The sequence below is a fragment of the Cyprinus carpio genome, chromosome B3, assembly GCF_018340385.1.
Source record: "Cyprinus carpio isolate SPL01 chromosome B3, ASM1834038v1, whole genome shotgun sequence".
NCBI classification, from domain to species: domain Eukaryota; kingdom Metazoa; phylum Chordata; class Actinopteri; order Cypriniformes; family Cyprinidae; genus Cyprinus; species Cyprinus carpio.
Genome location: NC_056599.1, coordinates 7747033 through 7799791, shown reverse-complemented (window position 1 = coordinate 7799791; position 52759 = coordinate 7747033). Strand labels below are relative to the sequence as shown.

General features: G+C 35.7%; 1 protein-coding gene across 1 annotated transcript; it reads left to right on the top strand.

Annotated features, from left to right (window-relative positions):
• Positions 1-12754: 12754 nt before the first annotated feature.
• On the top strand, positions 12755-47816 carry LOC109101125 (glucagon receptor-like). Its single transcript, XM_042719511.1, has 14 exons — positions 12755-13372; positions 32941-33030; positions 34220-34316; positions 34397-34504; positions 36201-36295; positions 36374-36480; positions 36606-36750; positions 38173-38332; positions 38602-38662; positions 44105-44174; positions 45723-45811; positions 45896-46040; positions 46186-46227; positions 47124-47816. Exons 2-14 carry the CDS (start codon positions 32980-32982, stop codon positions 47481-47483), a joined length of 1530 nt encoding a protein of 509 aa, XP_042575445.1. The 5' UTR covers positions 12755-13372; positions 32941-32979; the 3' UTR covers positions 47484-47816.
• The last annotated feature ends 4943 nt before the right edge of the window (positions 47817-52759 follow it).

The following is a 52759-nucleotide window of genomic DNA, read 5'->3' as shown; positions in this document are numbered from 1 at the left end:
GTCAGTGATCAGTCTGTTTCAAGCCACGGATGTTTTGATCGCCGATAACAAGAACAACAAATATATGTGAACAAACGGAACGTTTTGGGTGCTTGTGATGTACAGCGCATGCTGCAGGTTACTAAGAGTGATGTAAACTTTTAATCTAATTCATTCCCTTGTCTATACAGTATATCCCAGATTTATGATGCATATACTGTATCCAGACAAGGGAATGAACCCAAATTAGATTATTTAGGCCTAGATGTATTTTTTTTTTTCAAATATGGCCATAAACCTTAAATGATATTGAATTCTTTAAGTATGCAATGATTCAAACTAGTAAATGAATGTTTTGTGTATTAAACATGCAGATCCGTGTCTTATGAACCTTAGCAAAAAAAAAAATATATATATATATATATGTGTGTGTGTGTGTGTGTGTGTGTGTGTGTGTGTGTGTGTGTGTAAAGAAGTGGCAAGTTTTTATCTTTTAATGAACAAAATGTCTCTAATAATAGAGAGACAGAGAAATCCATTCGCGGTCCACTCACACTCAAGATGCGGCGGGGAAGCATGTCTCAGCTTCCTGAAAGTACGTAATGAGTAATTCATGCTAACATCCATGTGCCTGTCCATCCACCCATCCATAATGTCCATCTCTCTGTCTGTCTTATTTATAGTTTCAGACCTGAATATTGTGCTGTTGGGTCTGACTGGAGCAGGAAAAAGTGCATCAGGAAACACAATGCTGGGTGGAGACAGAAAAGCATTTGAATAATGTAGTCATTCTACGTCTGAGACCAAAATATGCACACAAGCACACACAGTCGTGGACGGACAAACAATCACAGTGATGGACACTGTAGCTGTGAAGATTACAGATGTGCAGACACAAATAGAGCAGATACTACAGAATACACAACTCAATGTGTTTCTGCTGGTGATCAGGGAGACATTCTCAAAGGAGAAACGTGAAGCTGTGAAATGCATCCAAGACAATTTTGGAGCAAAGGTCTTAAAACACACAATAGCGCTCTTTACTCATGCAGATTATCTGGGAGAATGTCAAACTCTGCGGTCACTAGTTGATCAGTGTTCAGGAGGATTTCATGTTTTCAATAACAAAGATGAAGATCAGTCCCAAGTCACTGAACTTCTGGACAAGACTGAGTCTCTCAGGAGGAAGAATGGAGACAGGAGATACACTGAGCAGGACTATGAGGAGACTCAGAAAGATATCTGCCTCAAAAAATTCCCAGTAGCAATAGCAGTAGCAGCAGCAGTAGTCACTGGAGCAGCATTATGATCAGAACTAGGAGGAGCAGATTTAGGAGGAGGAGCAGGTGTAGGAGAAACAACATTTTCAGTGTTTGCATCAGCTGCACCACCTGCAGCACCAGCACCTTTAATAGGAGCAGCAGGAGGTGCAGCTCTCCTGGCAGCAGCAGCTTGTGCTGGACTCTACTTTTTGGCAAGGATATATTTCTGTAGAGAAAAAGATAATTAAAAGACTAGCATCATGCGGTATGTAGCATGAGTAGAACAAACACATTTGAGTCAATAAATCATCAAGAATATTTTTCTTTTGTCAAATATTGTAAAAAAAATGTATTTTGTTCAAAAAGAAAATGTATGGAAATAAAAGTAATAACAATAAATAAAACACGTTTACTTTAGATGAAATGACTCGATTGAATTTTTTATTTTTATCTATTTATTTGTATTCAGCTCGCACATATACTCATAAAGAAACTCAGTATAACATACTCAAGAGTGTCTATTTGTCTGGCTTTCGTTCTCTGGCAACACGTATGCATTTGCACTAGAAAGTTTGCGTTCACCCACAAAACTGCATATATTGTTTATTAAGACTGGAAAGAGTAGAACAGGAAACACTATTGCTGCCAGGCGTGCAGATCCATGTCTTATAAACCTTGATTTGAACTGTGTAAAAAGCAGCAGTTTTTTTTTAATCCTAATTAATAAAATGTTCCCTCATAAAAGAGAGGAAGAAAAATCAGTCCAATGACACTGACAAGATGCGACAGAACAGCACTGCACATCCTCCTGAAAGAAGTACTGAGTAAATCATGCAATCTTCAATCTGTTCGTCCTTCCATCCGATGATGTTCATCAGCTGTATCTGTCAGAGCAGGCAAGAGTGCATCAGGAAACACGAGGAGTTCATATTTAAAGAAGATGTGTCTGTGACCGCAGTCTGTCAGTCAGCATAAACAGTGCCGGTGTTATTATAGAAGTCTGCAATCCCAAAGCTCATTTCATTTTCTAATCTTTATGATGTTTTCAGGCTAGTGTAATGTGATTGTTCATACTGCTTAATGCTGTGCCATCTGTTGCTTTTGTTGATGTGTCTTGTTAATCTAAATAATTTTTTATTACATCTTAATAATGAAAATCACATGGACTCTTATTTTATTCTTGAAATCATTTTAGATTATTAAATACAGATGCATTTTTTCTCTTTGGCCAGATGAGGGAGCCACATTATTTGACAAAGCTTTTTGTCAAGCCACAACCTGATCTACTTATTTCTTGTTAAAAAAAAATCTTGTTAGAACTTTGTGAGTTTGTCATTGTCACCTCACTTCCTGTCACCATGGAGACACGTGACTGGTCCTGTCTAGCTCTTCCAGCCATCAGCAGCACATGAATAACTATCTTCTCTGCGAAACAGACTGCATGTGTTTGACTTGTACATGTGCGGCTGCAAAGATTCACAGCAATGTTTAAATATATGCAGATTCCCTCACTGCAGTGATTTAATAGTAAAGTAACTCCCCCATGTGTTAATATCCCATCCCAAAGAGAGATTGCATGAACAGTAGTTTATTGATGGCATCCTGAGCATTTTTATGTGCACCATGAGAACGTCAAAAACTGCTGCTGAGATTTGAGGGTCGATGAGTGTTAAAGCTCCAGAGAAGCAGATGTATTTGGGTTTTCACTCAAGATTTTAGTTCCCATAATCTGGACTCTCTGGAGGAGGAGAGAGGATGTGAACCACTCGCAGGAACATGGATCTGACTTATGCATTATAAAGTTATTGAGTTACACATGATTAGATTTAATGAGTAATTCGTTATTTTAATACTGCATGTTGAAAGGCATAGAAAGTGAGCAAACATTGGCACTCCATTTCTCCCAAATAAGCCCAAAAATGTATTTGAATGAATGATTGACAGGATCATAAATAATGCTTTAAATGAGTAATTCTAAATTGCACATTCTTGAGTCTTTTAGCGGCTTCACAGTTCCCACGTTCACAGAATGTTTTGCTAACATTCCCATTAAGTTCTTTTCTCATTAAGTTCTTTTTTCTTGGTTATGCAAATGTTAAGGGAACATTCCATTTATTTACTTTTTTTTCTTTTTATTTTGCAAACATTTTGAGAATGTTACTTTTGAAACAAATAGTAGCATTTTAAAAAATGCAGATGAATATCTGACTAAATTGTTTCAGGAAAAAATAATTGTACATGAACAATTAATAATGTTATTCTATTTACATATAAACTTGAAGAGGGTCCATCTAAATGTAATAACATAAACTGTTAAAAATAAAGCTTCCAAAAGAGGATTTTTGGTTTCTCAAAGAACCTTTTAATTATCTATTCTTAAAAGAATAATTATCTATTCTTAAAACATGTTAATAATGAGAGAAGAACCTTTTTTTGCCCTGCAAAGACCCTTTAGTGGAATGGAAAGATTCCGTGGATGTTAAAGGTTCTTAATGGAACCATTGATGCCAATAAATAATTGCTTTATTTTTAAAGGGGTCATGAACTGCCTTATTATTATTATTATTATTAGTAGTATTAGTAGTAGTATGTACAGTTCTCTGAGCTCCACTTATAATGTTATCAAGATTTTTTTACATCAAAACACATCATAATTTAGAAGTAGGCTGTTTTCTGTCCTGTTTCGACCAAAGATCAAAAAGATCATAAGATCAGTGTGTGACCCCTTTATTGTATATATATATTCACCGAAGATCAGCAAGTGAAGTCATTTTGATTTGTATAGAGCTTTTAACAGTACACATTGTTTTGAAGCACCTATGTTAATTATGTTCATTTTCATAGTATCTTAATATCTTTATGCCTTAAAGTGGAATTTAGCAGATTAGATCTGGGTGATAATATAGTTCACATTGTGCAACAATATAAACAATCAACCATCTGGTTTGAGATTGATTGCTGACAGTGCAATCTGATCATTCAAATCTGTTCATTTTAATCTTGAAAACTTGTTTGACAAATCAGGGGTTTCTAAAGAAAAAAAATCCTGATGAATGATCATCTTTTTCTTATATCAAGCTGTCCGGGCCCTGAGGAAGCAGTGCATCTCAGTCAACTTTTGTTGTTTTTTTGGCATTTGATGTTGGTCTTCTGTGCCTTTTTCTCCACACACAGTGTTTTTTGTGTGTGTGTTTTTATCCAGACAGCATGATTTTTGACACTTGCGATGCCAAAACTCTTTAGATTTATACAAATCGATCTGTATATTGGTGCTCTGAGATCTCTGATGTTTGAGGTACTCTATGGTTTACATCAGGGAATGCAAATTCATACATTCATTTTTTTTTCCTGCATCTTTTGTTCAACCCTGATCTTTTCTTCTCAAGGTCTTTTCTTTGGGAACATCTTAAGGTGTTTGTCCATGCTGCATTCATCTTTGGTTTGCGTGTGGGTGGGCTTGTAAGGCTTTCTATAATTCAGAAATGCTTTGGAAAAATATGTATAATGATAAATATTACACAAATACATTGAAATAAATAAAAGTATGACAATAAAATGTTTAATTAAATCTAGCTGACAGTGTAATTTTTTTTAGCTATTTTTTTTAGTTTTAGTCATAGCTTTTGTTGAAAATGAAAATACTCTTTACATTTAGTCAGTATTTCATCATGTTATATCCATTAATTTTAATCAGTTTTACTACTAAAAAGGCATCTAATTTTAGTGAAAATATAGTTAGTTGTCCAAAAAATTATTCAGATTATAAATGCATTATTTAAATTGATGATATTGTTTCTAGATTTATCTCTTTCAGAAAACCTGCATTGCAAGGTTATTTTAATATAATTGGGATTCTATTATATATATATATATATATATATATATATATATATATATATATATATATATATATATATATATAAAAATAATATATGTTTTTTATTTTTTCTTTAAATTGTAATTTCTGTTTCAGTTTTAGTTTACTGTTACAACCCTTGTGCACTGGGGCTTTAATGTCTTGTTATTTTTTGTCAACAGTACTAAAATTGTTTAGTTATCGTCATAATGCATATTGTTCATTTGTTATTGTTGACAAAATTGTTATTTGATCATTTTTTATCAGTCATTTTCTTCATGAGATTAACATTAGTGGCTCTCATTGTAGTTAATTTATGACACAACGTCCCAGTTTGAAGGTTCAGGGAAGTGTTTAATTTCTAATATGAGCAATGTTCATTGACTTTATCACACAAACGGCACGCCGGGTCTTATGTTAATAAGCCAGACTTATGTTTTAAGAGATTAAGAGGCCACAGCAGCTCATTTCTTCGTCCTCTATGATCTTTGCATGAAGGAGCCACAACAGTACAGAACTGAACTCTTACAGTAAGAGCTCTAGAAAGTTTCTTTAGAGACAAGCGTGATGGGATGGAGGCTGCTGGGGATATTTACAATGCCTGTCAAAGATTTTCACAGAGCTGGATTTATTTCTCTAGATTTCTCACCACTTGTCTACATGATTTGACCACTCGTCTAGTTGACCAGAATTCCTTTTCTAGAGATAAGGTTGGATTGAGGTTTTTGTATGCCACGGTAACTGATGAATTCAGCAAGTATGGTCATGTTTAATCATGCTTTTTTTTTTTGTGATCGTGTGCACAAAATCATTGGAGGACTGTTGGATTTTGCATTAAAAGTGAATCAGAGGAGCTGAGCAGTTGCTTACAGTGATCTTTCCACACACATTCATCGGCTGGAGACCCACACGTCACGCTGAGAGTCAATGAAATGTACGCTATAGAAACACAAGAACACTGTATGACCTTCTCAAATCTATTTATTCCTCATACGTTTGTCTGTAAGTGTGTTTCATGTGTCCGTAGGCACATGATCAACGTAAGAAGCCCATCAGAGCTAATAAAATTGAGTGAAAGAAGAAAGAACATCCTGCTCTTCTGTCGCAAGCCACAGAAAATGGATTCAGCAGCGTCATTCAATTTTTCACTAATGAAGTTTCATTATCAGCCATTGAAGTCGGCTGCTTATTTCATTACCTCAGTGAGAAGTGTGTGTGTGGCCTCAACTTTGATAGATGCGACCGGTTTCTCTGTGTTCAACAGAGATATCTTTGCCAAACGTCGATACGGACACAAAAAATGTCTTAGTAATGGCTTTCTGTTCTCTCAGCGTGACTCTAACGCCAGGCTCTAGACTTCTCCATCTTACGTGTTATTTATCAGATGCATCTAAAACATCTCAAATGACCTCAATGAGCACTAGACCAAACTTTTGCAGCTGCTGCAGATTGAAATGGACATTATGTTCAATTGCTCAATAATGCACCAAAGACCACAGTTATGGTAAGATGTTTGCTTGTGCTTGTATGAGCGTTTCAGTGAAAATGCAATAAAAACAATAAAACAGATTTTTACCGCAACTTTTAAATGAACTCATGTCGTTCCAAACTTGGTGTGACTTAATTTCTTCTATGGAACACAAAAAGATGATCTTTTGAAAAAAATTAATTGTGTGCATACAATGAATGTCAGTGCTCCTCGTGATATCTTCCTTTGTGTTCCACAGTTTTATAAAAGACATGAAAGCAAGGAAATGATATCTGCATTTTCATTTTTGGGCAAACTATCACTTTGAGAGGTTGCAGGAAAAGCAGATCATCCCAGCTAACAGGGAATGTTCTCAGAGGTTCTGGAAAGGTTCTCGCAAAGTTTTCATCTAATGTTCTTCAAGTAGCAATTAATTAAATGTTCATTCAAAGTGGTCTACGTTGTTACTATTTTCAGAACTTTCAGAGAACATTCAAAACTAATGTTCCCTAAATTTTTTCTCTAATGTTCACACAACCAAACATTTTGAACAGTCGGAGAACATTCAGAAATAATGTTTTCCTAAGTCAACATAGCAAAATGTTCTTAGGACATATTTTTGTTAGCTGGTTAAGCTGGATTGTTTCTGATCTGAAGTGGTCTACCAGCTCTAACCAGCTACGACCTCCAGCTTGGAACAGAAAGGACCAGCTTAGCCCATTAAAAGCTTGCAGGAACTATCATATCCAACTATAAACAGCTACCAGTTAACTTTGACAATATACGAGCAGTTTAGAGCCTGGAGGAAATATCAGATCGTACCAGTTTTTGGCGGTCATGCTGGTTTGTTGCTGGTCCATAATGGTCTACCAGCTCTAACCAGCCACTAGTGTAAACTTTGACCATACATGAACAGTGTACACTTTTAAGGGCCAGGAGGAAAATCAGATCATACCAGTTTTAGGCGTTTAAGCTGGTTTGGTGCTGGTCCAAAATGGTCTCCCAGCTCCAACCCTGACCAAGATCCTTCAGGAAATAAATCATCCCAGTTTTAAGTTCTCAGCCTGGTTTGTTGTTGGTCAAATGTTGTCTATCATATCTAACTAGATCCAAGGTCCAACTTGGACCATAAATTACCAACTTAGACATCTACAGTAAGAGCCTACAGGAAATATCAAATAATACTATTTTAGGGTCATCAGACTAGTTTATTGTTGGTCAAAGTTGGTTTACCTACTTCTAATTTGGAGCATAATTATAAACACTGACCTTGCAAATGTGCAGGAAATACTATATCATACCACTTCTTGGTAGACAAGTTGGTTTGTAGCTGGTCCAAAGTAGTTCTAACCAGCTACCAGCTCCAACTTGGATCATAAATGACCAGTTTAGACCTTATAGATATGTGAGATTGACTCCTGAATAGCCTGCTGCTTATAGAAATGTGTATGTTCTCCAGCATGCTTTTATGATGATTAAAGATGTTAACCTGATTCGAGAGAGCCATTAAAGAAAGTGAGCTGTAATGAGAGAGCGATATCATATGTAATGAATGTGATATTGTGCACAGTACATTACATTATGTGTGAACGGTCACCAAGTCTTTTGCAAGCTGATGGAAACTCTCTCCCGCTGCATGTGTATGATGGTAAATCTCCCCGGAAACGGCCTGCGAAACACACTGGAGGATTGGATTGTGGTCTTGTTCGGCGTAGGAGGCTGATAAGTCACCTTCACGAGCACCCGGTGACGTCTGAGTGCTGGAGAGCCCGAATCAAGGTTTTCGAAGCATATTGATGTCGTGTTTTTGTTCAGAGTAGCTGTGATGATTCATAGAATGTGCATTTATTCTCCAAAACATCTCGAGTTTGTCAGTGGCTGGTGGAGGGCTGCCTTCTTCATATTTAATCTCTGCGTTTATGTGCTAAATATGTGCTGTATGTGAAAGCGGAGCGTGCTGATGAGGTTTGTGGCCCACACATGTGCCCACACCAACACGTGAAGACATGTTTCCATTAAAGTGCGGGATATTAAACTACACCAACACAATCAATTGACAACACGCGAGGATGTATTTGTGTTTGCTGAGAGGTGTCGAGCTTCAGAAAACCCTTGTATCATGTACTTTAATTACAGGGTCTGTGAACTGCTGTGTAATTACAGCATTTCAAAAACATCTTAGTCCTGAATCAATGATATTCTCACGGATTATCTCATAATACTCTGTTACACAAGCTCCTAAAGGGGTCGTGGCAGACATGTCCGTCCTTACATCCTCTCTTGCTCTGAGGTTCACTTACTTTTGTGCATAAATAGTCTTTTAATACATGCAGTTACAGCCCTGAATGCCAATTTGCATCAATAGAGCATTTCAGTGCTTAGTGTTAAGGAATAAGTTTCTTTCACTTGTCCTTTGAATTATTTCACCATGAAGTTGCTGAATTCATACAAGGCATGGATTGGGTTTGGGTGGTTATATGCTAATTTAATTAGGTTTGTGGCATCCAAAAATCAAGGGTTTCAGAAAAAGCCATTTTCAGTTAAGTTTCAATAAATGATGTGGGAAGTTGTGAAAGTTCTTGTACATTTTCATTTTATGTCAGACTCGTTTATTTCAAAAGCTGAAGCATAATTTGATTTCATATGTGAGTGCTACATTCAGTGCTTTTAAGAGCGAGGCAATGCGGCATGTTAGCTGTCTTCACAGAAAAAAGAAAAAAAAATCCTACAAAACACTGACTTCTGGAAAAGTGAAAGTGGATGGCGTTTTTTTAAAAAGCATGCTTTGTTATAATAGCAGTCCTCTGAAGTCCTGTCATATTTTCCTTTTCAGAGCTTTGCTAAATCACCATTCGTTCACTCTGCTTGTACAGAAGACAATAGCTTGGATGTTTTTATCCTCACATTCGTCTTCAATGAAGCACAAAATGAGAAGATCATATTGGCTCGGCATGACATGAGGGTCAGTAAATGATGGCAGCATTTGCATTTCAGGCTGAACGTCTTTTAAGCGTCTGGGCTGCTGACACCAAGGTCACTGGTGATCTCCAGTCGTAATTGAGATCATACTCCTGCTCCATCAGCATTGTGCTCTTGAGGAAGAGGCTTGACCCCTGACCCCAGCAATTAGTACTAAAAAACTCTTGAGCTGCGGATACTGTGTGATGGAGGTCAGGTTACTGATATAAAGCTCAGATTTCAGAATGGTCAGTGCAGTTAAAGATTCACTGGTGCTTAAAAGAAATGCAGTAAATACAGTAATATTGTGAATAGTGTCACATGGTCCTTCAGAAATCAGCTTTTAATTTGCTGATTTGCTGCTCAAGAAGAAACATTTCTCATTACTAGCAATGTTGAAAACAGTTGTGCTGCTTAATATTTTTCTAAAACTGTGATACATTTTATTTTTCAGGATTCTTTGATGAATCGAGTGTTCAGTAGAGCAGCATTTACTTGAAATAGAAATGAAACAGTTGATTTAAAGAAGACAAGCAGGTCAGTAAAATGACAAGCTACACAATGAGGCGTTTTATCACTTATTCCATAAGTTCAGCAAATCTGGCGGTTCTTATGCCGTGATGTCCTGACTGTGTGTTTCTCTGTGGGAGTGGCTGCTGATAGTGACGCTTGCTAATTCAGCAGAAACACCCAGATGGCGAGCTGAATTCTCGTTTATTCCATCTGTATAGCTTGTGTTTTATGAAGCCGGATCTCCTCTGTGTTGTCTTGCCTGGAGTCGCTCTGATCTGAGGGTTCGCTCAAGATCTATATTGTGAGCCTGAGATACACGTGTGCTTTGAATTCAGATCACATCTGAATGCATCAATGCACACAATCATAGTCTCAGGCTGTGTTTTACGAAACTGACTACTATGCATATTGTATGTGCAGTATACAGCAAACAAATTTTCATGCATGCCCTGAGAAAAATCATTTGGGCGTAGGTAGGGCTGAAAACATATCTAACTGTATTTTTTTTCTGATAAAAAAAGAATATATGCATATTATGGCTGAAATATTTGATATATAAATATGACTTTAAAATAATACAAATAATAATAATTTTTATTATGGTTAATATTGCAGAGTTTCTCTCTCCGCTCATGTCGGTCGCGCTCGGAGTCAGACTCACTTCTGCCGATGCTCGGTAATGAAAGCGCGCGCTGCTCTGATCGATCATGACGTTACCATGAGAACGGGAGGCTGAGAGAACGAGGAAATATCTTCACCTTTGAGCTTCCTCAATGCTCAGCAGAACGACGAGGGAGAACAGAGGAGAGCCGGAACGAACGGAGAGATCCATCTTCGGGATGTGTGTGGTTCCCGTCTGTGTTTGGAGAGACTCTGAACGGCGCCGGAGAGAAGATGGATTACTCACTGTCAGTGAAGCAAGGCCCAATAATACATATTTATATAATAATATTTCACAGTAAAGTTAAAAATTAATATTGCTAAATAAAAATAATAAAATAATACATATTTATATAATAATATTTCACAGTAAAGTGAAAAATAAATTAAGGAAAAGAATCCTCAATAAATATAAATAAAAAAATATTTTTACTTATTAAATTTAATTGTAGCCTTTGCAGTTTGATTATAGCGCTAAGCCTTATTACGATTTTGGTTTTATTTCACCCAATAATGAGGTCAAGTGATAACAATATAACTTACAAAAATGCTGAAATGTTTGTTGCATAATACCTGCTGTTTTTCAAAAAAAAAATTTGTTGTTGTTTGTCTGATCACATTGCATGCCTAAAGCTGTGGAGAAACATGTTTAGCAGCCGAGGGTCAAAGGTCTTTTAATTAGCATGAGATGTTCTGCTGAATAAGAAGGTGCGTTGTTTGTTTGTTTTTTATGCAGAATTGTGAATAAATATGTAGAAACTAATACAGTTTAACCACTTTAAAGAATATATTTACATGATGCTCACAGTCTGGTCAAGGGGATTTTGGGGGCGACGTGCGATATGCGTGTGTGTGTGTGTGGGTGTGTGTGGTTTGGACTGGCTTTAGTATCATATGTCCCAGCTCTGTATGCTGAGATACTCAATACCTGAGCGTCTCACACAAAGCCTCATCTGAACCTGAGAGCTGATGCTGGACGAGAGACGGCTGCTTCAACTATTTTTATACCACTGCCAAATATAGAAGCACAAATGCAAGTATTCATGTGATATTATTCTAGATCGTATAAAAAAAACATAACAAAAAAAATAAAATTATATTACCCTGACTTTTATTGAATAAGATTTTTATTACCCTGACATCTTACATCACCAAAACATAAATACAGTTATCTAATAAATTAGGATCCAAAAAAAACATTAAAGTTATATGGCCTTTGACAATGTGGCAGTATTATGTCAAATATATATTTATAAAAATATATATATATATATAAAATATCTTATGATCATTATTGCCAATGGCAACTTTAATTAACACTGTACCAAAATAATTTTGGCAGCTGTGGTTGCCAGATTACTTTTGTAAAAAATACAGAAAAAACTGTAAACACAAACGGCCAAAAACTGTAAATTTTTACAGTATAAAACTGTTATTTACCTTTGAATGTAAACCAGTAAATTCAACAACGCACACTGCTATTAAAATTGTTTTGTACCTTTAACATACTGACATAATAAAGAAAAAAAGCCACATGAAGAATTGAAGTTCATCACAAGTAGCTTCGCCACAAGCAGAAGTTTATATTAATATATAGAAGGTGCACAAAGTCATTCATGCAAACACAAAACACCATCATGGTGACAGAATACTTAAACAATTCAATAAAACTTTCATTAAACAGCAGAAGATGTATAAAGCCCAAATGTACAACTGATATAAAAAACTATTATAAATGATTATTTATATACTTTCAAATGTGGAGCGTCACACAGGGAATTCTGTCAGTTTACAGTTTTTGACTGTAAATTATACATTGTGTGCTGTTTTTTTTATTTGTAAAAACTGTAAAATTAACAGTTTTACTGTAAAATTTGAAATGTCTGGTTAGAATCATTTATTTTTCCAGGATTACTGTCAAACTATTAACAATTTCAACTTTAATCATATTCAAAAAAAATGCAAATATAAAAAAAAAATTACTTAAAAAAACTTAGATTCACAACCAATGCTATTATAATTAATAAATTACTTAATACAAACATCTCTCTTTAGTTTTGCATTACAACATAAAAATGTTACAAAAGTCTCATTGGTCCCTAAAATACTTTCATTTCACTTATTATATATGATGTCTTATTTTTCTCTATACTGATTTCGGGGTGAAATATGACCCAGCCTTTCTGCCAGAAGAGAGCAGCTTGCTTAAGACCAGTCTACTGGACTCCTAACAGAAACTGAAGCTGTTTTCTTGTAAAAATGATGCAAAAATGTCACTAATGGAAAGTATTCCGAGAGCATTTGTGCGCCGTTGTGTTTTTACATTCTTATGGTTCAGACCGGTCCGTGACAGTGATGTTCCCGTCCGCTGAGCGAAGTCTTAATTACATTTGAACCGATATTGATCTGCTATTGTAACATGCCGCCCGCGGGCGCCGCGGTGACGTCACGCCGGACTCCCGGTAACGGAGCTGATCCTCCACGCGCTCTGCACTCACTCAGCCGCTGGAAACAACGGCACATGAGGGACGTAAGACGGTGAACTGCTGAGGCTTTGCGCTTTTCCTGCTCTCTGGTCGGGTTTGCGGTGGATTACGCGCGCGCTGGACGAGCTCTTGTGTTTACTGAAGAAGATGAGCGGTTTGAGAGATGAAGCTCGCGCTGAACGCCCCTCGGGTGAGTGAGTGAGTGAGTGAGGGGTTCGTTTACACCTTTCTGACAACCATGCGTGGGTTTATTTATCAAAGTTGTCAGTTAAACACCTGCTCCACCTGAGTGAACTTTAATTCTCTCAGAAATAAATTATTATTATTAATGTTATAGAATTTGCTCGGGCATTCGGATAATAGTTTAAACCCCTTTAATACTTTCGGTCTCAGAAGAGAGTCCAGATTCAGATCTCTGCGGGTTTGAAAAGGTTCAGCAGCTGCTGGTGGACAGATAAGCAAAGTGCTCAGGATATTAATTATTATTTTTGATTTAATAGCCTCTCTGTGGTAGATTAATTATGTGCGAGGCATACACAGAAAAAAAAAAATGTAGAGAGTTTACAAACTAAAATAGTCGGAAAACTATGATAAATCTTCAATAATTATAAATTAATTTGAGTTAAACGTGAAATTTTGAAGTATCTGAAATATGAAGTATTTTCTTGTACAATAATCCAAAAGCTAAGGGAAATGTTTTATTATTCTAGATTGCACTGTTTGTATTATTATTATTATTATTTAATTATATATTATTGAAAGGTGGGTGGAGGGTCCTGTTTAAATGTTTTTATACTGAAACATATCCAGCTCCCATTTTAGTCCAAAATCAAAAGACCAGAAAAGTTTGATGTTAAATGAAAATGCTTTGATTTTGGGAAGTGAATTATATGTCTCAGACATGCTCTTGAAGTTTCTGGAAAATTCACTCATTTTTCAACAAATGCTTCTGTCATGCCCTGTTTCAAGTATCATGGTATTAATGAGTCAGCAGAGCTTTCTGTTGACATGGCTTACTCTGATGCATCTTCTCTCTGTCTCTGTGACGTTCATGAATGAACCGTATATTGATGGCTATAAACAGTGAGTTTCAGTTAACAGTCTGTGCAGCACAGGATCATTTCTTCATGCTGGCCGCTAATGTTCACTTGTCTGGTTATTAAAGGAGATGTTGGCTTAAGTGTTTATCTTATGCAGAAATCATTCTCCTGAGTGTGCTCTGCTTTGAGAGGCTGCACACGTCACTTGTGTGTGTGTGTGTGTGTGTGTGTGTGTGTGTGTGTGTGAGGGACACTGTAGTAAAGCAAATTGATCCATAATTAGAAGCATGCACCCAGAGCTTTAAGCAAACAGTGGAGTGTTTCATATTGACTTTATATTCCTGGAGAGTTTGAATGTGATACAGTGAAAACATGATCACTGGACTCAGATGTGCTGTTATTATAATCTCCTGGGATTGTTACAAGAGCGTTCCAGCATTAGCCGATTATTTGCTCTGGGTTTGGCCATGTAAGGTGTGTGTTTCTCCAAGAATAAACCAAACAGCCCAACAGTCCAGTGAAACCACACCTCACTTATACGTATTCACTTTACACTATATACATATAAACAAAGATTTAGATGTTATTTATTGACAGTTGTCTCATCTGCTAAAGATCTGAAATTTTATAAAGATTTTGGTTTATTTATTTATTTGTAAAGATATTGGTTTGTTTTATGTAATAAGTCAAATTCTACTGCTGTGTTCACTGGAAATTGTTAACTGAAACTAAAACTATTAAAATTTGTTTTAGGGAACTGAAATAAAGTGGAAATACTATAAATATTTCATGAAAAATTGGCACTTATGCCGATGAGATTACAAACTTACTAAAATTACTAAAACTATCACTGAATTAAAAATGACAACAGTACAAAATAACCATGATATAAAATATAATATATAACAATTTGTCTAAAATAAATACAGTAATTCAAAATATTACTAAGTATATAAAAGTATAAATAATGCTAAAATAACACTGATGTAAATAAAAAACATTATGAGAGTAGAATGACAAGAAAAAGAGTAAATAATAACATAATTGTAATTTTCTCTGGTTCACCTTTATATAAAATTCAATTTAGTTTATTTAATTTAGTCTGTTGATAGAAAAGTGGAAACAGTCATTACTGAATAAATTACTTCCCCCTCTCTGTGTGTGTGTGTGTGTGTGTGTGTGTGTGTGTGTGTGTGTGTGTGTGTGTGTGTGTGTGTGTGTGTGTGTTATCAGTAATGAGAGACAAAAACATCTCTGATTTCTAGGTTGCTGAATCAATTGTTTGTGCAACTTAACCGTCCCAAATTCTTCACTTATGAGATCGCTTATTTGACGTAGTTGACTATGTAGGGTGCACGCAGTGAAGAAGCTCTCTGTGTGTTTCTTCTGTCTGCTGTATTTACTGCGCTCTGTGTTTCAGTGCGGTGGTCAGGGGATCATTCTCACGGCTGTCACTGACTGTCACATGACACATACAGTATGTGATTAGAAACACAGCATGTGTGGGCCGATCGGATCTCCCTCAAAGCACATTGAAAGTGTATTTGTATTCAGGTAGGGCTGTGAATCACTGCTTCGTCTCATGAGAATCACACACACACACACACACCTGAATGGATTAAACAGAGCGGTGCCATTTCCCCGAGAAAGAAAATGCCGCTTTTGAGGAAAACGGTTATTACTTTAAAGAAAACATTGCTTACACTATTTTTGGCTGCTAGTTTATGTATAGTAAAATATGTGACCCTGGACCACAAAACCAGTCATAAGGGTCAATTTTCGAAATTAAGATTTATACATCATCTGAAAGCTTAATAAATAAGCTCTCCATTGATGTATGGTTTATTAGGATCGGACAATATTTGGTCGAGATACAACTTTTTGAATATCTGGAATCTGAGGGTGCAAAAAAATCTAATACTGAAAAAATTGCCTTTAAAGTTGTCCAAATGAATTCTTAACAATACATATTACTTATCAAAAATTTAGTTTTGATATATTTACGGTAGGAAATTTACAAAATATCTTCATGGAACATGATCTTTACTTAATATCCTAATGAACGATAATTTAAACCCATAAAATGTTTTATTGGCTATTGCTAAAAATATACCCCAGCGACTTAAGCCTGGTTTTGTGCTCCAGGGTCATATATAAATGACGCTGGATGGTGATTAGCTCTCGGTGCCATATATCACATAGAGACTCAGTTGGTCACCGAAAACAAGCTTTCAAACATGTGCATGTCAATTCAATGAGGTTTGAGCGTCACTGTGGGAATCTTTTCCTAAATACAGTCTGTTTCTCACGTAAAGCTACTATATGGCTTATGAAGGCTTGGAATATAGTGCATATGAGTCCTTTGACAACTATTGTAATGCTTTTGAAGCATGATGATTTCTGCTACTTTTGTTGAATTGAAACAAGAAGCTCAAAAACTTTTCAGAATATCTTTTTTTTTTTCACAGAAAAAAAAGTTAAAGACTGAGTGGAATATTGTTTGAATATTTAAGTGAACTATTCCTTTAACATTTTAAAACACTTTTGATTCTTCACAGTAACTCAGTTCTTCTGATTCTGTTCTAATTGATTCAGTTCATTCAGAAACTTTTGAGTCTTTTTTTTTTTTTTTATTTTTAGCACAGAATAGCATCCAATGCTTACTCAATGTTGTATTGTGTCCTGAAATCTTTCCAGCAGCTTGTAAATAATGTTATTTTTAATGTGTATTTGTTCAGTAGTTTTGTATACAGTCTCTATAAGCTCATCTAACTGATTATGTTAGTTTACAGCCCTTCTTTATGAAGTCATGATGTTTTAAGCACCCATAATAGCATCTGCCCTGGTACTTCAGTACAAACTCATCACATACTGAATTTATTAAATAATTAATCAGGAGTGAATGCAATGCGAAACTGATGCAATGAAACCAATTCTTGTAATAGAAACAGCCAGATTGCACATGGTGCTAATCATTAACGTGACTTCTTGAGCTCATTTGAGTAATTTAAGAATGATTAATCTATGGTAATGAGCCTTTTTCAGATTTCATCGCCGAGGGCAGAAAGAATCATTGAGTCTCAGATGTAAGTCTGACAGGTTTTGAGCTTATTTATTGATTTGTACTTTGTTACATTATTTATTTATAACGTATAATATCATATTTATGTGTTTGATTCTACTTTTTATACTTATTTATTCATATGTATGTGCATGACGTCTTCTCTTATAGCTGTTCTTTACTTTGTTCATAATTCGAAGTAAGGACAATAATAGAACTCGTCTTTGATGTTGTTTGAATATTAATGAAGCTCTAGATAATGAAAGACCTGGGATGTGGGCTGCTTTTATAATGGACAGCAGAGAAACACAGCAGAAAATGGCTGGTTGCTATTGTTATTAGTGGTGCCTGATAAAGCGTCGCAAGCATTAGTGCTTGTGCAACTTCTTGTCCTGCACCAATTGTGCAGCTTGAAGTTGTGCTTTAGGTGATCAGACCATGTTCACCTGGAAAACCATAAAACAGGTGAAACAAATCCAATATCTAGAGACCAGGAGATCACAGAGATGAAGATGCAGGACTCTTTCATGTCAGACTGGAAGAAAACATCTAGAGAACCTTGGCAACCGCATAGCAACGCCCTGGCAACAGCATCATGATGGGATGTTTTGCATGGTTGGGCACCAATCACATTTTTCTTAAGAAAATCTCATTCAGAAAAGTACAGTCGTTCAGATTCTCTCTCGCTCTGTGTGTTTGTGTGTGTGTGTGTGTGTGTTTGTGTGTGTGTGTGTGGGTGGATTTGTTGCATAAAAGACTGTCTCTTACAACTCATGATGGTCATGCTCTTATTTAAATAATTTAACTCCATTGTTATAAACAATATGTAATTAAAGGGGTCATATGATGCTTTTTTAAAGATCATTATTCAGAATATTTTGCCAAACACAACATTTCAACATTCTTTAATGTTCAAAAAAAAAAAAAAAAAAACCACATTATTTTTTAAGTACTGTACATTATTGTAGGTCCTCTATGCCCTGTCTCTCTCAAACATGTCGTTTTCTACAAAGTCCCTCCCCCACAAAAACACACTCCTCTAAAATTTCAAAACACACACAGCACATTGATATTCTCAAAACACCAAAAACACTCTTTAAAAGTAACAACGCCCCTTTCCATAATAGCGAGCTTCATTTTTCAAAATAAATGTAAAGACGGTTAATAATGTCCTTAGTTTTACCATCAGTTCAAGCCTGAAAGGGGAACAGAGTCGCGTGACAGACAGACGTATGTGTTTGACAGTTTAGACAGCTGACTCCACTGTGTGACCCTGCCTCTCTCTCTCCGCAAATAAAAACTCTGCATTTGAACATTCAATAGCAAATACTTAAACTAATAACAAAACATACTTACAGTAGCAGATTCAGAAGCGCCAGATTGTTGTAGCAAAGTCAGAATTACCTCCTCTCCTAGGTTCACGAAACGGTCGTCCATAAAATGCGTTGCTGTTCTGTTGTAAGTAATCTTAAAGATTCCTAAATGCATCTACTTTCGGAAAGGCCAAATAAAGTGATTTTGCTTTCGCCCTAGACACACATGACTGCTTCAACACTAACTGCGGTTACTGAAACCACGCCTTCTTTCTTTCGTGAACATTTGGGCGGCATTATGCAAATATTTCCACATAGTGACGTAGAGATGTGGGGACATGTTAGGACGAGCCGTTTTAGGTGGCGTGGCAGAGTCTCAACTTTGATATAGAATATCTCTTTGGTTTTGAGTCTTTGCAACTTAAGGGATCTTATCTATGCACAATCAGCTTGTAACACTCCAAAGAGAAAGGAAAACTTGAAATCGCATCATATGACCCCTTTAAAAAACACAGTCAGCCACTGACAAAAAAGTAGGCTATTTAAGGAGACAGTATCTTTTTCAATAATTATTTTATAATTTATATAATATATGATGTTTATATAAATAACAGTTACATTTTAACCTTTTGTTTATTAAAATGTATAATATTTTTAAAGTTGTGTATTAATATTTACTGTATTATAGTTTATTATATTTAGAATATTTATTATATAATTTTTTGTAATTTTGTTTTTTAATTAATTTAATTGCAATTTTTGTCTGCTTTAAAATCAGTGCGGATTGACTGTTAGATGTGATCATCTCTGTTTTGTTCTGTCTTGGTTGTAAGGCAGCATTAAAGGGATACTCCACCCCAAAATGAAATTTTGTCATTATTCACTTCGTCATTCCAAACCCGTAAAAGCTTTGTTCAACTTCGGAACACAATTTAAGATATTTTGGATGAAAACCGGGAGGCTTGTAACTGTCCCATAGACTGCCAAGTAAATAACAATGTCAAGGTCCAGAAAAGTATGAAAAGCATCGTCAAAATAGTCCATATGCCATCAGTGATTTAACCGTAATGTTTTGAAGTAACGAGAATACTTTTTGTACTCAAAGAAAATGAAAATAACAATTTGTCTCCTCTGTGTCTCTCCACATCAGTGTAGCGCCATTTTGGCAATTCTCTCATTGCTTCATGACGTTACGGTTGAATCACTGATGGCAGATGGACTATTCTGACAATGCTTTTCACACTTTTCTGGACCTTGACACTGTAACTTACTTGGCAGTCTATGGGACAGTCACAAGCCTCCCGGTTTTCATTCTAAATATCTTAAATTGTGTTCCAAAGACGAACGGAGCTTTTACGGGTTTGGAACCACATGGGGGTAAGTGATTAATGACAAAATTTTCATTTTGGGGTGGAGTAACCCTTGGAATCATGCTGCTCCTTTGCTTGTTGGAAACTTTATTAGTTGGAATGTATTAGTCTACAAGTTGCTAACTCATCACTGAATAGCTGCACTATACTGTATAAATGTGGTTAAAAAATGTAGTTAAAACTTAGTAGCGCCATTCCACCCAAACTCTGAATGACACATGCAGTAATGGAAAAATACTCTTTTGCGTGTGGAAACATCAGCCTGAAGCAGTAATGCTTGTTTGAAAACACAAACACACACATCTGAGCGCTGCGTTCACTAAATCAAGATTTGGAGATGTTTATTTCCTCAGATATTTCTGGCCTCCAGCGACCCTGGATTGATTTTTGACAGTGATTATCTAGCGTTTCTGGCACAGCTGATCTCTGCTGGGGCTCCTCATTCGAGTTGTAATGAATCATCAGAGTTCATCACAAGGACTCTGATCACATTCATGCAGCTACATTTAGTGCTTAGATTCACCATCCTTTGCTTTAATGCTCACTGGACCCCCCACTGGCTTTAACTTTAACACTCAATGTCTAAATGTGAATTTAAAACCTTCTTTCCTTTTGTGTCTATCGTATGTCACATGGTTGACTTTTATGGTGCTATTTGGAGCTTGAAAGTGTAAATCAGAAGCTCGAGTTCCTTTAATGACTCAGGTTTCTCCTGCTCTTTGTTTCTGACACTGACATCCATCGATCCACCAGTTCCTGCCAAAAACGTTTACAGTGTCTGACAGAATTACCCATTCGAACAGCAGTACAACTACTATGAGTCTCACAATGCTGATGTTAAAAAACTCTGACCTTCATCTAGTGCTTCTCCCGTTCCCTCTCAGTGTTTGACAGTGAGTGACAGATTAATGATAGTTGTGGCATTTAGATTTGCAGCATCAGACCTGCTTAAGCCTCGGGTTTCTCCTGCTCTTTGTTTCCGACACCGACGCTCATCGATCCGTCACTTCCTGCCAGAAACGTTTGCAGAGCCTGACAGAATTACCTCAAACTATTAGTCTTCCTCTATCTGTCTGTGACGCTCAGATTAAAGAGCTGTGTGCTCTGACCTTCATCTAACACACACACACACACACACACACACACACACACACACACACACACACACACACACACTCACACTCACACTCACAGAGTTCACTAACCTTACAAGCCCTCTTATCACAGCGCTCTGGCTCCTCCCACCAACTCACCATATAATTTGCATGTCATCACTATAGTAATGGTCGTCATGGAGATGAGCTCTGAAACTTCTGGTCTCTGTTATTAAGTTAATTGAGCTTAATATCTCTGTCTGTCCACACACACACACACACACACACACACGTTCAAGTAAAATGAACTAAATTTCAGAAACTTCCTCAGCTCAAATTTTTAAAACTATATATATAGTGGACATCAAATTTTTCAAGGTCACTGCTTAGTCCTATTTGAAGTTATCCTGACAGGAGTAGAAAGGCACAAACTGGTAAAAAATAATATTTATGGCACTTCGACAGATATGCTTTATGTTAATGTTTTGATAGAAGAAAACAAGATACATTTCAAGTTTCAACATCATTTGTTCTTCAGAGACTCCTCTTCAAAAGAAAGAAGTAATCCGCTGAATGCAGCTGATAGCGAGGAGCCACACTGAAATCCCTGTATCTCTGGAGATAAACCATATATGGGCTTGAAAATTAAGATACCAAAATAAAAGTTTTTTTATTAACAAAAAAAAAAAAAAAAAACAATAAGATATATTTAATACTGTGATGCGTGGGGCGGGGCCGAGAGCCGTGGGAACGGAGCGAGGCCGGTGGAGTGATTGGGAAATGAGCGACACCTGCTCCACTCACCGGTCTCGAGTCCCACAGAGGAGATCGGGAGGATACAAAAGAGGAGCGATGACAGTGAAGGACGAGAGAGGACCAGGCCTGGATTTTATTTTGTGGTTTGGTTTTTGTTTGTGCGCTGCAGTCGCCCGTGAAGGCCTGTCGCGCTGTTTTGTGTTTATTTTGTTATTAAAGTTTTATTTGAGTGTCCGCCGGTTCCCGCCTCCTTCTTCCCGTGATTATGGAGTTTTTATATTGTTACAAATACGTCTTGAGTTGCAGGCATGCAAACTTTGAAGAAAAACTGCAAAAAAAAAAATTTTTTTTCTTTTTTGAACGGTGACCATTGCTAAAGTCAACAGTTTCACTAATAGATCTCTATCTCTTATTATGAATATATTGAATTCATGCAGAGCGTGACAGATATCTGTTAACTGAACTCATATTATCCGACACTTATTGACAAGAGTTTCACTTCTTCAGGAGATCTGCCCTACTGAGTTTTCTTCTCTGTGTCCTTTATCGGTTTCTTTCATATCCCTTCCCTCAGTCCCTGTGGATTTCTCCAAGTATGGAATTATGGGTAGGATTTCTGTGTTAGTATTGCAGCAGAGCATACAAAGTATGAAACTGACCCCAGACGGAGCTCAGACAACACACACACTCTCTCAAAGCACACACATGCTCGAGCCCATCTGGCTGGGAGTGATCGAGCCGCTCACGGATCTGTGAAGTCCTCTCGTTCCTCCAGGTCACCATCTGATTTACATGCGCAGTGTTTCTACTTATAGAATCCATAGACGTTCCAGTCTGTCAGGATTCCGGAAGGCCATATGCTGAGAAAGCCTGAGAGGAAAGAGTCTTGCTGTTGATTCCATATTAAAATACTTAGGCTTGAGCATAAGAGCAATTTTACCATGGTTAAGAAGGTAAAAGACACCATGGTAAAACTCGAGTGGCTTATTGCTTCAATAACGGAGCTACATGAAACAGCATCTATATTTATATGCATTACCATGACTATGATTAGATGTAGACTGAATCGCAGAATTCAGTTATTAAAACGTAATTTAGATAATGCAAAATTTAAATGAAATGTTTTGATGTAATATATATATATATATATATATATATCTATATATATAGATATATATATAATATATATATATATATATATATATTTTATTTTTTTTTCCTTTTTATTTACTAAATTTAAATTTGTATTAAAGATTAAATTTTATAATAATATGTATATATATAAGATATATATATATATATATATATATATATATATATACATATATCTATATATATATATATATATATATCTATATATATCTATTATATATATATAAAACAATTTCATTGGACTCTTATTTTAATTATTTAATTGTTAAAAATTGTATAATTTCAGTTGATTTGACATGTTTTTCAATTTTAAAATTTAATGAAACCATAAAATATAGTACAATTTAAAAAAAATAAAAATAAAATATGGAACTTGGCGGAAAAAATGGAAAAATAAAATAAAACTGAACTCATTCGGCCTTATTTATCATTTATATTTAGCTCATCAGATCAAACTGGATCTTTACATGACGTTCAACACCTTTAAATAGCACTTTGGTTATTCTCTCTGTTAATGGAAACCTCAAATGCAATTTAGTGAGAAACGCTTTCAGAGGAGGATAATGTAACTGAAAGTAAACAAATTAGCAGTTTGACTCAGTATTGTTGAGCTTCTGTGTCAGTATGTGAGTTTGAGCTCGAGCTCATATCTCAGGAGACAGAAATACAGAATTGGGGGGGGGGGGGTAATCTTCAGGCCGACTGCACAAACACACACACACAAACACACAAAAAAAACAAACAAAAACACACACAGAACAAATCAAAATACCTACTTCACTTTCCTCAGGTGTAGGACGGCTCCACAGATAATGAACCAGGAGATCTGAGTAATGAAATAAACTCTCTGCAAGCGTTTCCTGTGCAGAAATCCACAAGGACTTGACAGTGAAGGCATTCTGGGAAGAAATGAGCATGTAAGTGCAATTAAACGCTGAAACGCCAATGAAGAACATTAGATTGAACTCATCAATGCACACTATCATCAATAACTATCAACCAACTTAAAAACCATAAATAACATACATTCCATTTCCACACTCTTTCCAATATCATAAATATCACATATACGCTTCTACGACTCTCAAATAGCGAATCGAAAGCGAATGCAGCACATGTGAGATTCCAGATGCCAAAAATGACTGCAAGTTCATTAACGCAGCAGCTGGGAATCGCAATAGCTCTTATGCATAACTTCATGCAAACTCAGTATTTGAGATTGAAGCGTTAGCTGTTTAGTTTGTGCATGCGAGCATGTGAGTGTATATTTCAGTGTGTGTACTGTATGGGAGATTTAGATGAGTATGGCTTCTATTTATTCAACATTCCTTTGAGCTCCGTGGAGAACTGAAGGGCTTGCAGTGTAATGTCTCTCAGCTGTGTGCTGGATTGACGCCTACATTAACACCACCAAACACCCCGGAGAACCTCAGTCATCTGCACACCCTCCTGAACAGCTAACCTCGGCTAACAGAATAAAAAGGTTCTCCATTGGCATTCATGGTTCCATGAAGAACATTTAACATCCATAGAATCTTTCCATTCCACAAAAAAAAGTTTCTTTAGGTTCAAATGTTCTTTAGCTAAGAAAAAAAAAGTTTTTTTTAAGAACTGTTCACTGAAAGATTCTTTGGGGAACCAAAAATTGTGGTTCTACACTCTTAAAAATGAAGGTTCTGTATCGGTATGGATGGTTCCATTTAGAACCTTCAACACCCATGAAACCTTTCCATTGCACTAAAGGCCCCGGTATACTTCAAACGAAATCGAAGAACAAACTGATATGACATCATTCCGAACAAAATCAGGAGTTTGTTTTGGCAGTTCGAAACGGCTCACCAAAGCGAACTTTCTGGGGGAATTCGCTTTGGCTCCTAAACACCTTTGAGATTCCATTGCTCTGTGAAGGTTACGCAATCGGTGGGTATGTTCTGAAACTCCACCTTCTTTGACATGCAATTTGTTTTTCTCGGTTCATTCCTCATTCTGCGGAGGTCATTCAGGAGAGCAACATCTCCTGAATACCTGAGCTGCACAAATATATGCGCACCTGTCCGATCATTCGTGGAGAGACTTTAAAGATAGACAGTAGAGACAGAGATAATAGAGACAGTATTTCATCCTAGAAAGAAATAGCATCCAACAGCCAGTTTGCATTAGTATTACTTAAAGAAATAGCAATGAAGCTTGGTTTGTCGACGACCCTGAAGTTATGCAAAAAAGCGAAGCAGAGAAACATCCGAGACAAGTTTCCAAAGCCATGAAAAGAATGAAATGAAGGAGTAAAAGATATAAGGAGTAGAAGAAGTACCAATCAATACTTGTTTCAAATAAATGTGTACAAGTACTGGTTTTCATACTGGCAGTATGTAAAAGTGTTGTAGTCTTTAAAAATCAATAAGTCAATTAAAGCTGGTATAAAAAGTAAATGAAAAAAAAAACATTTTTCGAATTATATACAATAATAACTCCTTGTTCATGTTGTTTTTTAGCAAAACTAATTTTCATCCAGTTAAATAAAATAAATGAACACTAAGTAAGAATAAAGTTAAAGAACAAACTGAGTTTGCCTATATTAAAGTTTTTTCCCACAAACATGCTAAAGTTTATGGGAATGTAAATCAGACTTAGCGCAGGAAGCCATTCACATACTTCCCAAATTGGTGATAAAGGGCAGGCTTAATGATTTATGGTTTTTTTTTTCTATGTGCAATAACATGATAACTTCACTCTGAACTGCTGCTAATCATGATTCATCAAAAAATCTATAAATATTCTGACCATTGGGGCCTTCTTGTTGATAGCTTCCTGTATTCGAAAATAGATTGCGTGAAAATGAAAATAACGATTGGGTGGGTACGAGTTGCAAAATTGGTACAGCCTACTTATCACAACATTGTCATCGCAGACGCTAATTTATTCAAACGTCTCGCTACCGAACTACCTACAGTAGCTTAATTTTTTGGAGGAATAAGAGAAAGCACCCATTTGATAAATGAGCCAGTAGTGAGAAACAATAACTTTTAAGAAATATATTTGTTGATAAACGAACCCAACACTGGCTATGTCCTTGCTGGAGTGTGATGTGATTTGTGTCATGTGCAGGTGCGATGGATCGCGTGCAAACCAATAGGGTGTCGGAATGGTATATGTTTATACTTCTCATCCAACCACAATCAAATTCACTTCATCCGGATGGCATGATTTATCTGGATTGGGTATTTTTTTTATTTTTTTTTTTTGAATGATGACAAGCCGGAATGAAAACAAGGAGAAATGAAATAGCAGTAACAAACCTATTTTTAAAATGTAAGGAGTAGAAGTAAAAAGTCGGCTGAAAAAGAATTACTCCAGTAAAGTATAGATACCCAAAATTTCTACTTAAGTATAATTTCTACTTGACACCTCTGAAAATTGGCAAAAAAGACAGTACTGTAAACACTACAATATATGTTTGAAGATTTGTAAATAAATTATGTAAACAATTTAAATATTTTTCTTCTTTATATTCCAGTGATTGGTTGATTGATCTTTATTGGCATCTGTTCTTTAATTAAGAACTTTTTAATCTGGAACTGTGGAAAAAGGTTCAGAGTATTAAAATGTTCTTCATGGCTAGAAAAAAAAGGTATAAAAACCCTCTCGAAACCTTTAGTTTTAAGAGTGTACTGTGGTGAAAAGGTGCTATATTTTTAAAATTCAAAACAATTCTAATTGTCCAAAAATAGGCTTTATTTTTCTGTGTGTGTGTGTCGGACTGAAAACATCTGCAGCAGTGGAATGCTGGGATAGCGATGACATCATTGCGTTCACTTAATCATCTGTAGACACACACATGCACATTTTTGCACACACAGCCTTTATCTTGTTTGGTTTGTCATAAATGTGGCGTGTAGATATTGGCTGGCGTCCACATCATGGCACGGGAACATATTTTGGAGGTTTTTCTCGTGGGATGCTCTCGTAGGCTGGGCTGCAGGAAATCTCTCCGTCTCTGTCTAATCTCTGTCAGACGTGTTCAGCTGTCCGATGCTCTGCTTGTGCTGTGAGTGATGAGTGGATGCAGAGGTCGAGGACTGAAGGTCTGATCACACTGAGTTTACAGGTGTGTGAAAGTGTGTGTTCACAGATGTGAATCATTTCAGAACTGCCAGACAGAGTTTAATTAATCGTGCTGCTCGTGTCAGCAAACCTGCTTGTTTTGTTCAGATCCTTCAGCAATCTGAGCTGAAAAAAAACTTTCTGCACACAGAAATTCTAGTTGTATCATCATTTTTGAGTCTCTCTTTCTCTTTCACTTTCTTTTTGTGCAGACACTAAAAACAGAAATATATATATATATACTGCATATAATTTATTATAAAAATGATAATATTTGTGTGTGTGTGCATGTGTATACATTTTTTTAAACATTTATATAAAAAAAAAATTTAATAGGTAATAAAAATATTAAATAAAAAAAAAATAAAACACTTTTTATTATTAATAATAATACATTTATCTATCTATCTATCTATCTATTAATAATATATATTTTATATATATATATATATATATATATATATATATATATATATAAAATTATATTAATAATGTTTATTTACATTTTTAATAATTAAATACAATTAAAAAAAATAATAATTGAGATTAAATTAAGTTAAAAAAAAAATGTTCTCCATAAAAATTATAATACAAGAAAGCCCAGCCTTTTTTTACACAGCCGTTTTTAAATCCCATGAACTAAAATGACTTCTCTCTCATTTGGATGTGCTCACTATTAATTTTTGACCACTAAATGATCATTTTAACCTTCATCTTCTGATTAATAACTTTGCTTTGATTCATGTTGCCCGTCATGTGATAATAAGGCCACTTGAGGACACTTACAGAGCAATGATCCAAACAGTGAGTGACATTGGCAGACATTTTTACAATATCACTCATGACATCCGTTAAGTGCACCTTATGTTGCCAGATATTTCATTGACCTGCGTAACCTTAACCTCTGCGACAAACAAGAAAAACTGTTTTGTTAATAGGTGTCAGAAGCTGTTTTTCAAATGGGAATTAACTTTCACAGAGCCATAAATTATTCATTAAACTGAAGATCTCATATTTAGTTCTAAGCTTTCACTCTTGAGTGATGTCGCAAAACTTCCTTTCCAGACAGGAAGCCACAGTGTTTAATATGTCAGATGTGGCTTTGCAGCGACTCAGACGCAAACTATGACTATCAGTGATCTCACATTTAATGAATAGAGAAAATGCATTAAAAGAATAGCTCAGTCAGACTGCGCGTGATCAAATGGTGTTGAATTTTTGATAAGAAATCCCCACAGAGGACATTTAGATTAGCAAAGCCACTTCCCTACAAGAGCCATGAACAGACTGAAGCAGAAATAGAGACGTGTGATGTTTCACAGATGTTATACATGACTCTACATTCAAGACACACACACACACACACACACATACACACATACACACATCATATATATATATATATATATAAATAATATTTTTTTAAATGTTTTTGTGGTCTCTTCTGCTCACCAATGCAGTTGTTTGATCAAAATAAAGTAAAAACTGAAATATTTTGTACAATTTAAAATAACTCAAATCTAAATTAACATCAAAATTAAATAAATTACTGAAAACAAATCTAAATTACCAAAAACCATACTTCAGTCTTCAGTGTCACATGATCCTTCAGAAATAATAATAATATGCTGATTTGCTGCTCAAGAAACATTTCTGATTATTATCAATGCTGAAAACATATGTTCTGCTTCATATTTTTGTGGAAACTGGGATTCATTTTATTTTTCAGGATTCTTTGATGAATAGAAGCTTTATTCAACAGCATTTATTTGAGATCAAAATCTTTTGTAACGTTATAAATGTCTGTGCTGTCACTTTAATGCATCCTGCTGAATAAGTATTAATTCCTGAATGTCAATGTAAATAAAGTGTTGTTTTTGTGTGGATTTATTAGTGTTTGAGCTGAGATGAATGACAAGACAAGGGGTTTTGTGCTGATATTCTACACAGCAAAGTGTGTTTAGTCAACAATTGAGTACATTTGCGCCAAAAGTGTTCCCAGAGGTCCCATCGTTATCGAGTCCAGCTTCAGTCGTATTTCACACATGATGTTTTGTTGGTTTAAATCGACTGAAGCACAGAGAATGAATTTGTTGTTTTTAATTCTGATCAACAGAACAATATTCTTTAAAGTGAAGTTTTTTAGACTTAAAACAATCAGTTGCATAAGTATTCACCCCCTTGTGCCAGTATGTACTTCATGCCTCTTTGGCGTTGAGTGTTGGACATCTGGTCACTGATGTTTCCTGATTCTTCTTTGCAGAACATCTCAAGCTCATTCAGGTTTCTGCAGTCTTATTTAGGTCCACTAATAAAATGTTAACTGGACTGATGTCTGAACTCAGAGTTGGACACTCAAACATCGCTGTTTTCAAGCTATTCCTGCATAGATTTGGCTTGATGTTTCAGCATCCAGCTGGAAAGCAAATCTTCTCTGGGTTCCAGGTGTCTTGGTGACTCCATCCAGTTTTCCTTCCATTTTTCTGCGTTTATCTCCCCTCATAGACCTGCAAATGTCCCGCAGCATGACGCCTCCACCATCATCATGCTTCACGGTTGGGCGCCGTGTTTCTGATGATGTGAAGTATTTTGTTTACGCCAAACATGCCGTTACATCTAATGGCCAAAAAGCTCAACTTTGTCTGATCAGACGGCAGCTTCTCCCAGCTGAAGGCTCTGCAGATGTCATGTGACATTTAACACCAGCCTTCGCTCTGTCATTGTGCTCACGCTGTGTGAAGCTCTCGCGTATGTTTGTCGATTCTCAGCTAGTGAAATCTGCAGCTCTGTCAGACATTGATCAGAGTCTCCTCCACGTCACTCAGTTTTTGAGGATAAAACCACTCTTTCAATTATGGGTTTAATTACTACATTGACTGAAATATTCTTGCATCCATCCTCTGCTTTGTGCTTTTCAAATACTTTTGTCATTTGGATTTACTGGGGTGTTTTTTTCATGATATGAGATGATATGTGTGTGTGTGTGTGTGTGTGTGTGTGTGTGTGTGTGTGTGTGTGTGTGTGTGTGTGTGTGTGTGTGTGTGTGTGTGTGTGTGTGCATAGTATGTTATTAAAAATATTATATTACTAAAGTAAATATGAATAAATATAAAAACAGAAATAATATTATTTAAATAAAAGAATTACAATATTATAAGATTATATATATTATATTTTTTGTATGTATGCATACTGTATATACACACAATACTTAATTACATGTGTGTGTAATACTATAATAATATAAATGTAATTATAGTAAGTATAATATTAAATATGAAAAATTATATATAATTATATTTAAATATAATAAAATAATTACAATATTATAATAAGAATAAAAAAGAAAAAAAAAAGAATGGAGCAGGAGTGAAGATGTCCACATTAAACCATCACACACGTCTGATGGTTCACTCATGCTGCGGATTTATGCACCCTAATCGCTTTTGAAAAAGGTGCTTGAGTTCCTTCAAATCAATAAGCGTTTACCTCCAGATGATTAATTTAACTATTACACATAATGAGAGAATTTAAAAAGCAATGAAGTAAAGAGGCTCAGCACACAGTCCACTTCAGATCCAGCCTTAATTCAGCCTACACAAACACAAAACAAAAACAAACAAACTAACAATAACCAACTGGTATTTCCAGTCAGCTCTTGCTTTTTGGTTATTAAGCTGTATTTTATTACCGCTGATGATAATTCTCTCTCTCCGTCTCTGTCTAGTGATTGAAGTGAAATGGAGGATTTTCTAAAAAAGTTAATGGCAGGTTGTAGTTAAAGGGTCAGTTCAGCCAAAAAAGAAAATCCTGCCATCATTTACTGACCCTAAAGTTATTCCAAACCTGTAGGACTTTCTTTCTTCTGCTGAACACGAGAGAAGATATTTTGAATAATGTTGGACCCCATCCACTTCCACAGTATATTTTTTTCTATACTATAGATCTCAGTGGTGACCAATAGCCAGTGTACTCCTTAATGAAGATTTCTAGTGTGCTCTCTGTGATCTTCTGGTCTCTAAATGTGGCTCATGTCTGTGGGATTCTTCACCTGTCTGTCTGCTCCAGCAGGTGAAAATGTGTGTTGGATCACAAAAATAACAGCACAACAATCTCTTCAACAACACATGATTTGAGGAGTTATAAACACAATTAACTTTAAGACTCTTTAAGAAAGCTAGAGGTTTTTATTGAGTAGCAGCAATAATTAAATCAATCACTAATACGGTAATCACAGAACAGATGCAAACTGCTCACACTAATCTAAGCTCAATTAGTGTGCAGAAATCATTCTTTCTCATAATGCCGTGTGCACAGGGTTGCTCTCTGTATCTCTGTCTGAATTAATGCTCATCTGCAGGATGTGTGTTCATGCTGGAGGTCTAAAACTTTTAACACTTTCAGCCCCTCAACATCCTAACTCTCATCCCTCCATTTATCTTTATTCTTCAGCTGTGAAGGGTCAAATCAGACAAAAGATGTGAAATTGTTTAATCAGGTTTACTGTAGAGAGAAAAATAGAAAGAACATGGGTAAGACGTTGAAGGAGGACTGTGTGGTGCTGTTCTCAGGTGTGTTTCTTGTACAGAAATCATTCACTCGATTTGAAGGGGTCATATGATGCGATTTCAAATTTCTCTTTCTCTTTGGAGCGTTACAAACTCTTGGTGAATAAAAACGATCTATAAAGTTGCAAAGACTAAAGTCTCAAATACAAAGAGATATTCTTTATAACAGATGAAAACGGCTCTTTCTAACACACCCCCACGTCTCTACATCAGTATGTGGGAAGATTAGCACAACACCGCCCAGATGTTCATGCAAAGAAAGAAGGCATATTCTCGTTGTAGTATTGTTGTTGCCACCGACTCCGCCTCTATAATCCAGTACTCAATTTTTGGAATCTAATTATGTAATCCAGATTACTTTGTGTGTGTGTGTGTGTGTGTGTGTGTGTGTGTGTGTGTGTGTGTGTGTGTGTGTGTGTGTGTGTGTGTGTGAAAATGAAAGCATGAACTCTGTTTCACATGTTTCTCCTAAAAATTCAGAGAAGAAATAAGAATAGAAAAAAGGCTTCGCACACTCATGGAAAACATGTTAATGTAAAGTATTTTTTTAAAGCCTGGAAAAGTAATAGAAGTTTTAAATGCCACTGAATAAGTTTGTTTGTTTCTAGTTCTCCAAGTGCAAACACATTTCTAACGCGCTTCACCATAGGACTGACGTGAACACACACAGACGGATCTGGGAGCCTCACATCCGGCAGAGAGATTGGAACAGAATGGAATTTGAAACGTTTTAGCCAAAAATGTTACCATGGTAAAGGTGTTTTTTGCAGAAACGTTTCAGATTTCGTTACGTTCTCCGGCTTCGGAAAAACAGTCAAATGTTGCCTGGAAGGAGACGCTGGAGAGAGACGATGTCTTCCACCAAAACAGTTATTTCTGTTTGTGTGTGTGTGTGTGTGTGTGTGTGTGTGTGTGTGTGATACGATGGCATGTTACCAGAGGAATGTCAGTGTGGGAAATCTGAGGAGTAAATCTCTTCTGCTCCGAACGCTCCGCAGGGATTCGGCCAAAATAGGAGTTTACTCACAGAGTCTGTTCCTGACGATAATGATCACGGCCGATTCTGTCAGGAGAAAACAATGATGAGGAAAACAGTGTAACTCATGAATCTCACAGGAAACTCAGCCAAATGTGACTGGAAACATTTGACATCCATCTCAACCAGACCCTCAGTGCTGGATAACGATGCCTAAAGCTCACTGAAGGATCACTGAAACCTCCTAGCGACGCACTGGTCATGATGGCGGTGAATTCAGTGTGATGAAATGCTCTTCAGAGACGGGTGTTGTGTGTGTTTCTGCAGGTGGTGTGATGACGAGCGAGTGATGAGCTGTGGTGAGGAATGTCCGTCTGTCTGCTGCTGGTCCTCTTCACGCTGACCGCAAGCACTCAGGTGAAAACAACAGCACGAGCTCTGACTCCACGCGCTAGCGCTCACACGTTTGGGGTTAGTAGGGGTTTTTATGTTTTTGAGTCTTTTTTGTTTTTGAGTGCTGTTTTGGCTCGACTCGTGTGAACTTTTCTCCGTTTGTGGACGTCATTACATGAGATGTGATCAGGTTCCTTCTGGGGACGTAATTCGCCTGTTGAAGAAACAGATTTTTATATAAGAAAGCATCATAAAATGAATTTCACCCTCTTAAAAGGACCTGATTGTACTTAAAAGGTTTTACATCTTAAAACGGCATGATTAGTGCGAGTCAGATCAGAAGAAAGAGGATGTTTATCTCAAAGCGCTGCTCAGGTACTTTTGAGCCGTTTATGAGGCGTGCGACCCGCGTTTGAGGAAGGATCTGATAAACACAGAGCGTTCAGCATACGCCAATTAAAATCTCTGAGATTATTTGTGCTGAAGTCTCTGTGATTTTATTTATTTTTTTAATGCCATTTTATGTTTAGTCATGTTGTTAAGGCATAATCAATTAAAAAACTGAAACTGAAATGAGAAATGTTGCTTTGGAAACAGGGTTATTATAGTGAACTAAAACTAACACCATCAAAACCATTTACGTTTCTTGAAATAAAATACATTTTAAATAAAATAAAACAAAACAAAACATAAAAAAATGCTAGTTGCCAAGGCAACATTTCTTATTTTCATTTAGTTTAATTTTATGTACTAAAATAACTAAAACTAAAAGTGAATTAAAGAAGAATAAAAACTATATAGACTTATTAATTTTGAATTTATCTGAATACAAATGACAAGAAAACCACAACAAACTTAAGAAATTTTAAATGAAAACAGGAAATATAAAAATAAAAACTGGGAACTACCTGAAATAAATATGTTTAAGCTGAAGTACTAATATTATCAAAACTAAAATTTAAATATTATTATAGAAATATATATTTTTTTAAAGAACAACAACTAACTAAGGACTAATTACATGTAAAAAAAAACAAAAGCACAACAAAATAACCACAAAAATAACTAAAAAAAAAAAAAAAAAAAAAAAAAAAAACTCAAAAAATAAATAAATAAATACTATAATATTGATATAACACTTATTTTTATAACTGAATTATGTGTAGAAGTGGCTCTGTAAAGGCTCATGTTTGAAGCAATCTTGAGTTTGTAGGTGTCTTCTGGGAAATCTCTGAAGCTGCTGCAGGAACAATGGAGGACGTACACAAATGAGTGCATTCAGAGCTTCATCAGCACACCGCCGGCCGCAGGTCAGACTCGTGACTGCTGGGTAATGTGTCACAGGATGCAGTGCTTCAGTCGCTGAAGTGTCTCTGTCTGTGTGTTTCAGGGCCGGTGTGTAACAGGACGTTTGATCAGTACGTGTGTTGGCCCGATGGATCGCCGGGCACCACGGTTAATGTGTCCTGCCCCTGGTACCTGCCCTGGTACCGGAAAGGTACAGCACTCACACTATGCCTTAAACCCACTGCAGACAGATATAACAGTCCTCTTATGCAGTAGAGCCTGAATGTGAGGGTATAATCGATAACACTTTAGATTAGGAAAAACAACTATTTCCTCAACAATACTTCCTACTAATAATAATAAAAATAAAGATTACCTATTATGTTGTTAATTTTGTTGTAGAAGTTATGTTTAGTTCTTGGGTAGGGATCTAGAATATGGTCATGTATTAATATGTGTTTATATGCTAGTAATATGCATTCTAAAAAAATAACTTTATTACAGTAGACCTATTATTTTTCTAAATTCACTTTTTAACCTATATAATGCCTTTATTAACATTGACATTAGAAGTAACATGCTTTCTGTGTCTAAGCATTATTTTTTAAGAAAGAATTTATGAAAAATTTGAAGAAGTGAAACAACATAATATAATAAAAATCATAAAACTGTCTGAACTAACTTAATCAAACAGTCCTTAACAGTCTTTACTAGAGCTGGATAGGCTCTCTCATCTTTGTTAAAAAGTTTAGACAATGGATTTTTTTCAGTTTTCAATAATATTGACTGTAAATAATGTGGGGTGATGATATTTGCTAGATTGGGCCGTTGTGATGCACTTTTACTCTGATCTTCAACCCTAAAACTTTTTGACACACAACATGCTTTGATCAAAACCATCAGGGGTTATTTATATTCTTCGTTATAAGGCACGCTTTACAAAGTACAGTGAAAGCAAGTGGAATTGATTGTGTCATCTGTTCAAATTAAACGCATGTTAGTGCTGAACTTACTGTGACAGGATGATTTACAGTAATGCAGCGCCTCAGGACACAGCTGCAGAGAAATATAAGTAACACATCAGTGCATGTTTAACTCCTGAAGATGGAATTAAACCTATGCTGTGAGCAGATCGGCGATGGTCTCATTTACCTGTCAGACTGCTGAAATAAATGAGTGCTTGCAACCAACCTGCAGACGCTGCATACGGACGTTATGCATGCCATACGGGAGTCATTTAAGGCATGAAGGGTTTTAATGACAGATTCCACCAAACCAGCGCTCAGGTTCACACTCTCAGTGCTCTTGTATAACAGCCACACACTCTACAGTCCTCACTTCAGATTCACCGTCCTCCTCACACTCTTCATGACTTGCACCCAAGAATTTAATTCTTGTCTTGTTATGTGCTTTTGTCATTTTTATTAGTTTTAATAAAATTCATTTGATTTGCTTCAGTGTTATCTTAATATTTATATACTATTATAGTATTCATTCATATATTAAATATACTTTTATTGTTATTTTTCATTTTAGTTTTAGAGATTTTGTTATGTGGTTTCATTTTATGATATTTAACTTGAATTTATTTTTATTTTACTGTTAGTTTTAGTACTTAAGCTTATTTTATTTCATTCAGCTGCCAAAGCAACATTTCTAATTTTCTAAGTGTTTAAGTTTTTCTTCAAATACTTTAATTTTTAGTTCAGCTTTATTTCAGTTCCCAAAAAGAGGAACTTTTTAATAGTTTTAGTTTACAATAATAACAATGATTTATTTAACATTCACAAAATCTAGCATGTACATGCACACTTTGTATGCAAATATTGCAGTTTAAAAAAAAAATCTATAGAATGCTGATTGGTGAGTTTCCTGCTGTGTGTGTGTGTGTGTGTGTGTGTGTGCAGTTCATCAGGGGCTGGTTTACCGCGTGTGCGGCGCTGACAGCAGATGGGCTCATGGGAAGAACACCAGCGAGTGTGAGCAGGACGATCCAGGACAGGTGAGACGCGTGTTTGATGACTTGATGATGTTTTTGAGCGATGAGCTGACCCTTCTCTCTCTCTCTGTCTGTGTGCAGAAGCAGTACGGTCAGATCCTCAGTAAGTTCAGAGTCATGTACACGGTGGGATACTCTCTGTCTCTGGCAGCACTGACTCTTGCACTGGCCATCCTCATCACCTTCAGGTGAATACAGCACCTTCCAAACACACGTACCTCACCACACACTGTAGTTCAGATTACGTCATCCAGATTGTGTGTGCTGATCACACATACATCAGTCTTCACCTCGGCGTCTGCTGTTCCCACAGGAAGCTGCACTGCATGAGGAACAACATCCACATGAATCTGTTCGGCTCCTTCATCCTGCGCGCTCTCTCCATCCTCGTCAAAGACGCGCTGCTGGATCAGATGAGCAGCGCTCACTTCCAGGGGCAGCGCTGGGTCGGCGCTCAGGTACTCATCACTGTTTACAGACAGCTCCAGCTGAATCCACAGGAAAGTGCAGGTGTGTTCAAGGATGTCCGTTTACGCACCGTAAGCGTCTCAGATCAAGCTCTTTAAATCGCTTTCTCTCAAAGTCATTCTGTAAACCACGCTGTTTACTAGCAGTTGTTGACTTGCATTGTGTAAAGACGGCCAATCAGACTGGATCTTCAGATTGGGGGCAGGCGATATACCAGCCAGAAGCTGCCAGTCAGTGACTCTTAAACACATTTATGTTCAGAAAGTACACTATTTGTAACACTATATAAGATTTGAGACAAATGCTAATTATGAACTCAGTTAAACAAGAAAAGCTGTATTGATTGACTGACTAAAAAAAACAATGCTAAGCAGTTAGGCCTAAATGGTATTTATAGTAAGATAAATAGTAAGATAAATGTGATAAATTTTGTACAAAAAAATTAAATAAAATTAATTTTTTAATTACTTTGAATAGTTTCATTGCAAAGTATGTGCTATGTTAAAATATAATAATAATAATTATAATAATAATAATAATAATTATAATAATAATAATAATAGTGTACACCAGATATCGCCAATTGTCCATAAGAGTGATTAAAAGGCAGCTGGAAAGAATAGAATAGAATAGAATAGAATAGAATAGAATAGAATAGAATAGAATAGAATAGAATTAACATTTAAAAATATGTGATTTTTGTGGTTCAGGCTGGAATTTGAATAATTAATATCTTTTTTAAGGTTATTTTATTTCGTCCAGTTGTTTTCTAATCACTATTATTGAAAATTAGTTAATCTGATATATAATCTGGTCTAAAATGATGTGTTATATGTAGTTTTAATAATATAATATAATATAATATAATAGAATATAATATAATATTAGGGCTAGGGCTGCAGCTAATGATTGTCAGTTAGTTCATGTAATCAGATGAAAAACTAAACATAATGAGTTTTTGTAAATAGCTTTTATATTTTATGCATTAAAAAACAATTATCTATTTTTTAAAAAACAAATTATATGTATAATATTTTCCACATGCTGCCCAATGTTGTCCTCTAAACATATTAAATTTTGCAGGACTGCGAAAAGAAATATAGTGAATTTATATATGCAGGCAATGCTATGGATGATCACATTCACTGTTAATTCTTTCGATTATTGTTATTGAAAGTATTGATTAGTGGTTGCAGCCCGTAAAAGTAATTCCATGAGTGATTCAAAATAGTAATATCTATTATATATCCATTAATTTTCCATCTTTTATATATTGATTTGATAAGGAATACTGTAAATATATATGATATAATACTTTGTCACTAATAGTATCACGGTGCTGGCGGTCAGGCGGTCTGTGATTGGCCGGTGGGCGTGTCATCACAGACTGAATTTGCATATGTGTTCCTCAGAAGGTGAGTGGCTGCCGTGTTGCCATGGTGATGATGCAGTACAGTGTCATGGCCAACAACTACTGGCTGCTGGTGGAGGGTCTGTATCTGCACAGCCTGCTGGTCATCACCGTCTTCTCCGAGAGGAACTACTTCTACATTTACCTCTGCATCGGCTGGGGTGCGTGAGCCTCAGCACACAATCAGTCATGATCACATCCTTTCAGAAGAGTGTGTTTCTTATAGCTGAAGTCTGATCTGCTCAGAATTAGCACAAAGAAAGGCCAATTAAAAAACAAGTAATTTTCACCTTCACTGTGAGTGGTTTGAGGAAACATTCTTTGGACTTGTTTCTGACGTTCGTTTCAGAAGAGCAAGCGCGGCTGACTTTGAAGAAGTGTTTGATTGGCAGACTGACGGTCCGGTGGCTCTGTCTCTCTTGTGTTGCAGGTGCGCCGCTCATATTTGTGCTGCCGTGGATGACAGTCAAGTACCTGTATGAAAATGAAGAGTATGTTCCCTTTACTTTAACTTTGACTAACAGTGAAAGTGTTTCAACATCTGCGACACACTGCAGTAGATATCAAACAAACCATTTTTGCTCATTTTGTCTTTGAATCAGGTGTTTTGTTGATTTTAGTGCTTTTGATAGATTTAAAACTGAACGAGCGTCTTTTTTTTTTCAAGTGTTTTCTTTTTTTTTTCTTTTTTCTTTTTTTTTTGCATTTCTTGAAAATAAATGCCACTTGGGTTTGTATTTAGTATTATATTAGTATATGAATGCAGTGACATTCATAGTTTTCTTTTGTGATTGAAATGCATTTTGGGGCTACTGTGTGTAAACATGCATATTGTCTTGATTTATATCGACGTTTTTAGTAGATCGCTTATTTTTTAGTATAACATTCCAGCAGGATTAGCATTGTTAACAAAAACTAAAAACCTAAAAAAAAAAAAACATTTGTGCGATTTAAAATAAATGTTAACAGAAATAAAATATTTTTAAAAAGCCTTAATGTGTTTTATTCTAACTAGTTGCTAATTTATTTATTAATTTAAATTAATTTTGTATACAGTAGAAAAAAAACACAACAAAATTACTAAAACTAAAAAAAAAATGATTTAAAATGTTAATAAAAACTATCATCTCAATGATGATACTAAAACAACAATGCATGTAGAATAAATATACACATTATATATAGAACATATAAATGAGTGTTAAAATGACTGTTATATTTAGTTTTAATAATAAATCATTTATAATGCAATATTCTAGGGCTGCAACTAATGATTATTTTAATCTGTTTTTATTTATTCAGTAAATCAGTTAATCAGTTGAATTTTTATTTTTGTGTGTGTGTATATATTTATATATTAAATTAAATTAAAATTATATTTATGCATTTAGCAGATGCTTTTATCCAAAGCGACTTACAGTGCATTCAGGTTATCAATTTTTACCTATCATGTGTTCCCGGGGAATCGAACCCCCAACCTTGCGCTTTGTAACGCAATGCTCTACCACTTGAGCTACAGGAACACACATATAGATATAAAATTTTTGCATATAATAATAATTGTGTATACATAAATATAAATATATCAAATGTTCCACATCCTGCCCAGTTTTGTCCTCCAAACAATGTACAATTCAAGACCTATCAAAGCAAATATAGTGAATTTAACCCTAAACCGGTACATGAAACCCTGCAGTAAATCCTGATGTGCTGATGGATATGGGATGAGTTTGTGTGGGATCAGTACAGATACTGGAGGATAAGAGTGTTAGACGGTCAGACTATTAGCTCTTTATGAGCCGTTAAATCTCCCCCAATGCTCATGTTCTGACTGAAAGCAGGTGAAAAGACTCATAAAGCGGCCCATTGCTCTTAAAGAGCAGGTCATATGGATTTTTGAAAAATATCTATTTTGCAGTTTATAACGTAGCTATCCTTAAATGAAAACAATCTGCAAAGTTGTTAATCAAAAGAGTGCATGATAAATAAAGATATTGTCTCTCAAAAGAGAGAGTCGGTTCTGAATCGCTGTAACAAGTCGTTATATTTTTGAAACTTTTGTGTGTGCCATTTCCAGGTGTGTATCCACCTTTTTCCTCAACGCGGAAGTAAGCCTATGGGTGAGACTTCCGTTTCATTAACCGCTATAGGTAAATAACGAGGAGAATAACAACGTGCAGTAAATGTTAAAACTGTTTGCAGTACAAACCAGTCTGTTCTTAATTAAGATAACAGATTAAAATAATATGATAGGGCAGATCAATTGTCAATATCAAGCAGCAAAACAAAATGTTTTGTACAGATTAATATAACTGGATGCAAATGAGACCGGAAGCTAGACCCATAGAATTTACACCCATTTTTACGTCAGGAAAAAGGTGGATACGTCACTAGGTAACACATTTGCATAATCCCCGCCTGTCCGCGAAATACGAAACAGAGTCTGAGCTGCCCACAAACATTTCCGCTAGTTAGTGTGTTTACATCATGTTTAAGAAGACGCTGTGTTCAAGGATACCACAGAAATACAATTCAAGCCTTTGGTTGTGTGCATGTCATTTTACCAAGGACTGCTTCTCTAATCTTGGCTTTTATCTTTGTTGGTTTCTAATCTCCTTTCTTAATTTGGACTAACAAGCGTCTCAGAGCTACAACCTGTAAATAAGATTGATACATTATGTGTACATTTTCAATTGAGTGCTCAAAATTTCACGTTTTTGAGCTAATATGTGATTAGTAATTTTGTCTTTCGTTCTTCAAACATTACAGTAGACATATTTTGGTTTACAAACTGTATTGTTTCATCAGTTAGTCACCTTAGCACTCGGCTAACTTATCCACCTAGTGTTCACAGTTTAGCAGCTAAACTTTAGCTGTGGGCACGATTCACTTGCATAAGTGTTTTTGTATTTTATGTCATTATAAGAACGGATTGATTATATTATTGTTTTATGTAAAGGTGCTTTGTCAATGGTAGCACTGGCTAACTGGCTCAAGGACTCATCTCTGTGCCAATCACAACAGGCTTGTCCAGCTGACCAATCAGAGCAGAGTAGGCTTGAGGAAGGGAGGGGCTTGCTCCGAACTTGCTTGAAACTAATCATTTCCTAATCATTGGCAAATGACTCTAATATTAAATGTATATTTCTGACCTTAGATGCATTTAAACCTGTTGTAGGGGACTCCAACACAATATTAGGATGCTTTAAAATACCATATGACCTGCTCTTTAAATAATACAAAAACCTATGAGAAACACTCATATGTGTGTGAACCAGCATGGTCTCTGTATGGGTATTTGTGTGCAGTTGGATAGAAACCCATACACACGTAGGCACTGTATTAATAGGTTCTGGCCTGATTGTGGATCAGTGTATTTAGTGTAGACTTGACCAGCCTCAGGTAACTCTAGACACGCCCCCTCTCCCTCTGCACCAATCAGGTGCTCTCGTGGTGATGATGAGTTGGCTTTTGAGTATAAAGTGTTGAAGAAGGCGCTGCTGTTTCTCTCTCATCACGTCTGTATTTACTCTTTCTTCTTTCCTCTCTAAACTAAAGCTGCAAATATAATTTCCCCTCTTTTATTTACCTTTCTGTTTATTGTTTGAGTTTAATTTGATTCTTCAGTGGGTGTTGTGGTGACACAACATATTTCATGACCTACAGTTGAGTTCGTATAAGTTTTAGTTTCCTTTTGGTTTTCTTCTTTGTTGTGTACTCTGGCGGCTCAAGGCCATATGTTTTGCTTTTATACCTGCAGATTTTGCAGACATATTCCAGGTGCAAATTAAGCTCCATTAAATTTGTACTTGTAGCAGATAAATTGCTGATAAAAAAAATGAATTTTGCCCCTTTTCTTTAAAAAAAAAAGCAAACATCTGGTTTGCAGTAAAGCACCTACTGTACAATAAGAAGTGAATGGGGAAGGTCTATTAACCTACTCACTGTTATAATAACAATAGCATAGCCACATGACATGAACATTATGCATGTTAACATAATTTTAGTCTGATATATTTTTTGTGTAAAGTTAAATTTAACTTGCAATGACAATGCAATGTCATAAACCATAAAACATTTGTAAAAACAAATTTAAACAACTTTACAGCTCAAATACACAAACGTTTAACAGATTAATAATCACAAGTGTGAGTAATAAATGGGAGCAAGTTCCAAAAATGGGCCCCATTCATATTTATTTACAAAACACACTGAAAACAATAAATGCTTTACCAAAGTGATGCACAATCAACAAAAATGCAATAAAAACAGAACAGGCAAAGTAAATAATAGTACATAATAAAATAACAGACTAATAAAACAATAAAACTTTGATTGCAAGTGCTTCTTTTATTTTCAAGAAAAAGAGTGGAGTAAAAAAAAAAAACTTTACCAAAGGTATGAACTAAAATGAAAACAATAATTTATACGTTTTATTAAAACCATAATAGTATCTCAATGATTATATTTTAATTAAATGTTAATTAGTTAACATTGTTCATTTTCATTTATGTTTAACATGAATTAATATTTGACATTAAGTAACTTTTTTTTCTCAATTGAACTGAATTTATTAATCAATTAATATACACACAGTTTCAACAGTACAAGACATGAACAATAAGTGTGTTAGCATTATTTTAGTCTGGTAAAATCACTTACTAGAAATCTTTCTGTGGAGTTCAATCCAATTTCAGCTTTGTTGCCATAATGCCATAAACCTTCATAGCTCAAGTAATACAGTTTTAACAAATGTAATAATTTCATTAGTTTATATATATATATATATATATATATATATATATATATATAAACACTTCTGCTTTTACGTCATCCAAACAATTGCCCCATTGAATTTTTTAAAGTGTGTTAAAATAAAGCAACAAATGCTTTATTAAAGTGCTGGATAAAAGTACAATTAATACAAAACTGAACAGAACATAACAGACTAATAAAACAGTATTAGTGCTTCTTTTTCTGTCTTTTTTTTTTAGAAAAAAGTAGGGATGAGACAAAATTATTTATTTATTTGTTTGTTTGTTTTGTTTTGTTGTTGGTGTTGTTAATCAACAAAATGCCACAAATGCTGTTGATCGAATATAAAATATAAGTTCTGTCATACACAGAGACTTTCAGATGACTTAATTTACCATTAAAAAAAAAATTGTCTGATATCTAAAAAAAAATGGCATTTATAAAAGTCTTTATTGAAAATGAATAAATGAGAGTCGTGTCGTGGGGATATTGAACGGTACAAAGCTCAAATGCTTCCAGTCCTGCACATCTACAGAGGATTCAGATCCATTTGTATATGTTTAGACATTTATAACGAACAAAAATGTACAAATACCCCTGAAAACTGAGATCACCGTTTGAACAGATGTTCGCAGGTGTGTGAGAGTGATTTATTAGAAATAGTTAATAAGCCGCTGAGGAAAATCCTCTATTCAAATAACAATGAAGCAGATCGTTGCCACAGTAACTCTTAATTAAAGACACATGCTTCTTTTACTTATAAGAGTAATCCGTGCTCAGTTTAGGAAAGGACAGACACACACACACACACACACACACACCTTCAAGTCGATATGAAATCTAAACTCACTCTGTTTACTCGTTTCTTGATTTAACCTTTCATCAAAACACAATAAAACTCATTCAGCTTCTGCAAAGACTTGTTCTCACCATCTGATCAATTCCTGATGGATAAATAAAGTCCTGCGCTTCAGATTTATACTGTGTCTCATTAAAGATGCAGGTTTATTGTGAAATATGTCACATACTGTAACTGTACATGAAAAATTGGTTGCAAAAAATTTAATCTCATGTGACGCGGGTTTTATAAAAAAAGAAACTGAATGATGGATTAGGTTTTTAACAGTTTGACATTTTCATGTTTATATGGATGGATTATGATATTTTGTCATATGCAGATGCTGGGAAAGGAATATCAACATGGGCTACTGGTGGATCATCCGTTCTCCCATTCTGTTTGCGTATCTGGTAAGAGATTAACACAGATTTAACTATATATATAAAGATCTTTCAAACGATAAATATATATCATCCAATAAACATTGTTTATTAAGAGCGTGCGCTGCAGTTACATCTACTGCTGCTTTAAATGTTTGCGCTCTTTGGAGTTGATTCTGTTTGACTGTCAATGTTTTTATTGTTAATCAGCTGGGAAGAAAACGTTTTGAAAGTCATTACAACGATATCATCCCTTTGTGCCATTATCATTATAGTGGTGTGAATTTGCTGTTCTTTCAAAGCTAGAATAATTTTTAAAACTATAATCTTATTGTTATGTCATCTTTGCTGTGAATGGGCCATTACAGCTGATGTCATTCAGTCCATTTGAAACTGAAAAGAAAAAAAAAACGCAGCCTTGCATGACAAAACCATTCGTCAAGCGTCTACGCAGAACAATCACTATGTGTGTGTGTGTGTGTGTGTGTGTGTGTGTGTGTGTGTGTGTGTGTGTGTGTGTTGCATATGGATGGGCTGGAGCATTGAGATTCAAGCGGTCTCTAATATGATTGTGCATTTGCATGCTGATATTATCTGAGGACGTGTTCATTCAACGAGAGCCTCGGGCGCAGGAACGCATCATGACCTCTGCATGACCTCCAGCGCGCTCATCAATGCATAGAAAAATGCTCCGAGGGCTTTACAAAGTAATAAAGACAAACACAACAGAAATGTTGGTTCTATGCAACCTAAATGATTTATTTCATGAGTCCCATTTGTACAGCGCTTGTTCCATGTTCTGATTTAAAAACTGCAGCAGAAACAGGCTTTGAACAGCTTTTTATGTGATATGAGAATCTACGGGATTTCTGTTTTCAGAAAAGTATTTGGAAAACAATATTGATATAACTTTGCTTATGTATGATGCAGAATTAAATGAACCTTCAGTCATTATTTTTGTTGTTTTAGAGGATTTGAGCCGTAATTAGAGGATGATACTCTTTACCGTTACTTTTATTTTTTACTTTATGGTCTCCTCTATTTACATATTTACATACATGTACATTTTAAAAAGTTGTTTAAAAAAATCTATACAACAAATTATCTGAAAACTGTTCAAAACTGAAATTGCCAGATCTCGATTGCATTTTATTAATTAATAAATGTTTATGAATACATTTATTTGTTATTTATTATTTAATAATTTGCAATTTAATTGCAAAGTTGTTTATACATGAATTCATTTAATTTTAAAGTCTCTTGTGTTGTGTGTATAGATCAATTCACTTTTCATTAAACTCAGTAAGAATCAAATATAAGAGAAATTCATCAGTTATGACAGTGGATTGTTTTGTGTTTGTCACAATAATCCTCCTCAGGCTTTAGAAGACACACAGAACAGAATGAAAGCAGTATAAAGTCAAAATAGAGAGATCTCACTGATGTGTTTGTGAGTTCATGTGTTACGCTTTTGACATGTTATCATGTACAGTAGTGAAACTGAGATATTGTGGTTGTTTGAATGACATGAATCACGTCAGTCTCTGTGATTTTAACCTCTCTTTCCTTCTGGAATAGATTAATTTCATCATATTCATTCGTATAATAAAGATTCTGATGTCCAAGCTGAAGGCGCATCAGATGAGATACACAGACTACAAGTTCAGGTTAAAGACCGCACCCTTTTTTTTCTTTTCATGCAAGCAGAGCTCATGCTCTCATTAAATGTGTGTCTCTCTCGCTCTGCTCAGGCTGGCCAAGTCCACGCTCACGCTGATTCCTCTGCTGGGAATTCACGCCATCCTCTTCACCTTCGTCATCGATGAGTCCGTGCCGAAGGAGTCTCTTCTGAGGCTTATCCGCCTCTTCTACGACCTCCTGTTCAGCTCCTTCCAGGTCAGAGGGCAAAGGTCGCCCGCCCACGGTCACGTCAGATCATTTCAGTCAGAGTGTTTAAGGAGATGCTCTCTGATGGATGATATCTGCTGTAAGATGATAGCAGATGGTTGAGGTTCATGTGTGTTGTTGTCTGTAATTGTAGGGTCTGCTTGTGGCAATCCTGTACTGCTTCGTCAACAAAGAGGTGAGAGATATTCCTGTTTGTTTAGTTTTTTTATAATAACAAAGTATCTCTTAAAATCAAAGCTAATTATTATAATTATAATTATTCCGTTATTATAGCTTTACTATATGTGAAGTGATATGGAACTGAAATGCGGGCAGGAGAGCTGCCTGGAACTACGTTCGCTGTGCGTTTCCCAGAAAATAATTGCACAACTCAGAACGTTCGTCAGCCATTTAGATTCTAGCATTTAACGGCCCCGTAGTGTGTGTTCTATATATATTTTAGTTAACTGGTAACAAGTATTTAAATGTTATCATTCAAGTAACAAAATGTTTTATGGCTTTACTTTGTTTACTATTATAAAAAAAGTAAAAAAAAAAAAAAAAAAAAAAAACTTGCAATAGGTATTAACATAATAGGCAGAATATGAAAATGGATTATTTTAGAAAATATATGAACATAAAAAAAGTGATTTGCATGAACAACACAAGATTAAACTAAATGAGCAGTATTTGACATCGCCAGCAAAGGACTTCAGAGAAGTGATTTCACCTGTATTTTAAACATTGAGAGGCCAGTTTATTTTGCTTTCTTAACTAAAACCTTTCGCCCACTGTTAGAACATAGCTGTAAATAGCTTTTTGGGTCACGACCAACTTTTTGGAATGCGCTATTCACACCAAGTTAGTTTTTTTTCTATTAATCTTACTAGTGAAAAAATCATCCTTTTAGAGCCCTTCATCATAAGCATGAACATTCACTCTCTCTTTTTTCATATGTATTGCATTTGATGCAATTTTTCACTATTAAATTTTTTTTGTGCGTATGTATTTTATTTAATTTTTTTTTTCAGTCATTTTGCTCTTTTTGTGAACAGCCATATGACTGAATAGAGTGTTTCTCCGGCTCTCCAGGTCCAAAACGAGATGCTGAAGAAGTGGAAGAGGTGGAAACTAGGCAAGGACATTGAGGAAGAGTACCGTCACACCCACAGCCAGACGCCCCACGCCAAAAGTGGCAGCATGGTCCCAGCTCTGACCCATGAATGCCCCGAAACCCCAGAACTGGCGGCCATGGCCTCGGCAGAGTCCCAGCATCTAGTGACGGGCCTTCAGAACGGAGTGAGCCAGAACCGGGGTCGTGTGAGGCTGCAGTTGACCTCCGAGCCACAGGAGGGCGCCAGCAACTGCAGCTCTCTGACGGAAGACATTTGTCTGGAAGAGCGTCCTGTCAACAGTGAGTGGTCAGCGGTGGTGACAGAAACCAACGTTTAACACTAATGGATCAATGGAGATGATGTTACATTCCAGATATGGTCTTCATGTTAGCAAACAGGCTTATGTCATGAGAAAGCATGGATATGTGGATCTAGTAACCTTTAAAAACAAATCACAATTATCTTCTGAGTTGGTAAATAATCTAACAGTATTAATTATTGGTGCCTTCTGAAAGTGCAGTCACATTTACTACTGCTCAGCAAAATTTCGCAGATGAAATTACCAGTGCTGGTGAAGGTTACTTTTTCAAGTAATGCATTACAGTATTTTTGTTGCTCCCTAAAACAGTAACTAATGGTGTTACTTTTAGTTACGTTTTATGGAAAGTAATTACTTAACTTACTCATTAATTACTCTCACCCATCCTGGCATTGATTGATTGATTTTAAAGAAAAATAAAAAAAAAAAACATCCAAGATGTTTACGTCTTTCTTTCTTCAGTCGAAAAGAAATTAAGGTTTTTGATGAAAACATTCCAGGATTATTCTCCTTATAGTGGACTTCAACGGCCACCAAACGGTTGAAGGTCAAAATTTGTTATGTCTGTTTTTGGGGTTTTGTTTCATGTTCTTGTTTTCATATCTTTTATTTTGTAGTTTGATTTATGCTGTTTGTGTCATGCTTCCCTTGCCCTCATGTATCTCTGCCTTGTGTATGTGTCATGTTCTGATTGGTTTATTGTCTTGTCATGTGATTTATCAGTTCTGTTTACTCATTGGTTGTCTTAGTCATGTGTCTGTTTGCTTATTGGTTTGTTCATGTCATGTGTCCATCTTTGTCTGTTATAAGTAATCAGGTTTTTGCTATTGTGCCTTAACGTATGTACCTGCTGTTGGTGAGTCAAGTCTTTGTTTATTGTTTGGATTTTGGATTGCACCTTGTAAATAAGCTGCACTTGGGTTCATCTGCACTCGCCTTCAGTGGACTACTCATTACAAAATTACAGTTTCAGTGCAGCTTCAGAGAGAGCTACATGATACCAGACGAGGAATAAGTGTCTTATCTAGTAAAACGATTGATCATTTTCCAAAAAAAAAAAGTGCTTTATGCTTTATAAACAAAAATGCGTGCCTTGCACTGCTCTGCGATGCACGTCCATGACTTAATGTAATACATAATTACGCTGAAAAGGTCACGCTTGATGTAGGCGGAAGTACCGACTCAGTCAGTGTTTACAAATGTGAAGGAGGAACTTTCAAAAGTTGTTGCATGTTCAGTGACACCTATTCAAATGTCTTTGTGTCAGTTCATCGTTTAAAATGTGTATCCAGGATGTTTAAATCTTTTGAAACCTAACTTCTGCCTACGTCAATGCGTGACATTTTCAGCGTAATTGCTTATTACATGAACTCATGGATGCTCATCGCAGAGCAGTGCAAGGCGCGCATTTTTGTTTATAAAGCATATACTTTTTTTTTTTTTTTAAGAAAATGACCAATCGTTTAGCAAGATAAGACTCTATTCCTCCTCTGTTATTGTGTAGAGCCCTTTGAAGCTGCACTGAAACTGTAATTTTGACCTTCAACCATTTGGTAGTCGTTGAAGTCTACTATAAGGAAAATAATCCTGGATTGTTTTCATCAAAAACCTTAATTTCTTTTCGACTGAAGAAAGGAAGAAAGATGTAAACATCTTGGATGACATGAGGGTGAGTAAATACCAGGAAATTTTCATTTGCAAGTGAACTAATCCTTTAAAGCCCTTTCACACCAAAAGTGAAATAAATAAGCCTCAGGCTGAAGGAAATGTGAATTCAAAAGTTATCGAAAGTAATTTTTGCTCATTAGAATGGTTGAATTGGATCATTGAAGGTCAGCAGCAAAGACAATTAATGGTTAATAAAATGGTATAAATAGATTAAGATACAATACAAGATATTTATGTTATTTAACATTTAATTATAGCGGGTTTATTTCATTTGAGTTTGCATTCCACTATTTTTATTAATTTTGAGGAATATTGAATCTGTTTTTGTGCAAGTGAGATGAATAAATAAATGTTCACATTTAGTCTAGAGCTACAGTAAACATTCACACAAACCCTCTGCACTCGCTCCTGATTTCTGTTAACATGAGGATAGGAGAGCTGTCAGTCAATACATCCAAAACAAAGTAACTGGCATTACTTATATGAAACAAATATTTTTTTGTAATTTAAAAAGTAATGCATTACTTTATGAAAAAGTAATCAGATTATGTAACTCGCGTTACTTGTAATGCTTTACCCTTAATGCTGGTCATTACAATAGGAATGCACATGATCGGGTGTTTCACATGAGTGTGTAGAGGTTCCCTGTGCAGATTTCACTTATTTTCAAGTAGGTCACATAAATTTGCCAACAGAAAGTTGGTCAGTTTGAAAGTTTCTTGTGCTTCATACATTGTTACACTATTGACAGTATATGAACATGGATTGGAAATTTTGTTGAAACTGAAAAAGATATATGTATATGTATATGTATATGTATATGTATATGTATATGTATATGTATATGTGTGTGTGTGTGTGTGTGTATATATATTGACTGAACAATCACCTGGAAACCACCCAGAATATCTATTTGTGGCAGAAATACCAATTATATTTACATTTATGCACTTTCTCCAAAGCAACTTATAAAATAAAGATGCATAAGAAATTTGTTACAGAGCCAACAATATTCACAGAATTCAGTGGCAGGTTTATTAGAAACCTAGATTAGTGAACAAGCTGGAGTAGAAGAGAAATGCAGAAAAGAGAAATGTGTCTTCAGCTGCTTCTTGAAAGTTGTGATGGTCTCAGCAGTTCGGTTTGAGGCGGGGATGTCATCCACCAGAGAGGAACAGAGAGGGTGAAGGGTCTGGAAAGTGTCTTCATGACTCGCTGTGAAGGAACGACAAAGCACTGCTTGTTCAGTACCAATGAAAGCACTTGGTTATTTACCCACTCAGGAGTTAAAACCGCTTTCACCGAGTTGCCCTTTAAGAATACTCACCAAAACATCTCACACTGGCAGAAAAGCTGTGAGGCGCTCATAATTCAGTTCTGTTTCTACTGAACACTTACAGACTAGAGAAAAGGAAACTCATCGCTTGCTTGGCATCAAAACACCTGAGCTTGATGTTTCATGTGGGGTGTTCGGTTGATTTCTTGATGCTAAACGGTGTCAAATTCAAGCAGATCCTCAGTGGAAGCTTTGTTTTACTCTCTATATGTCCATCCACACACTTCACTGGAGTGCCATTCTTACAGACTACCCACATTCATCAGGACAAGAATCAACAGCTCAACTGAGAGCTCAGGAATGTTCTTTATGGTTCCCATGTGAGGCTTCTGGGATTGTGGAGGATCTCTAGTGGCGTTCAAGACCATTACTTAAACATGACATGCTTAATCATTCTGTATTTGGGTGAAAATGGTGTATTTTAATGCAAGTCTGAAACAGTCTCCCTGTTCATGGTGCATTATTTACTGAAGCAAACCATGAGGTAGGAGAGGTTATGTTATGAATATAAACATTTATGAACATACATTGATAGTATATTAATATATATTGTTAAAGCACGTTGTTGAACACAGCATGCAGTGTATTCTCAACCTTAAGCAAATAAATGCAAAACCATATGTCAGTGTCAAGAGGCGTCTTTCAGCTTGAAGATGTAGTCCCTAATATAACAGAATGTTGCTATGCACCAAAAATAAGCAGAAATTCACACTAATTTGATGAGCAGGTGTTTTGTGTCATAGCTGTTTATATATAGATTTATATAATGGCTGGATCGCTGTATTGACCAATCAGAAGCCAAAACTTTTTCTTGTTTTTTCTTCAGTTTTATACAATTGGTTACAATGCTGCTAATTTCAATTTTTTTATGCTTATATGGTTGACACTGAAAAAGTTGATTTAGTGAAAACCTGACTGCTAAACCTCAAATCAATCTACCATCAAGCTTCAGTAACATATTAATAATGCATCATAAACACAGAGCTTCTTATGGACTCCTGAACGTCATGTGATTGTTTTTTTGTGCTTTGTGGAAAGAATTTGTATGGAAGAGTTGAACTACGATACACGTGTAAATCACTTTTGATATTTCCTGCAAGAACAAGAAGTAAAGAGGGAGCAAAAAAGATGTTGAAACTGAAAGGAAGATTTTAAAAATAAAACTCTCTGAGTCTGGTTGTTTAGTCTGTTGTGGATGGCTTTGATTTACTGTAGCATGATGACTGTTTCATATGGAGATCTCTGGGAGCTCGCTGAAGCAGCTGTTGACCACTGTGGCTCCATTAATCACTCACAACACACACACACACACGGCCATTACCACTGCAAACATCCAAATATCATCCAGAATGCATTCAACATGTCACAAAATAAGTAATTTGAGATAAAACAGGGATTCCTGAACTTTTTATAAGCCAAAACAGCATAAAATGTTTTATGTTTTTAGTGTTTAAATTTAATTATTATTTGTAAATGATTTAAATTTGACATTTTTAATTATCAGCTTTTCATCAACTCACAAACCTCTCAACCCCTTGAATGCTGATTATTTTTTAAGTCAACACCTATTATTCAACAGCAATATTTTACCTGTTTACTGAGATGCCATTAAAAGACTAAGAGGGAATACGCACACACACACACACACACACACACACACACACACACACACATACACACACATATATATCTCATACACGCTCACACTTTTTATGTAATAAAGGCCTGCCCAAGTGAGGGATGTACCTATTATTCCCCCTTCATTAATTCTGTTCACAGGTCTTTGCTGGAAGCATATTCTCTCTCTCTTCCTTTATGATGCAGTAATTTCCGTTAATGAGGTGGCCATTTTAGTATATGTTTCAGCGTACTGCTTGAGCATATATGATGTGATCAAATCACTCTCCCATCACAGAGCCCGACCTCACATCTGACAAACGTTTCACAAGCCCATCATTTCTTTTACGGCCCTGAATAGATCATGTGACAGTGAATGACTCTGGGATTGTAATTGTGTGTCATTTACAAAAGATTCTGATATATTCCCTCGTGCAGTCAGACACGGCTCAGATCTTTCACTTCATTTACCGCGGTGCTTGACATCAGCACATCTGATTTTAAATGGTCTTGTTACAACGGAAGTAGGGCATTCCTAGAGTCAAGAAAAGGTTGCTGTGGTTTTGCCAAGTAAGACATGTTCCTGGATCAACATCTTTTGATGATCCTGGATCAACATTAATGTCCAAAAATATAAAATTTTATATTGGTCTAGTACAATAATCTCTCTTGG

What these genes read in the sequence shown, in the direction of transcription:
- LOC109101125 (XM_042719511.1), top strand. Translation starts at nt 32,980, where the DNA reads ATGTCCGTCTGTCTGCTGCTGGTCCTCTTCACGCTGACCGCAAGCACT. An exon ending in AGCGCTGGGTCGGCGCTCAG is followed by an intron (nt 36,751 to 38,172) that starts GTACTCATCACT and finishes TGTGTTCCTCAG; the next exon opens with AAGGTGAGTGGCTGCCGTGT. An exon ending in TTACCTCTGCATCGGCTGGG is followed by an intron (nt 38,333 to 38,601) that starts GTGCGTGAGCCT and finishes CTTGTGTTGCAG; the next exon opens with GTGCGCCGCTCATATTTGTG.